This window comes from Stegodyphus dumicola, chromosome 5 (assembly GCF_044657685.1).
Source record: "Stegodyphus dumicola isolate Sdum_Otavi_A_Nest chromosome 5, ASM4465768v1".
Taxonomy (NCBI): Eukaryota; Metazoa; Arthropoda; class Arachnida; order Araneae; family Eresidae; genus Stegodyphus; species Stegodyphus dumicola.
In genome coordinates, this window is record NC_140772.1 from 4,402 (window position 1) to 76,490 (window position 72,089).

The window sequence follows — 72,089 nt, forward strand, 5'->3', positions numbered from 1 at the left end:
GTAAATATAGAGCAAAAATTAATATGGAAAAGGAAATGAGAGTGGCCATATCCAGTTTAATTGCATGATTTGAGAAAGTGTGCTGTGATTAGTAGTCTCATCCATCACATTAATTATTAATTTATTGTTAATAAAGTAACAAAAAATGTTTAATAATTAAGATACATGAGTTTTATTTATTCTTATCTCTTACTTATGATTAGCCTTACATTTACTTAGGGTAGGGAGGGCACCGTGAAAAAATTTTAATTGAGAAAAGATCTAGTGACTCGTAAAAGTTTGGCAACCACTGGGTTATATGCTACATAAAAAATTAATACTCAACATTTTTTTGCAAATCCTTATGTAATTTATGCTGGTCTTCTGTTCATGTACACATTAATCTGTTTTCACTTTTAAAAAAAATCAGACAATATCACACCCTTTTCATTGCTCACCGACTATTTACCAAACACATCATGTCATTATTCCCTTTAGTGATTTTGCATAAAATGCTATAATCTTGTTGAAATGTTACTTTAGTCTTTTCTGTTGGTGGCAAATATTTTAAAATCAAATTTTAGGCAAAAGTATCACAGTTCATCTATAAAAAATGTTTGAACTTTGATTACAACAAAAGGAACTCGTACAAAAATGGTGATGTTTGGCTGAAGAATTGTTATATGCATGGTTGTCTGAAGAGTGATTATGTGCATGGTTGCCAGAGTGTAACACATTTTAGGGGGGTACTTAATGATAAAGTGATTATGAGAATATGTTGAGTACCATTTGTTTTCTTTGGTATTGTTTACTAGCTATGTGTAATCATAATAATTTCTTAGAAAATAAAAGGTAAAAAGGCTTACCTTTTAGTCGATCTTCTTTCTAATCCAAAGGCATATCCGGGAGTGTTTATTTCATTCATCGATGCACTACTCACAGAAAGAGAGAGGCTTCTAAGATAATTAGATATTTAATTTACAATCACATCACTAAACTAAAATATATAGTATATAACACAGAAGAGTAGGATTACATGTTTCACTCAAACGTCCATCACGAGTTCTCAAAGTTCAGTTAAAAAAGTTTTAGTTTAATGTTTTAGTTTTTGCTGCACACATGCGCAAATCACGTGGTTGTCGGTGAGAGTTTCAACATACTCCCAGCTTTAAATTTGCTGAAAAATCAAATTTAAAACTGTAACATTTGAACAGGCTTTACCATTCGACCAGTTCTTGTAATCATCGATGGAATCTTTTCGCTATTAAGATCTTGAGGCAAGTCATTACGAATATCAGGATCGCAGTAAGTCTCTGGTTCACCAGAAGAGCTGCTTGCCACATTTCTAAATCTAGACTGTTCATCTGATGATGTTATCTCCAAAGGATACAAACACTTGGTTGGTCGCAAAACTTCTCCAAGCTTAGTCTTGACCTTAACTAAACGCACATGTCCATCCCGAGATTTGAAAATCCTCGGTTACTTTCGCCAATATCCAGTCTGTTCGCTTCTTATTATCATCGGACACTAAAACAAGATCTCCTATTTTCAGAGGTTGTGAAGCTTTTACATGTTCATAATTTTGCTGTAACTGTCCGAGATATTCGATTCGAAATCTTTTACTTAGATCTTGTAAAAGTTTTTGTTGATAAATAAGCCTTTTGTTTAAAGATTTCGCATTTATATTATCCAGATCAGGAACTCCAATGTGTTGAATCTCATGGAGAAACATGGAAGGTGTGATCGGAGATAAATCTTCAACATCTTCCGAGACATATGTCAATGGACGATTATTCGTTATTGTTTCACAGTCACACAAAATTGTTATAATTTCTTCATGATTCAGAGATGATCGTCCTAAAACTTTGCGAAGGATTCTTTTCAGGACTCCTATTAATCGCTCACACCATCCTCCCTACCAGGGAGCTGATGGCGGAAGAAATTTCCATGTAATTCTGTGGATACTAGCTTATTCTAAGATTTTATCCCAATTTAAGCTTTTGAATAATCTATCACTTCCTTTGAAATTCGTTCCATTGTCGGAATAGATGGTGTGGGGTCTTCCACGTCTAGCAATGAAACGTCTCGGTGCTTGCAGAAAACTTTCAGTTGATAGCGAGAAAATCAATTCCAAATGTACTGCGCGAAAAACAGCACAGGTAAAAATCACTATCCATGATTTTTGATTTCCCTTCAATATCAACGATCCAGTCAAGTCAACACCTACAATCTCAAAGACTGCTGCTTCTCTTACTCAGTCTTCAGGGAGAGCAGCAATGGGTGTTTTCAAAGAATTAGTATCGAACCTCTGACATACAACACAGCTTCTTATGACTTTCTTGACAGTCTTTCGTGTTTTCAAAATCCAATATTGTTCTCATAAAGCAGATATTAAAAATTGTACTCCTGCATGATTGTTCATTTCATGTTTAGGTCTAATTAATTTTACTACAATAGGATGATCTGAAGGAAGAATAATAGAAACTCGAAAATTTTCTGCATCATCTCTTCTCAGAATTCTAGTTTTAACCCTAAGGATTCTGTTAGAATCAATCATTGGTTGAAGTATACGTAATCTTTTGTCATCTAATCCAGAAAATGATTTGCTGTGCACTAATCTCAAAAGAGTTAGTTCGGCTCCTTTAATTTCTTCCGCTGTAATTGTTCCATAAGTTCTATCATTAGGACTTAGTCTGACATTTTTAACAAAATGGAAGATCCAAGATATTATCTTTAGAATGGTATTGTACGAAGAAATCTTATCAAAATTAACTTCAGTCATAGCATTCGAATTAACTGCAGAAATTATTGTCTTCTTTCTTTCAGCATTTATAATGTCAAAATTCAGTACAATTTCAGAGGTAGGCTATTTTTCTGAATCATTTCTCAACCAATCGGGACCCTCCCACCATTTCTATTTGACTAAGGTTTCCGGACTGCATCCTCGGGAAGGGAGGTCAGCTGGATTTAGTGTTCCAGGAATATAATTCCAGTCGTTTGGATTACTTAGAGTACGGATTTCTTTCACTCTATTGTGAACGAAAACGGCCCGGTTTTCATTCTTTTTTATCCAAAATAATGCATCCATAGAATCACTCCAATAATAAATAGGCAAGCTTTCTAGTCTCAAATCTTCCTTAACACGATGTGCTAGTCTAGCACCAATCGTACAAGCTAAGAGCTCTAGTCGTGGTATGGAAATCGGCTTGATAGGTGCCACTCTGGATCAAGCTGAGATGAGCTGACATGTAACGGAATTTTCATTACAGCTTCGCATAAATATGCATGTGGCATATTTACTCGAGTCACGAAACACGTTAATAAGAGATAATAATAATAAGATAAATCGGAATAAGATAAATATCATTAATAAGATAAATCGGAAATTCTTTCGGAGTCAGCAAAAATTCTTCTGGGTATAGCTATTTTTTCCAAATTGTGCAATTTATTTTTCCAACTTTCAAATTTGTCAGAAATGCTTTTAGGTAAATTGTTATCCCATGAAATCTACTGTTTCCAGCATTCTTGAAGCATTAGCTTAGGAATCAGAGTAGCAGGAGCTGTAAAACCAATCGAATCAAAAATCCTGTGTACTATTGACAATATATTCCTTTTGTTGACAGGCTGTTTCACAGAACTATCTTTAAAGTCACAGGACAAAGTGTCATTTGATAAATTCCATTTCAACCCCAGAACTGATACGGTTTTATCGGAGTCTTTATTGCAAGGATTTCCTTTTAAAGTTTCATTGCTAGGTTCATTGTAACACCATCCCCTTAAATCAAATTTAGCAGTCGACATAATTTCCTTCGACACATTAATGAAAGTGTTTAGTCCTTCAATAGTATCAATGCTGGCCACACAATTGTCGACGTACATTGATTCACTTAATTTCTTAGCTACCTCTTGTTGATGTTCAGGAACATTCTCGAGATGATAATTCAGTGTGGCGGCGAGAAAAAAAGGACTGCCATTAACGCCAAACACAACGCGCTTATGTCGATATATTTTAAATTTTTCGGAATCTCCTTCTTCCCACCAGAGAAATCTAAGAAAGTCTCTATCTCGAAGACAGACACCTATTTGCAAAAAGGCCTTACATATATCTGAGATAACCCCGTATTTACCTAGGCGAAATCTGTTTAAAATACTCGGTATTAATTCCAAATAATTTGGGCCCTTTTCTAAACAGTCATTTAAGGACACACCATTCCTTTCCTTCGCTGAGGCATCGAACACAGGTCTAATCTTTGTGGTTGAACTTTGCTTAATTACAGCCCTATGTGGTAGTTAATGACAATTTTTGGTTTTCTTATCTTCAACAGATTCTATAATACCTTTTTCAGCCCATTTGCTAAAAATATTTTCATACTCTTTCAGACAGTTTTTTGACTGAAGATTTTTGATGCAGGATTTTAACCTTTTCTCTGCTAATAATCTGTTGTCAGGTAAAACCTCATGCCCTTCTAACCAAGGAAGAGAGACCTGATATCTACCCTCACTATCTCTCTTTAATGACTGACAAAATTATGTTTTAGCGATTTCATTAATTTCCTTTCTTGTGTGGGTTGTAGCAGAGTCAAGTCACCGTAAATCCGAAATTTTAGCATCATTAACGAGTTTTAGCATCATTTTAGCATCATTAGCATCATTACGAGTCAAGACACCGTAAATCCGAAATTTTAGCATCATTAACATGAAGTGACAATACAGTTTTCGTACTGTCAGAGAACTCACGCTTTTCATTTTTCCCCATCATTGTCCATCCTAATCTAGTGTGTACGCATGATAACCCACATTTTAGTTGTCTAACTTTCCCTGTTAGAAGCTTTCCTGCCACATCTGCACCTAAAAGAACATGAATTTTTAAAGGTGATTTTTCATACATCAAATCAAAGATTTATTCTGCATGTCAGTTAAATTCCATGTTTTCGCAGTTCAATAAGATATGTATCTCTACGAATTTGAGGAATGTCAGTACATATTTTATCCTGATCCAAAACCTGAAAATTACAGTGATAATCACCTTTAAGACTACTCAATCTAATTAAATATTTACTATGAGTTTCTTTCTTTTCAATTCCTCCGAACAAACCATGGATTAATTCTTCTTTACCACTTGTTTTATAATTCATTATACTAACTGCATACTTCGAAATGTAGGATCGCTGGGAACCACTATCTATTAAAATTCTCACATATTTTTCGATCCCATCCCCACGAAGTTTTAATATTAAAGTTTGCAAATTTACTAACTGCATGCAAGATTTATTTGTCAGAACACAGTCTTTTTTATTATTTTCATCCCCAATAATGTCTGTAGAATTATTTCCGTGAGAGTTGCACATTATTGACAAATGAGCTTTACCGCATATGGAACATTTAACTTTGGTTTTGCATAAGCGGGAAATATGGTTCCGTTTCAAACATTTAAAACAGAATCCGTGATTCAGCAATTTTTGCTTTTTTTCATCTAAGGTTAAACGACTCGCATTCCGACATTCATAACTTTCATGATCTGAATCGCAAAATATGCAGTTTGAATGTTTATAATTTTGATTCTCATTTGTAGACAGCAACTGCGAGGCAGACGATACATCTGGTACCCGTTTATCATGCCAAGTTGACAGCTTGCTTTCGCGTTTTGTTTGTCGGGGGAGGGGGTTGTATGAGGAGAAATTGACGGTGCTTCTTTCGATTGCAAAGCTTTTCCCTTGCAATTAATTGCTGAGAAAGAAATTCCACTAGGTGATTCAAATCGTAATTTTATTTTCGAAGTGTTTTATTATATTCCAAAACCAAATCTGCAGGCAATGTTTTAAGCAAAATAGGTGCTCCATATGTTTCTGAGGTCATATTTAATGATTCAAGACATCGAATATGTTTTTGTATGTAATTTAATAACTTTTAATTCTGTTTTTGTATGTAATTGGAAATTTTGAATGTCATTAGAATCCTTTAGAGGTCTTATTTTCAGTAATTTGTCTATATGGGCGTTTAGTAGTACATCTTTATTTCCAAATCTTTCTGTGAGGAGTTTAACTGAAGTTTCGTAATTTTCTTCGGTTAAATCGAAACCGTCAATGGTGTTATAAACATTACCTCCCAAAAGGGATTTCAAATAATTAAATTTGCTTATAGCGTCAAGCGTTTTATTTTGGTGTATGGCTAATGAAAAAGTGTTCCAAAATGTCAGCCATTCGCAGCTCTCGCCATAAAACTTCGGAATCGTAAGTTTAGGAAGCTTCACATTATGATTTTCGCTTTTAATGTTTTCTATAATACTTAACTGTTCAGTGCTTCTTAACACACTAAATTTTTGTTGTTCTATATTAATTTCTTTCAATTTTTTGTTAGCTTTGTATTTAAATGTAGTTATTCTTTCACGATATTCGTCAACACCGTTTAATTCCTGGTCTAGATCCTTTATGTCTATTAATTTTTCTATATCGGCATCTATTTGCTTTAACTCGATCGATTTTTCATTTAAGAGTTCTAAGGAAATTTCTAGTTCCTCTGCATTCACTTCTGTTTTTGATAATTCAGTTTCGATTCAGCCAATTAATTTTGTAACGGCAGCCCTTATGTGGCCGCGTTTCCTTTTCAATGTATCGATGAATTCTGTCATTGTTTAGTATTCAATAATTCAACAAGTATCAACAATTTGCTTTCATTCGCGGTACGGGATGCCAAAAAATGTGTAATCATAATAATTTCTTAGAAAATAAAAGGTAAAAAGGCTTACCTTTTAGTCGATCTTCTTTCTAATCCAAAGGCGTATCGGGAGTGTTTATTTCATTCATCGATGCACTACTCACAGAAAGAGAGAGGCTTCTAAGATAATAATAAGATATTTGATTTACAATCACATCACTAAACTAAAATATATATATAACGCAGAAGAGTAGGATTACATGTTTCACTCAAACGTCCATCACGAGTTTTCAAAGTTCAGTTAAAAAAAGTTCTGTTTTAGGTTTTGCTGCGCGCATGCGCAAATCACGTGGTTGTCGGTGAGAGTTTCAACAAGCTATTTTTACAGCAGTAGTTTGCCGTTGCAAAAGGGAAAAAAAAAAAAAAAATCAATTTTTTACCAATTCCTTATTTGAGTGGGAATATGATTTTCTTTTACTTTGTGTATATTTTGTATTTAATAAATATTGCCACTGAATTATTGCAGCTTCCAACACATAATTTGATTTTGGGTTTGAAATTAGCTTGTCCAATTTTTGTAACTACTATTTGTGAACTTATATGTATGGTTCACTCACTTGGAAAGTTAATGATTATATAATACCTCAGTACATTTTAGCTAATGTTTCCATTTTTGGACACATTTTTCAGCTGTACTATATTTAAACATTTTGTGGGTGTTTTATTAATGCTATTCTTTCTTTCTATATATACATGTAAGATATGCCAACTCTTTAAGTTTTATCGGGAGACTTTTTTTGTTGCATCTCCAAGCCTCCTGCTAGACCACAAAATCTCCCAATTTTAAACTTTTATTAAGAAAAGTTTTTCCCCCCATGAATAAATGAACTTCATTGAATTAATGAAACTTAAAAGTGTGAAAATTTGATTCTGCCACCTGTAGTGAATTTCAGCATGCTTTTTCATAATAATTTTTTTTTTATCTGATTTATCTCTGTAGACATGGTATGTATAAAACTTTTGGTATGTATGTGTTATTGCAACTGTCTTCTTAGAAGTCACCAAATTTTCCGAATGTTGCAAACTCTAGGAATCATGTGCATAGCTATTCTTCAGGCAACCCTGCTCATAACAATCTTTCAGTCAAGAAATGTCTCCATTTTTGTATGTATTCTTAATGTATTTCAAAATCCAATAGCTTTTGTGGGATTTGTCAGCAGTGGAAGAAACTGCAGTAAAATTTCTGCAGAAATACAGAATTTTGATACAAAACCTCTAAAGGGAACAGTGAGGAGACACATTTTGGTAGGTAGCCAGTATTGCTGAGGTTTGCGCAATGCCGAGCCTCTGGAATTCTGACAGACAGACAGACAAAGTAGACAGATGTCTTGTTTTGCACCCGCTAAGTCTTTCTGCACCGATGGGCGAAAAATCAAGCATAGGTGCGAGGAAAGGTATAAAGAAAGAGGGGCAATTTCGTATTTGAGGAGAGTAAAAAGGAACTTCGTACATCTTGTACGAGTTCAAAAGGCCAGGAAGAAAAGATGGGACAAAATAAAATTTTAAATAAATGGCCCAAAAATAATAGAGGGAAAAAGAAAAAAAAAAAAAAAAGGGCCTATAGAAAGAAAACGAAAAGAAGTAGAAAATATCCTAAAATACGATTGTGTCCATGAGTGTAGTTAAAAGGAGAAGAAACTGTCTTCATTTACAATAAATAGTGTCTCACAGGTGTGTTTGTGTAGTGAGTGTGTTTGGTAATGGTGAATAGATGTGTTACTGGGGAAAAAACAAATATTGACGGTGTTAAAATGCTTCGTATCAAGGTATTTAGCATGGAATATAAAGTAATATGTATGCTTGCATCCTGAGATATCAACAAAGGTCGTCAAACAAAAGTATATATTAATTTAACCAAAGTAACTTATGCTACTTTCATTCTCAACATTTTCATACATTTTTCAAAAAGCAGCAGCAGACTAACAACATAGAACCATATACAATACAAGACCACAACCGCATACACCCAAAAAAAAAATAAATAAATAAAAAAATAAAATAAAAAATATATATATATATATTTATGTGTGTAAATAACTGAGTATATGTATTAAAAACACAAATTAAACAGTATTTATTAATTTAACTATCATAATTTATTACAAGATTAATTATTCTACTATCATAATTTATTACTAGTTAAATAATGTTAATATAACACAATGAGGCACACTGTTATTTATATAAGCTCATAGTTCTAAAAATTTATTTAAGGCGGTGAAGAATAAACCATCCCTTACATATGGACATTTAACAGATAGCAAAGAACAGTATGAGAAAAATCGGTGAGGTATAATATTATTTAAAGGCGAAACTATATTCAAGCGATCTAGAAAGAAAAGAGAATCCAGAAGATCCGAGAGGGAAATAGCGCGATGCCCAAATTATCCCTCTCATCCCCAAATTTTCCCTCTCTCGAGATTCCTTAAGGGCTTTGTAAGTGTTGACAGAGGTGAACTGATAATGCTGGCGTCTGTTTCGAGTTGATACACAAAGGAAGCCACAAGCAATGGCAATTTCAAGTATTTTTTAATGCTTTAAACTGATGAAAAATTAAGATTTATTGATTTAAAGGCACTTATTTATAGAAATTTGATTTAGTTTAGATGAAAGAAAAGTACTTATCTTAAAATTCCAGTCTTTTGAAGTATATCCTTACATTGTCCGCTGTTTTATTCTCGTCAACATCGGAGCCGAAATTCATTGGAATGATATAGGTTTTGTAGAGGAAAAATAAAAAATTTTTCAAAGAAATTTAATTGATAATCACCAAGAGGAAAGGAAAAATTTTCACTTTTTTACGGAGCGCAGCGATCGTGCTGCCGCTTGCCTCGGTGATCACACAGCCCTCCCGCCTCTGGAATTCTCTGATTTTTTTAAAGTGAAAACAGAGCACTGTGTACTTGGAAGAAGAATGCTAAAAAATTACGGAAAGATCTGGAGATGAATGTAATGTGTTTTTTAATGCATCACATAATCCTCATTTAATAATTAAAATTTGCATTTTAAATTGCTAAAATAGGCTTACATGCTCATTTGTTGATAATGCTTGCCAACTTAAAATAAATATTGATAGTTTGGAAATCTTTTTAAAAACAGGTGCAAAAACTACAATCTTGCACTCATCAAGTAACTTATCTTTTTACTTACAAAAAAAATCATTAAATTGCACCAGGTAAGTGTAAGTATCGAACCTTTTATGAAAATTCAGCCTATGTTTAATTAGGTAGTATTTATATTTCATTTTGTTTTACTTCAGTGAATAGTACAGTACTGTGTTTATCTACACAACTGTATGTATTTTATTTAATATAATATTTGTCACATTTGAAAGTACTGCACTAAATTAAACTCTTCCTTCTCTACTCAAGATTTTTTTTTAGTATAAAAGTGTAAGAAAATTACAAAATTAAATTAGAGCCAAAGGACATAAAATTTAGAATATCTAATTTAAAGTTTAGAAGATCTAATTAAATATTAAATTTTAAAAAAACATTCTCTATTCGTAAAAAGCAAATTTAAAGTTGATTAAATTTTAAATGAACTTGAATTACAAATAAATGATTAATTATTGCTATGTTATAATAATCTACAATATCATTAAATTCTGAGAGCATATGTAAATCAAGTGCAAGTATCAAAATCTATGAATATATAATAAATGTATAATATGTAATTCCAATAATTTTTTTTTAATCCTAAAAATTTATAAAAATGCATAAGTGAATAATTGTTGAGCAGGCAGGAAACAGACTTATCAAGGCGAAGTTGCCTCCAAACCTAACTCTTCAGTTATTCAATTCATGTTTCGTCATTCATGTAGGCAAGGGTAAAAGAAAAATTCAAAACCAAAAATTGTGAATTACTAAAAAGAAATTTAAACAAGTGGAATTTAGAGAAATTAGCAAGTAAAGACTAGGATAACTAAAGTCAATTAAGAGTAGAAAACCAAAGTAATTTAGAAACTCTTGCGTAAAAAAAACTTCCCTGGCACAAATTATGCAAATAAATCAAAAAGAAACTAGATGCTATTTATAAAAAAATACATAAGTAATACTAAAAATTCAAGTAAAAAGTAAATTTTAATTTAACTTACCAACTAATATTAATATGTTTTACATCAGAATCATTATAAATAGTTGAATAACCATTATAAAGGGTCTTCAAGGCCAGTTTGAAGTTCGTTTGAAAAGGTGCTACCATACAATGCAGAAAACTTCCAGAAACACCCAATTTCGGGTCTGAAAAACCTTTTGAATTTTCATGTTCAGGGTTGAAAGCTATGACATGTTATATATTTTTAACCATTATCAGCAGTGAGATACAACTAAAGATTAATCAAAATTTAATTCTTCTTCAAGATCTAGAATTCTGTTTTAAACATACTCGTATTGCTTTACTTACAGATTTTGTATGCTTTATAATTAGTTAAAGAATTAAGTGGTTAAATTAAAAATAAAATTTTACTGGAATTAAAAATAAAAACTTGGTAAAGATATCTCAATTTGCTTAAATTTTATATTAAACTATAAATTTCAAGAAAGATGACATTGTTTCATCTTCTTGAAGGCGCAGAAAAATTCTGAAGAATTTGTTACTTCAAAAATAGGAACCTATGTGGGTTGCCTTCAAACTTTACAAAATTTGTGTTAATAAGTTATGTTAGCATAAATTATTCATTTATTATTTATTTAATTTATTATTATTACATTGTCATGCTTTTGAACTGTACCGAGTGATCACTATACAATATGTCCCAAAATTCTTTTTCTGATTACAAATATTCATAAAGCACAAAATGTAACACATTGACAAATATTTTTTATATTGAAATGCATGTAACATATTCAAGTTTTGGTGTACATGCTTACTGTTACTTTGTTTGTTGGATTGATTGCCTTGCTCATTATGACTTTGCTGTTGCCAAGCTGTGTGAGATTGAAAAAAATATTGACTATCTGAAATGTGTCCTTTTCTCAGATGAGGCCACATTTCATTTGAATGGTGGTGTCAAGTGACACAATGCTAGAATCTGGGAATGCGAGATTCTTCACACTATGTTGGAGACCATCAGAAACAGCCACAAGCTGAATGTGTGGTGCGATTTTATGCACAATTAAATCATGGAACCTGTGTCTTCAGTCAAAAGATGATCACAGTCAATACCTATCGCAATATATTGCAATTACTTATTGTGCCACAGATTTGGGATATTCTGGACTTAATTTTCCACAAGATAGTGCGTTAATTTAGTGGTGGTTAGATATCCATGCCTATTAGGATAGTTCCATAAACTGGCCTTCACGATCACCAGACAACACCACTGAATTTCTTCCTTTGCGGTTATGTCAAGGACCAGGTTTACTAGACACCAGTGAATGATATTGTACAGGTATCAAAGTTTTCTGTGTTTTCGCGTAATTCCGCTTTTTTGAACATCACCCAGGCTGTTTCTGAGATCGATGCAGAACCGTTGAAAAATCGCGACCGGCGTGGTGTTGTGTGGGGAGGTAAATACAGGACATGCTCTCTTTCTTCCTCTTTTCTTTGTAAAAAAACTTTACATCATGCCATCGTATAATATTACGCTGGGTTAGCGATCAAACGTGGGCACTCCTTGTTGCGAACTTTTCGAGTTTGCCTGAGCTGAGATCACGAAATACGTTGTTTCACATCAAGACGAAGTAGGTGGGGCTTATGTGGAAAGGCGGAACTAGATGCGCAGGATATCGAATCAAAGAAGAGCAACCAACCGTAAAACAAGAGCTGACTTCAATAATTTCAGCCATCAGTGCTGGTGCCATCTGTCGGACATAAGGATAACCACATGCATTCTCCAGTACACAAAACTCCATGTAAAAATTTAAGGAATGCTCATAAACTGTACAAAGAAGAGCTAGAGATTAAAAAGGAGGAGCGAGAATCTAAAAAAAAAAAGCAATTAAACATTGCAGAAAATAAAGAAGAAAATAAAAATGTATCAATGGATTGTATGAAAGCTGCTGAAAAGAAATCGAGACAAACTCGCAAACGGAAATTAAAAAAGTTGGCTGCAAAAGTAGCAAAAAAGAAAAAGCTTTTTCCCTAAAAATTTTTAATCAGGATCGAGTGAGACTGAGACAAAATAGCTATTTTTTTGTATTCCTCCTTTAACTATGTTATTTTGTAACTATATTATCTCATATGACTACTTTTTCTGGTGTTATACAAAGTACTGTTTATTGAAGATAATTGAGAGCTATAGTAACAGTTATATATTATCTCTAAAACTTGTTATTGCCTGAAAATGGGCAGTAATATATAACATAAATATGTATATTAGTGTGTTGTAATGCTTTGTACAGTATTCATGTATCAACTGTTAAATTAAGTTACATAAATAGCATCTTAAAGAAGGTTAATTCATTACAATCTCTTGGTGATTTATTAATTTTTTTTTACAAGATAAAATTAATAGCAAAATAGTAAGTACAAGTATTATTTTAGTTTAATTATATGTATATGTTTAATACTTTTTACATTAAAATGTTTTTTTTTTTTTTGAGGTCGCGCGTGCGCAATTAGTTTTTGTGTAATTTTGTGTCCGCGCGTTATTCAGCTTTTTTTGCCAACATGCGCTTTCATGCCTGTATTGTAGTATTACAATGCAGAATTACTGAAGTCATAACATCCATCCCTCATGTAATGTTGACCAACACAAGGATGGAATTGAAATATCACCTGGATATCCTTTGGGCAATGAAAGAATCACATGTAGAAATTTACACAAAACTTACTACACACACAAAAGTACACAAAAACTTGAATATGTTACATGCAATTCAAGGTAAAAAAGTATGTGTCTTTATGTCATATTTTATGTGTTATGAATATTTATAAGCAGGGAAGGAATTCCTGGATACCCTGTATTACATAATTACCAACTTCCAATTTTAGAAGGAAATTCCTAATTTTTCATTATATCTCCTGATTTCAAATTTTTATCTTTTACAAAGTAAAACATTTCCTGCCAATAAATGCAGTTTATTAAGTAAAGGAAACTGAAATTGGGCTAATTCCATTCTTTCACTTCTAATGATTTTCAGCATAACTTTTCCTATTAAATTTTATTTGATTTGTCTTAATTTGCTGTAGGTATTTACAGAACTTTTCATCGTGATTCGAGCAACATTTAATCAGTTAATATTTATGTTTAATTTATTTTACATGAAAAAATGATATTTTAATTTATTCACATATAGTAAGTTTGTTTACATAATACAGTCAAAAGTCGTTAATTCGGACACCCATAATCCGGACCTCAAAGCTACAAACTTTCTGCGCATGCGTCGCGTTCACGCATGCGCACAGGCGTTTACAGGAGCGCATAAGACCCTTACACTGCGAATATGTTTGTGCGCATGCGCGTTTAATGTGTAACGGAGTTATACGCTAAGCTAAAGTTATCTAATTCAGTTAATGTTGCAGATTGCGTTGTTCCTTAATCTTCGAATCGTATCCGGCTTATTATTTTTTGCAGACTGTTAGAGCAATTTTATAAAAGTAAGCTTGAACTTTCGATTATGTCAAATAGAATTTCCGATATATATTTACTACAAAGCGAAAGTATGTTTTGAAATCCGAAATCTGTTTATCAATTTCACACTGCTCTGCGGCAGAGGGGGGGCAGAAACGTCATTATTAGATTATGATAGATTAGAAAGATTATGTCAAATAGAATTTCCGATATATATTTACTAATATGTAATTTGTATCTACAAAGCGAAAGTATGTTTTGAAATCCGAAATCTGTTTATCAATTTCACGCTGGGGATTGGAAGTTGATCTGTCAGCACTATCCTTATCTTCAGAGCAGATGTTTTTATTTTATTTGGTTTATAATTCCGTACTATTTGTATAGTAGTATTTCATCTCGATATACTCCGTCTTTGATATGATTTAAATCAAGTTCCTCGTCATTATAATTCGCTTCCGATAGTGAAGAAAGTGACCCAGAGGTTATTGAAAACGAAAACATTTCGATTGACAAATTAGTCAGTATTCTCAACACAGCAATTATAGGACTTGAACAGCGGAACTTTGTAACTAAACAAGAAATTATGTCTGTTTAATAGAATTAAAGAGAAAGTATTATCACATGAAACGAAGCAACTTACATTGAAGGAAATGTTTAATAAAGTAAACAAATAAATATTAAGCTTTTTCTTTTTGTAAATTTTGATACCCTTTAGATCATAATTGTTCTTTATTTCATAAATTATGGTTTCATATTTTTAATTTTGTAATTTCTGCATGCCATCTTACCAGATTTAAACTGATGATCTATGATCTGGAAAAATCGATAATCCGGAATCGCCGAAGTCCCGACGAGTCCGGATTAACGACTTTTGACTGTAGTATGAACATTAATTATTCATTTTATTTTCATCCTACTGAAAAAGTACGTCATTAAATAAAATTCTGCCTTGCTCAGGATCTTCTCACATTACAAAAATATAAAACTGAAGTAGCCAAAGAATATAAAATGTAGAATATCTAATTAAATATTAATATATTTTACACCAGAAACACATTATAAATAGCTCAATAGTCAATCACAATAGTATATTACAAAAAAATTTTGAATTAATATGGAGTTATTTTGAAATGACATTGCTGCCCAGAAAAAAAAAAAAAAAAAAAAAAAAAAAAAGAACACCACTTCTTGGCAACTCCTGGTTTTCTGCAAGATTCTCCGCTTTTTCATATTTTGAAATTACCAGCTATGATGTAATGAAAGGAATTGATTATATTTTCATCAGGTAAGGATGTTTTACACCAGTTTATAAAATACTACTTATAGTTGTCATAACAAGCATCATCTATATATAATACACATTAAAGTAAATGACTTGAATTTTGCATGTTTAGGTGTACTTAATGGAATGATGTACAGATTGGAAATATTAAACTGTATTGGTTTGAGCTAAAATAATAATTACTGAGGTAGATTTTTTAAAATTTTTTAATTTTTAAAAAATTTTTTATTCTATAGGTTGGTACATAATGTTTGCCTTGGTAAAGATAACAGTGCATTAAAATTGTATCAGAGTTTGCAGGAGCATATCCTAGATTTTACTCCACAAGCTCAATCTGTAAGTAATAGCTTCATATTTTTTTTCTGGTATAAAATTTTGACTAATGTTTAATATTTTGTATAGTTTTTTTATTGCATAAAGGTATCTGTAATTAGCTTTTTCAGAAAACTATTAAGCAAAGTTAATATGGTAAGGATTATATACAGCCTTTATCTGTTTTATGAAAATAGAACAATTTTGTTCAATCATACTTGATGTAAAAAGGCGTATAGTGTAAAGGTAATTATCAATCATTGTATGACCAAATTTTGTATACTTTTGAGGCCTTAAAAGAACTGTTAAGTAATATCAACTAAGTTAATTTAAATTAGTGCTAAAAATAAGAATAGTATGCAGAGTCAAAATAAACAGAAATAACATGTAAACTCAACTGGGACGATAGCTAAAAATATAGGAGTTTAGAGATAATAGCAATGACAACCTTGAATTAAGCTGTGTCAAAAGTAGTGATGGGCAACTTCGGTACATTCTTGTACCCCGTACGAGAGTAACGGGTACAGACAAGTACCCGGTACAAAATACCCGTTACTCAAGTAACCATTACTTTGAAAAGTACCGAAAACCGATTTCAAGTACCGAATACCCAAGTAACGATTTGGAGAACCGAAGTAACGAAATACCGGAGTAACGGTTTGCTGTACCATAGTACCCTAGTAACGGTTTGCTGTACTGGAGTACCCTAGTAACAATTTGGAGTACCAAAGTACCCTAGTAACGATTTGGAGTACCGAAGTGCCCTAGTAACGATTTGGAGTACTGATAACGATTTTGTGCACTGAAGGAACTCTGCCACGTCACCACGTGTTTGATTTTATCTGTACGGAGTAAGATTTTGAATATCAGAAAACATATCAACTACGGAAGTGTCTGAGGAGCAGACTATTCATGGACAAGAGGAGCGCATATCACCATTTCACAAATACAACCAGATACTACTGTCCTCGTACCAAAACCGAAGTGAGCTGAACCCTCATCGATCCTCCAGTAACGAATACCGAAATACTGAGAAGAGATGCATATTTTCATTACAAAGTAACGAATACCGAAAAGCACCCGTTTCGGTACAGAAGTAATGAATACCGAAAAGCACCCGTTTCGGTACAGAAGTAACGAATACCGAAAAGTATCCGTTTCGGTACAGAAGTAACGAATACCGAAAAGTACCCGTTTTGGTACAGAAGTAACGAATACCAAAAAGTACCCGTTTCGGTACAAAAGTAACGAATACCGAAAAGTACCGATTTCGGTACTGAAGTAACAGGTACTTGGATGTGCCGATTTTCAGTACCCGTTACAAAATACCCGGTTCGGTAGTACCGACTCATCACTAGTCAAAAGGGGAGCTGGTAGGCAATACAGGGTACTGTGGTAAAAGGGTACTTCCTTGTTGATCCCCCTTATTTAAGCAGTGCACAGATAATTATCAATGAGTCTTAATCAAGAAAAAATTAAGAACGTGTGCAACAAACATATTTACATCTCATATGCAGTCTGTAACTAGTATATTTCCATGATTCTTTTGAATGTAGACACAAAAACATTTACTGATCCCAAGAATTTCTCCATATAAATGCTTAAACTTACAACTTTAAATCTATTATCCCTCAAGTTAATGGATTGTGCCAAAGCAGCAGTTCTACTCAAACCTCTTTTCATAGCAGGTGGACTAAAATTCAGAATGGTTAGGGCTGCTCTTTGTTTGGCAATAATTTAGGCACAGTTTAAATAGCAGAGGTTGTAATAATTAGGAAATATTGGTGGACAGAGAAAAAATTGTCATTTTTATTCACCAGGTCAACATGACTGTAGTTCAATTATCTATGTGCCTCAAAGCTAAAAGTCAGTATTTGATAGCTCGTATTACAGACTTGGAAGTATGACAGCATTAGAATGATTAAATCTATCATAGATCATCAAAATGGTAGACAAAACTCTGTATACTTGCATATTTTTTTGCAGTCGAAGCTATATTTTTCTCCAGCTGATGCTTTGAAAGAAGCAGCAAATGTTATTTTTACATTTTTCTTTTTTCTCATGAAACCCCCAAATCTCTTTAGATTTCTTTCATAAATTGAAAAATGTGGTATGGAAGACTTTTTTTGTGAAAAAAGTGATATAAAGTAGGATTATCTGTATATGTATCAAATAATGTTTTTCTTTCCCATTAATTTATGAATGTCAATATTATCAGTTTTGATGTATTCATGTATTCAGTTTTAGAAAACTGAAGTAAACTAAAACTGTTAAACTGTGTTTCATGTTAATTTTTTCATACAGTGTCTCACAAAAATTATCGGTGACTATAAATTTTTGTAAGTAATAGGAGAAAAGCTTTTAAATAAAATATTAAAAAATATTCCCTTTGAATTCATATTTTCTTAGCTCTGTTTTTGTACTAAATTAATTTGAAAAAATTAAATAGTAAATTAAAAAAATTAAATGTTTTGCTTTTGCTATTTTTACTGCCATATATTTCATCAAGCTGCAGATTTTGTTTTTAGCAATTTCCTGATCAAATTTTATTTAATTTTAGTGTCCTTATGTTTGAGAGACAACTGTAAAATTTTATTTTCAAATGAAATTATATCTGTGAAATTATGTTTGGGATGTTTAAGAGTTGTGCAGATATTTTCAAAAGTTAGGGAGTATTATTGAGTGACAAGAACTTCTGTGTGTTTTCCATTTTATTGACTATATATTCTCAAAGGATTTATAGCATTTTAGGCTGAAATGGGGAAAAAAGATATCACAAAATTAATCGGGCATTTTCATAATTTCTAACTAAAATTGTTTGTAATAAATAAAAAACAGTATTTTATGGAATTAGAATAAAGAAACTAGGCAAAAATCTAAAAATCATTTGCTATTTTAATTCAAATTTTCTTTTTAGAAAATGTTTGTTATTTTAGTTTTTCTTGCAGTGGTTATTTTAATGTATTCTTGCAATGAAAGGGAACATTGTTAGAAACTCACAGATTAGTTATTGATTTCCATCAAAAGAAAGGGAAATTTATTAGAAAAATTGCCTATTTACTTATATATATATATATATATATATATAAACCTGGACGACCATTTAAGTTATCTTATTCTTATAGAATGAAGCATTTTATTCTAAGGAATATTAAAAGGAATCAAGACTGAGTGCTCCTAAACTTGTTGCGGAACTTCTTGAATTATATGGAATATGTGTAAATCCATAAACTGTAAGAAGAGTAATGCAATTTGTAGGATAGTATTATTGGAGCATTGGTATTGTAGAGTATTGGTATTGGAGCAGTATCATGGTAGTTGTAGGTAGAAGCGAGTAGCAAGAAGAAAATTTTATATTGGTTAAAGAAAAAATCGAAAATTTCAACTCGCTTTCACAAAATTGATGAAACAAAAGACACCTGACTGCTGGAAAAAAGTGTTGTTTGCTGATGAAAGCAAATTAACATTTTTTGCTCAGTTGGACAAGTGCTGGTGTGTAGGAAACTCAAAGAAGAGTTTCGAAAGCAAAACTTAGTAGCAAGTATTAAACATGAAGGAGTATGAGTTATGGTATGGAGAATCTATGCCACATTCCAGTGTTGGTAGTATAGAGTTTATGGATGGTATTATGGATCAGTATAAGTACCTTGACATCTTGAAGTGAAATTTGGCATCGTCAGCACAAAAACTTACTGTTCAAAATAGTTTCAAATTCTACCAGGGCAATGATCCAAAGCATACTGTGCACAATTAGACTCTGGCTGTTATATAAGTGTCCAAAAGTAATTAAGGCAGTATTCCAATCGCCAGAATGGAATCCTATTGAACATATTTGGAAGGAACTAGAAACAAAAATTGAAAATTGAGCATATTTTCATAGCAGTAATCCAAGAGGAGTGGCATAAAAATACTTCAAAAAATAACAGAAAACTCGTAAAATCAATGCCACAAAGATTAAATGTTGTTGTTGTCTTATTCATATTACATGGAACAATGCTTTCGAGAGCCTACTCCAAAGAGAGGTTGGACTTCCCGGAGAACCCGGGCCCTTCGGTACCGTAGTGGGCTTCCCTAACCACTATACCGTTTGGGCGACCAAAGATTAAATGAAGTGATCAAGTGTAAAGGTGATCTCATGAAAGACTAAGAAGCAAAAACAATGTAAATTTTTTACTATTACTTAAAGTATCTGATTATTTTTGTGAGTAAATTTTTCCCTATTAAATAAACGATATTGATTTTTGAATTTAATTTTCATCTTTTTGAAAATGCATTAACTAAAAAAAAAATTTGAATTTTTATATTATCAAAATAAAACCTTTCTTTTTGTTTTAGTTTATTTTATGTTCATTAAAGAATACAAAAATTGCTTTCTGTTTGGCTTATGGCTGCAAAACCAAGCTCTGCAGTGAACTATTTGTATTTTAGTTACATATGTAGGAATTATAGGTTTTTGAAAAACTGTATAATCTCAAGATTTAAAATCACTTCATAATGTTGAAATTGCCTTAACAGCTGCAAATTCTTTTTGATAATATTCGCTTTATTACTGAATATTCTCTTTTGTTTCCAGTCTTGATTCGTAATGTATTTGAATTCTTTATTCTTTATTTTATGAATATCTTAATTATGAAATTTTTCTCATTTACTAATTTCTCTTCAAGCTGCTGTCTATGGTTATGTGTTATTAATAGTCAAAAGTCGTTAATCCGGACTCGTCGGGACTTCGGCGATTCCGGATTATTGATTTTTCCGGATTATAGATCATCAGTTTAAATCTGGTAAGATGGCATGCAGAAATTATAAAATTAAAAATATGAAACCGTAATTTATGAAATAAAGAACAATTATGATCTAAAGGTTATCAAAATAAATAAATAAAAAAAAAAAAAAAAAAAAAAAAAAAAAGCAGCTTAATATTTATTTGTTTACTTTATTAAACATTTCTTTTAATGTAAGTTGTTTAAGTTGCTTCGTTTTTTATGTGATAATACATTCTCTTTAATTCTATAAACAGACATAATTTCTTGTTCAGTTATAAAGTTCCATTGTTCAAGTCCTGTAATTGCTGTGTCTACTGACTAATTTATGAATCGAAATTTTTCCGTTTTCAATAACCTCTGTCACTTTCTTCGCTATCGGAAGCGAATTATAATAACGAGGAATTTGATTTAAATCATATGAAAGACGGAGTACATCGAGATGAAATACTACATTTAATAAGGAATTATAAGCCAAATAAAATAAAAACATCTGCCCTGAAGATAAGGATAGTGCTGACAGATCAACTTCCAATTCATTGCACACCCTGGCATTAAAGATAAACAAAGTTTAGATAAATAAACGTTAAAGTTTAGATAAATAAAGGATATGCCTTTATCCATTTTTTGCAGCAATTCCACTTTTTGTTTAATGAACTTCGAAACATACTTTCGCTTTGTAGATCCTTTACATATTAATAAATATATATTAGAAATTCTATTTCACATAATCGAAAGTTCAAGCTTACTTTTATAAAATTGCTCTAATAGTCTGCAAAAAATAATAAGCCGGATCCAATTTGAAGATTAAGGAACAACGCAATCTGCAACATTAACTGAAATAGATAATTTTAGCTTAGCTTATACTGTCCATTGTACATTGTACACTCGTAAACATATTTTGCACACGCGCACAAGCATATTCGCAGCCGCAAAGGTCTTACGTGCATGCGTCAATGCGACGCATGCACAGAAAGTTTGTAGCTTTGAGGTCCGGATTATAGATCATTCCGGATTATGGGTGTCCGAATTAACGACTTTTGACTGTAGTTCATTTTTCTTTTTGTTTTTCGAGAGGAAGGCTAAAATATAAATTGTATGTGAGTTTGAATGTAAAATTCTTTTTTTTTTTTTTTGTATGTATATATGTGATATTTTGATTTGAAGAAAGAAAGGTTGCAACAGATTTGCATTGGAGAGGCTTAACTGCCTAGTTAAAAAGGTGATGCTCGAATGCGGATGTGGCCACTTAAAAACCATAATTTTATTCCATGATAATGCACATCCAATTGTTTTTTGTGTACACAAGATAGTTCTATATCATAGTTAGCAACAGTAATTTTTATGTGCACTGCACAAAAAAAGGGGGGGACAGTTCTATAACTCTTGTTCCACTGTGCCAATTGACAAAATTCATATTGTGTTTTTCATGTCTTGAAAGCGTGACTTAGGATATGTATTAGATTTATATATGGCACTATTCTAACATAGGTATTTTGACACAAAATCACACTTTTTCTGAAATAACATACCAATTTTTTTCCGTAATTATGCCAGTCTGCAAAATTTTGTAAAAATCGTATGAGTAGTTTTTAAAAAAATTAGCTCTCAAAATTTTAGCTCCTTAACGTTAATTACATTTGATATATATTTATTAATATCTCTTTTTTTATTAAACTTTTTTGATTTTTCCTTTCTCGTTTCGAAATTTAGGTTCATTCCAAATAAAATTCACCCATTTTTTATGATTTATTTTTAAAATTTGTATTTTTAAATAATTTTTATAAATTTTTTGAAAAAAAATTTTGAATTATAACCCATAAAATTTTACCACCATCTTAAAGTAGGTGTAGTTATCCAAGCTAAGCATATCTACAAAAAATTAGAGTTTTTTTATTCAACATTTTCTAACGCCAAATGTGGTTTATGGATTTTTTGTTATAGTGAATTGCCACAGCTATTTTTAACCTTAAATTTCAAATAAAGTTTTACGGAGAACTAATTATATGAAATTTTTTCCCTCAAAGATTCGTAATAAATATTTATTAATACTATATGAAAAGCTACTTTCTTAAAATTATGGATATTATTCAAAATTTTAACTTTCTTTTTAATTTCTTCCTTTTTTAAAAAATATTTGTGTTTTTAGTAAATTTTTACCTTTACCATGTTATTGTCTGCTACTTTACTTTAAGTGCATTTAAATTGAATTGTCTAAAACTGAAAAAGTTCGTTTAATGTTTATTTTCACAATGTTTTTAAGCAACAGGACGTTGACAGTTTGGGTCATGTCCCAGTTTAATATATATATAAATTTTTACATTAATTCTCTTAGAAAGAATATTTTAAGTAAATAATTCTACTAATTGTATAAAAAACATGATCTTTAATATGATTTAGTTTGTTTGCAGCCAATATAATAATCAGTCTCTCGGTGGTGCAGAATAAACACTGCTCGAGTATTTTATTTCTTTGTCATTTAGCAAAAAATCTTTTAATTAAAATATTTATACTTTGGACTTTGCTTTAAACTTTATTTATAGTTAAAATGTCTAGAAAATGAAAAAGTGTCTTCAGCTGGAAACGCAATTGATGTAATTGATATTTTAAAAAATTTGACAAGAATGCAAAATTTATGGAAGTGTAACAATTGAAAAATCTTAATTTTCTTGTGTGAGCACTAAAAATAAATGTAGAAGGAAAGAAGAAAATAAAATAAGCAAAAATTTGAAGGAGAATTTGGCGTCAGAAATACCAAGGTGTTTCGAAAAGTTGGACGGTTTTGTATATACTTGCAGAATGCCTGAAGAAAAAAACCAAGCCATTAAGGGGGAAAAAATTAAATTAGTATTTTTTTTTATTTAAAACTTTTTTATCGTATGATATATTTGATTCTTGCAATTTCAAAAATAAAATATTTGACTAAGGTATGAATAACATTTTAAGAAACTAAATTTAGGATGATAAAATTGTGTAAAGCAATGTGCACAATGTTAAAGCTATTTAAAGCAATATATGCAAGTCACCCTAAGTTAAAATCTCGATTATACTTCCTTCTCATTTATATATCTTTTCTAAACGGAACATTGAAAGGCGTGTTAACTGTGCTTTACTGTATTTTCTCTTTTAATATATTCAATTTTCAGATGCATCGTAGTCTATTCTTTCAAAAGAAATGCAATTTAAATAAATAAAATAAAATCCTGAAAAATTTATATTAATAAATATATTTAAAATGCTCAGTTCGAATGAATAAATAGAAAATTTTAAAATAAAAGTCTGAAAATTTAAAAATTACCTAAAACAACAACTATGGCAAAGAAAAAGAAAAAAAAAAAAAATTACAAAGAAAATTATCTGAAGAAAATAAATGATGCACCTTTTATTGAAACTACCCAAATCGAATGGGTAAATAGAAATTTTTAAAACAGTTATTCGAAAGAAACCATGCAACTTAAACAATTAAAATGAAATTCGAAAAGAAAAAATTACTTGAAGTAATAACAGTTATAATTAAATATATAATATAAAGAACATTATTTGAAAAAAGGAACGATTGTGACTTTCTTCCGCTCAAGGGAAAGGAAAATAGGTTACCATATATTAAGAAGTTCGTCAAGTAAACTATTCTTCCTGCAAACTGAAAAAAAAAAAAAAAAAAAAAAAAAAAAACACAAACATAAATTTGTGAATTTCTCTGTAAATTTCCCAACAAATTTAACAAAATTTCATATTTAGGCATAATTTGAGTCGTAGAATCGAAATATGGAAAAAAATTGGTATGTTATTTCAGAAAAAGTCCAATTTTGTGTCAAAATAACTGTGTTAGAATAGAGCTACAGTACACTCCTGATTATCCGCAGAATAGGGTGGTGCGGCCGCCGCGGATAACAAAAATCACGCATAATCCGAAAAAAGCTAAAAACGGGTATAGCAAAAGAGAAAACAGTCATTCCAACTTTGAAAAATTGTTTTATGTACAATAAAACAGAAAATAAACAGCAGGAAATGTTTAACTAATGCTTAATATTTTAGTATATCACTCAAAACTAACCTAAAATGCATTTTGTTAATGAAAACAGAAAAGTGCTTTGTACTTACGAGAGGCATCAAGGATACACAGAAAAATTATAACATATGTACTGTTTTAATACTGTAATGTATTATGTAATTACAAGAGCATAACTGTAAAACTACACCTTTTTGAAGCAATCAGTCATTTGTGTTTGCTTTTTGCTTTGGAAGCATTTTCTCTTGATCTGAGATTGCATTTTTCGTAGCATAAGTTTCTTGGCCAACTCTGTGTCGTCTTGTTCTTCCAAATAGCTCAGTAATCCGTCTTCACAATTTCATCATCTATCAAGTGTTCGAAGTCAGGTTCGTTGACGTCACACTCCAACCACTCGTTAATGTTTTCAGCATCGATGTTCTCACCACCCGGAACTGTTTACATTATATCGGCAAAAGTTGCCGTGGGCGTGTCTACATTTTCATTCTCTTCTTCACAACTCAAAGGGGTTAGGTTGTTGTTGGCTTCAGCATTGGGCATGAGTTTTCTCCATGATTTATGAGGGTTGACGGTTTCACTGAGTCCCATGCAGATGCTGTCCAAGATTGTGTAGTGTTTCCAAAACTCTTTCGGATCATAACCTTCTTCAATTTTGGTCATTAGCAGCTTGATTTGGTATGTTCTCTTCATTGTTGCAATGACTCCTTCGTCCATGGGTTGGATTAGCACAGTAACGCTTGGGGGGGGGGAGAAAAGTCGCAAAAATGTGTCCATCAGAAGACTTTAGCACGCTTGTTGCTAAGTGAGAAAGTGTGTTGTCGATCAATAGCACAGCTTTTTGAGGCAGGTTTTTCGATTTAAGATGTTTACGCACTTGAAGAACAAACATTTTTTCGAACCATCTTGAAAAATGTGTCGGTTCATCCATTCTCTTTTGGGGGGGGTTAAATTAATCAATGGGCAAATTTTCTATCCTTGTGGCTTTAAAAGATCTCTCTTTTTTTTTTTTTTTTTTACTTTCCAATGACAAAAAGTCTAAGTTTATGTTCACCGGTAGCATTACATTAAGACATGATAGTGATCCTTTCCTTGCTGCTTTTATGACCCGCTGCTTTACTTTCACTTTCAGATGCTAAAGTGTGAGTGGGAAGATATTTCCACAAAAGTCCCGATTTGTCAGCATTGTAAATATGTTCAAAAGATAGCTGTTCTTTTAAAACAAATTCTTCAAATTCATGGTGGAAATCGTCGGCTGCTTGTTATTCACCACTAAGTTTCTCCCAATGAAGTTCAATTTCTCGAATTCCATGTCGCTACTTAGAACGAGTCAACTAGCCAAAAGACGCATCAAAAGAAATTTAACTCGGACTGGTTCGCAAACACTATTAGGCTTAAACTAACAATGCCGAGTGAAAGGAAGTGGATGTGTCAGTAAGATTAAGATGAGAAAGGGTGGTGAAGCGAGCACTACAAGGGTGAGTAATCACTTACTCATCATAGGGGCCGAGGGTAAGGTTCCGAGAAGGCCTGGGATATTTTTGCCATAAATAAGCACGATGTTTAGTAAATTTAACATTTCACTCAGTTTTGTGAACATTTTTATTTTCTTTGCTTTACGCTTGGGGGGGGGGAACTTTATGTCATGCGCGGATAATCCGCTCTGTGCATAATTCGCCTACGAATAATCGGGAGTCTACTGTATATATAAATGTAATATATATCCTAAGTCGCGCTTTTGAGACATGAAGAACACAATTTGAATTTTGTGAATCGGCTCAGCCGAAAAGGCAGATATAGAACTGTCCCCCCCCTTTTTTTTTTTTTTTTTTTTTTTTTTTTTTGCGCAGTGTACATAGGTTGACACCATACTATGTCATCTTAGATCAGGAACAAAGGAGGACAATTATGCATAGCAGCACAGAGGTTTTGCAGTGCAAGAGAAGTTATGAAAATGAATGACATAATTGCACGCGAAGCAGCATTTATATTAGGCAGGTACATATATGTACAGCCAAGCACAATTGGTTAATTTTAGGTTTTAGTTCTCTTTGCAAGCCGTTTATATAACGGTCATATGATCTTGGAGAGATCTCAAATTTGGGAGAAAAGATGAACTTAGGGGATGAACACCAAATTTAGAATAGTCATTCTGAGGCTGCCAATTATTTCTCAGTGTAGTAGCCATCATATTTTATTATATCTTACATATATATATCTATATAAGGTATAATAAATATATATATATGTAAGATAAAAAAATATGAAAGCAAACTTCTAAATTTAATTCACTATAACCTCTTTTATTTTCTATTTCATTTGGAAACTTCATCTATCTGTCCTAAAAATAGCACTTAAGTCAAAACTGCATCATTTAAATTAATCATGCGATCTTACGTAATCCTTAATGCAGATGCCTCTTGCCAATCACCGAATTGCAAACCAAAACTTTTCTCTTCGTGTGCTTCCATCTTGCATAACTATGCACTTCAGCTTTGCTCTCTACTCTGCTAAGATGTAATTTCGCTGGCTTGCTTTCCATCTCAACAATATCAAAAATGTAAATCTTCTGTGGAAAGGCACGACTAGAGTGCCAAGTGATTGTGGCAACAAATTATCAATTGCAAATGAAAATGGAATTAAAATTGCCACGACTGCCAAGTTCTTTAGATACTATGCAATCAAAATTCTTGTTCAATATGGATCTAAGCACAATTCGACAGTGTTCCGGCTTTTCCTTGTGCTCATAAATATAGCGTAGAAGTGCTGATCCATAATGACTAGGAAATTGGAGGCGAATGCAGGTTTAAATCTTCATTTTTTATTTTAGCAAACATGTTGCGGTGAAAATCAAGTTGGCACATTGATTGTACCTATTCCAAGAGATTTTACATTTTAGATAAATTTGCAATAAGAAAGAAAAAGCAGACAGACTGCAGTGTGGCCAGGCCAAAGCATAGAAAGCAAGTGCGTAATGTTCAGGATGAAATCTAAGTCAAACTGAGCTAGTTTTGGTTTTCAAAGCATTCTGATTGGACAGTCAATATTGCTGTAAAATTATTATTGGCTGGCTGAGTTTTAGTTCCATTTACATCATCATAATTACGTAAGAATCATATGGCATAGAATAGTCTCGAAATGACGCAGTACAGAGAGGGGTTACTATTTTTAGAATAGAGAAGGGAAATTTACGTTGCTAATTTAATCTTTTTGGCCTACTGAGCTTTCAACGATTTTGTTGACTTTTATTTTAAACATTGTAAAAGATTTCTTTATACATTTTTATACTTTTGTATTTACTTTTTTTTGTGTGTTTTTTTTCCTCTTTGTGTATGATTTCATTGAAAACTGATGTTATTACTTACAATTTTGCCTTTTTTACTTACGATTTGCATGTCTCGTGTAATACTTTGTGGTGCACCAGGATTTATTTTTCTTTAAATAAATAAAACATAAATAATTTAATCTTTTACATATTCATTATTTTTCTTACATATATGTATATATGTAATTATATTTAGGCTTGAACTGTTTTTCGCTTTGTATATTTATTCATTTATTTAATATACATATAATGTTGTTATTTTTTTTTAAATACTCAGACCTATTGCTTTGATGCTTTATAAAAAATTGTGATACTTTTCAAGGACATTCTTAGCATTAAGGGGAATGTAATTGCAATAAAGTATCCAGCGAATAATATACCTTTCTTAATAAATCTTTTGACCACATTTAATAATGCAGGAGGAATTGTCTGCATTTGAGTGCTGAAAAGAACCAGAACTGCATTTGTCATTTACATATTTACCATGAATTATTAACCATGCAGAATTAATCATTTCTTTTATTAGTAGAGGCTGACTGTATATGCCAAAAGGTTTTGCTTCAAATCCAAGAAAAGAACTGAATATTCAGTTTTTTTTCTCCTCTTAGAGTGTAATACACATCTATCTGTGATTCATCCGAGATGATATTCTTTATGATGTCATGTTGAAATGATCAAAAGAATCTTGTGTTCTTTTTAAGTTCTCATGGGATAGTATTTTGTACTTGGGGAAAAGAAGCTAGGCATAATTTCATATTTCTCTGATTTTAAGATGCATGTTTTTCCCCCATATGGATGTCTTTAAAAATGGAAAGCATCTTTGAGTAATAGATTTTTCCTAATCTTAAACAGATATATTGTCATTAATAAATCAAACATAATTTAAGAAAGAAATGTTTGCTAGATGTGTTTGAATTTTGTTATTTCATTTATTTTATTTTATTAAAATGAAAAATCTTCCCCTCCTCCCTTGATAGTGATACTGAAGTTAAAGAGAGGTGTGATAAAATAATGCTATCTTAGAATGGAAGAAAAATATTGCGTATTCCACTTTTTGTTACCTCTAAGTATGCTTGTACTCATTAGTGTAGATATTTATGTTTTTGTAGATGTTGATCAAAAAGTCTTTCCCTAATTATTTTGTATAAATTTTATGCCACCGCATACTGTAATGATACATAAATGCATACATATATTTAGCAGGTTGGTATTTTGTTAAAGAACAGGGTTCGTACGGTCCTTAAAAGTCCTTAATTTTGGCCAAAAGGAATAAACGGTCCTTAATTTTGCTCATTTGACATTTCTTATCATTTCTAATGATTGCCATTCTAAGTGTGAATTACGATTTCTCATGAATATGGAATTAAAATTACACAGCTCTTAACTAATCTGTTGGCGGATTTGCATTGCAAACGATTAAAAAAAACAATTAGCTACCCGAACGAAAGTATCGGTGTCTGATTGGCTATTCACGCAATCTTTCGAAACAGGTGTTATCCATAAATTTAGGCAGACTGTGACGAAAGCGTGAAGCTGGAAGTTCTTTAAGAGGCGAAAGTGATGATGAAGGTGCTCGAGAAAAAAAAAAGGGAGGGGGGAGATTCTGAAAATATTTGCCAAAACTAGAGCAATTCCAACCTGGAAGGCCACAACCCTTCCGACGCCAATAGGAACGAGATGCCTGGAAAGTGCATTTTCAATAAACTGTGGCTTCATCAAGCTGACTACAAAGACTGGATATTGATGGATGGCAATCCTTAAATGTGGTCTTTGTCTGAAACAAATTGAAATTTCTAGAATGGGAGAGTCAGCACTGAAAATTCACATTAAAATTAAGTTTCGTTTTATCATTTCAATTTGTTTTTACACGGTTTTGCTTAGCTTAATTTCTGTGTTTGTTTCAATTAAGCCATAAATTAATTTTTTATCACCTTCTACGGAGTTTATTCTCTTTTGCACATACTATATGTATGGGATATCGGGATTATGAGTTTATTTCTGCAGAGGGTCTCTTATCGATTTCGCGGGAAATCTGTTGGCTCCATTTCGATTTTAGGTCGCCAAGGGCAAAATCGGTAACGCTAGCTGAGAAAAAGTGAAGTTCGGAAATACGTTTTGAAGCTTCAATAGACAATTAAGTATTTGGTTTAAACCTATGTTTTTGATAGTAATGCATAATTTTTGCTAATGGCGATACAATTATTAGTTGAAAATAACTAATTAAAATTTTTTAAATATTTTTAAAGCTGAAAACAACTAATTGAAACTAATTTTCCTGAATTAACTAGACGCAAAATTAACTTTCATGAATTACTAAAGTTATTGGGTAGAAGTTTAACTGAAAATATACATTCCGTATTATATATATATATATATATATATATATATATATTTATACAGTGTACAAAGTCCGAGGTCTGGACTCTTCGGGACTTCGGCGATCCTAGATTTGAGATTTTTCCGGATATTAGATCATTTTAAATCTACTAAGATGGCACGTAGAAATTATAAAATTGAAAATATGAAATCGTGATTTATGAAATAATGAAGCATTTATGATTTAAAGGGTATCAAAATTTACCAAAGAAAAGAGCTTAATATTTATATGTTTACTTTAATAAACATTTCTTTCAATGTGAGTTGTTTGATTTGTTTTCTCTGCTAATACTTTAGACTAATACTATAGACATATAATTTCTTGTTCAGTTATTAAGTTCCATTGTTCAAGTCCTGTAATTGCTGTGTCGAGAATTCCGAATAACTTGTCAATCAAAATTTTTTCTCGTTCAGTAACCTCTCTGTTACTTTCTTCACTATCGGTAGCTGTATTTTCTGGATTTAGAACCATACTACAGATTCCGCCCTCCGTTAATTGATTGATGATTGGGTATTGTCATTGCAATGAAAAACTTCTGTTTAACTTCGCTAAATTCTGCCGCCTGGTGCGGCCATGCGAGCTCTGGAGCTGGTTCTGGCTTTATGTGAATAACAAATCAGTTATTCTTAATTCAAATAGCACTAAATATAATCGTTTGTCCTATGAGTATCATTAACAAAATCTATTTTTAGCATAAGGAAAGAAATTTCTGCTAAATCTCCCCTTGTCAACATTTTAGCGCATTAAATTTAAATCTGTAATCGTATAATACTCTGTTATTTGGCATCGCTGCATGATTCATCACTCAAGTTGTCATTCGTTGATAAACATGCGGTGATGAAAGCAAAATACAATAAATAATGATTCGCGATTTCGGCATCAAGGATATAAAATATTAATTGGTGTAAAATTAACAAATGTTTCGGTTTGAGATTATGCCAAGCAGATACGCAGCTATGGAGTCAAGTTACTAATCACACAAATTTATGCTAAAATAATTATTTCTTCAATAATGAGATATTTTATTTAGCACCAAACTAAGATTAAGAATCGGATTTCTGGCATTTTTTTTATGATGAGGGAAAAAATCTAATGCGCAATTGGTTGGTGGTGGCTTTGAGGTCCAGATTTTAGATCATTCCAGATATTAGATGTCCGGATCTCGGACTTTATATATATATATATATATATATACATCTTTCAGAATATAACTTACCAGTATGGATTCACTCTTTTAAAATAATTCTACTTTAATTAAACTTAGGAGATAATATAATCAATTAATCTATATTGTTTAGGAAATAAATTATATATATATAGTAAAAAATGTATATTTTCACTATTCAAGTATTCACTGTGACAAGTATTCTTATCTTGTCACATGAACAGGCCTCTGTGGAAAGAGGCTTCTCTGTAAATAAAGCAATTGAAATTGAAAATTTAAGTGACTCATCATACATTTTTCAACGCACAGTATTTGATTACATAAAATTTTCTGGAGGTGTTCTTAATATCGAAATTAATAAAGAAATGAGATCAGCAGCAGCTTCTGCAAGAAGTGGAGTTCGTTATTTAGAAGTTCAGTATTTAGAAGAACAAAAATCTTTAACTAAATCTGAAAATTCAAAGAGGAAAAGAAATATTATTGAAGAAGAAATTGATTATATGAAGCAGAAGAAAAACTTTCTTCAAAGGGACATTAAAGACATTAATGAAGAAGTAGATGCTTTAGCAGATAAAGCTGAGACCAGCAGGAACATTGATTTGTTTATCAAAGCAAATGAACTTAGAAGAATAGTTAAAGAAAAGGAAGATTTCAGATTTAAAAAAAGCACAAATGTTTTGTATCTTTTATTGTACAGTTTATTATTCTAGTATCTTTCAAAAAACCAAGGAAATAAATTGTATGTTTACAAATCAGTTATTTTAATCTGCAAAATATTCTTACATTGTGATTATAATAGTAGTTGACTATGTTTAAATAAATATCAAATAAGTTAAATAATAATCATGTAAATCTCTAAAATAGTGACTGTTATTAGTGTAAAATACACTTATACATGTTTTTCAAGAAATTATGTTCCTCATTTAATGTTATCTACTTCATAACTTGTAGGGAGTTAGTTTAATTTTCAAAATTGTTTTATGGTAAGTATTAAGTTGAATTTAATAATAGTGCATAATACACACTTCTGTTAGTTTTTTAAAGTGAAATTACAAGCATGAAGTCGGTTGTATGGATAATTGCTTTATTCTATTCATTTTTTTGTTTGCTGATAGGTCCTTAATTTTTTCTTTGATGGTCCTTAAAAGTCCTTAATTTTCATATAAGGAAATGTGTACGAACCGTGAAGAATAGTTTAATAGTGATATATGTGGTATTTTTAGTATTATCAAATCTCTGTTAGAAAATGTCATAAATACTGGCTCATTTTCAAAAATATTATCTCTTGGTTTGCATTTATATGCTATTTGATTGGTATCTTTTTTAGTATGTTCTTTCTGTTCAACAAGATGAAGCTTTGCTGAAAGCCTATATAGTAGAATGGAGAAAGTTTTCTACTCAGTGCAGTTATTTGCTTATGCCATTTTCACATTTGGAAGCTGCAGTAGCTGGCAAATTCCCTTCATTTAAGAGGAATGGAATTCGAAAGGTTGTTGATATTTAATTTTTGCTTTTTCTGAAATCTGTCAAAGTAAGTTTACAAGTAAGTGTATATTTAAAAACATTTGTTGCTTTTGTATTTACAGGCACTGCTGGAGAGATGGAATCAGAGTATTTTTTCGAACATCAAGCATAGGCTTCAAAATAGTGCAATGAAACTTGTCCATGCTGAGAGAACTGGAGAGGTTATTGATTCACAGTTGGTGATAGGAGTTAGAGAATCATATGGTATTATTATTATTTAAAAATGAACTTCAAAGCTTAAATGGATTTTTTTGTGATATACTTTATTTTATTCAGAAATATAGGTGAAAAAAAGATTAAAAAATTTACGCTACTGAATTTCTTGCTTGTAAACTGTTCAGGATTTGAAATAAAAAACCTAAAAATGAGCTACATGTTCTTTCCCCCTTTCTTTTTCTGGCTAGGGATTTTATTATGATAATATTATCCTTATTTTCAGAGCAAATGAAGTACAGAGGTCAGCAGAATTGGATATTATGAATTAAATAGTTTTTCTGTGATGCAGTATATAAATACCATAGTTACTCTGTATCCCATTTAACCTATTAAGTTTACTGCTTGAAAACCAAGAGGTAAAAATATGCAATGTATGCTGTTTCTAAAGATATATGGCGTGAGTCATAAATATATTTCACTGAAAAGCACACATAAATACACAATAATACTATTGCGGCGTGAGTCATAAATATATTTCACTGAAAAGCACACATAAATACACAATAATACTATTGCATTATATATTTCAAATAACTTATCAATTTGAATAATATTCTTATTATTTACACAAAATAAGTTTCCGTTTGTGCATATATTTTATATTGTTACTGTTAATAAGAAATTGTTAAATCATATGCTGAAAAAAATCTGGGGGGGATACAGAAATATGTAAACCTACAAAGTCCGAAATCTGACGTTCATTATCTGGAATGATCTAAAATCCAAACCTCAAAACCACCACCAACGTTTTTCTGGTAGGCTTTACACATGCGCATTTGATTTTCCCCCTTTCGCGTGTAATAAAACATCTGGAAAGTCCTTATTCTTAATTTCACTTCAGCACTAAATAAAATACCTTGTTATTGAAGAAACAATCATTTTAGCATAAATTTGTACGATCAGTAATTTGGCTTCGTTGCTGCATATCTGCTTGGCACGCATCTCAAACTTAAACATTCCACATAGATACATCGCTGATCTGACGTCAACCTGGCGAATCAGTATTTATTATACCTTCCTTTCACCACATGTTTATCAAAACATGACAACTTGAGTAATGAATTATGTAGCGATGCCTAAACAATTTTTTTTTTATGTTAGTAATTGAATAATAAAGGAGTATGGTAACTTTTTATGCTCACATTATGCTTGGCGATAATTACAGATTTAAGTTAAATGCACTAAAAATTGTTGACAAGGAAAAATTTACCAAAAATTTCTTTCCATATAAATAAATTTTGTTGATAATACTCATAAACCCAATGATAACATTTAGAGGTATACTAGACCGCCAGTCCCAGAATGGCTGCTTTTGTACTAGACTGGCAATCCCAGAATGGCTGCTTTTTTTAACTGGATGAGTTCAATTTACTCGGGTAAGAGGAAGAAAAAGGAAAGGTTCCGGAATGTCTTGCAACGGAAAGAGATTGGATTGCGGAATGGCTTTTAGTGGGCATTAGAGATACACTCGCTGGCTTTTTCCTAAACCGTGGATGGAGTTTCACTGTGTATTTTTATGCTCTGTGTTTTATTGAACATTTTGTTCAAGGACGGAATAATTTTTATCAATTCATGAAACAAAAATATTTTGAAGAGAAATACCTTTTGAAATGTAAAATTTACGCATTGTATGCTTATTTAAAATTTTCTTAAAGCATAACGTTTTGGGGAAATTACATATTCTTGTTTATTCCAACAAAATCTAATATTTACTAGAACTCTTTATTTCGGTAAAGTAACTGAGTATTACATGAAGTTACAATAAGTAACTGTAAAGTGTTTATTTACTTGACGTATTGTAGAAAATTGTAACAGTAAATTTTTGATATTTATAATATTCACCGATAATATGATAGCAACGAAACATAGTTATTTAACTTTTTTTTTTTTTTTTTTTAAATCTGGTACACAAACTAAATAATGTGTTTCAGTATGATATATTTTGATGGAGCTTTAAAAGACCTGTCTTTATATGAAAAGAGTATTGTAGCCACTTGTGAAAGAACAATTTAGTTTTAATTCCATTTTGTATAAAGAACAAGTAATATTTCTTTCCACATCTTATTTAAATTTAGCGCAGAATTTTTAAAATTAGGTAATCAAAATTAAAAAAGAGCAGACGATCAATGAAAATAAGACTAATAAATATTATATTCATACTAACAAAATGCTAGCTGTACTCACAAAGCACAAGCCGGAAATGATGTAGCATCACCTTTTTCTCTCATCCCTACTTTCAAGTATCATACCTACAAATCTTGGACTGTAATCCAAAATTCCAGAAAAAAAAAAAAAAAAAAATCATTCCGAGTTTGAGCCTCTTCTTAGGGCTATTTGAATTAAGAATAACTGATTTATTATTCATATAAACCCAGAACCAGTGCCAGGGCTCGTATGGCCACGCCGAGTCGCAGAATTTAGGAACCACAGGCTGCATCAGGTGGTAAGATATCTAGCGCCAGCTGTCAATAAGACTTAAATATATGTGGGAATTTATTTATTCAGAACTCTGATAAGCCTTAAAAGCATGTGCAAGAAATAGACATAAGTATAATAAATAACTAAACTAATACAATTCAGGCTTAATTGTCACAGTGCTTTCGTTTGGTAGAATAACATCTAGGATGTTTTCTAAAGTCATCTTCGTAACATTTTTATCATTATTTCCCGTATTAGTGACTGTAAGTTGCGTTGGGTGGAAGATTTTGTTGGTTTCAATTTCGTACAATGAGCCATACGTATCCTGGTTGTTTGAACAATAGTTGCACCATGCTTAACGTTTTGCAGATATTATTTGCTTTTTATGTGAGGCTTTTCGTTTTTTGTATTTTTGAAGTAGGTTGAGTCGTTCTTCATCAGTTTGCGATGATTTGAGTTTTCTTGATCTTTTGAAGAAGGTACGTTCTTAGGTATCTTGAAACTTTCTGATAAGTTCCTTGGTAATATTATTAAGTTCTGTTTTAGTTGTACACAGAATAATAGAATTTAGAAAGTCATTTGAAATTGGATTGAACTTTCTTTTCTTTGTTATTATTGATTTTAAATCTTGTAAGTGCAGTAAAGGACGTATATTCAGTTATATCAAAAGAGATATATTTGTTATCAGATTCAGTGTTCATTTAGTATTGATCTGTTGTTAATTTTATTATCAAGATGTGTTGTAGAAATAAGAAGATCAGTCCAATCTTTATTGTAGGTATTATCAAAGGTAGGTCGGTCAGTAAAATGATTATGTAGAATGAGATTGTTTGCATTTAAAAATTCTTCAAGTATTTCTCCTCTGTGATCGGTGTGTAAGTATCCCCATTAAGTACTATGAGAGTTAAAGTCTCCACTAAAACATGCGGACTATTATTATTGTTGTAAGATTTCATTTAGTATGGATAAGGTTTGATTTGGATTTTTGACGGAGATATATAGATACTAGTAATAAGAAGCTGAGATGCATTAGTATTGATTGAAATTGTGATTATATCTCGAGTATTAATAATTATTGTAGAATTCCATTCATTGTTTGGAATGAATATGGCTGTACGAGGAGTTAAAACAGCAGTTGAAGCATGACGTTGAATAATTGCCCAGTTATTTGGACTTCTTACTAATTTGCCAGTGATGCAATAATGTTCTTGTTTTATAATAAAATCTGCCAGATAATCTACTTGATACTGACATAGTTGGTCGGTGGCGGTCTTTGCTCTTTGAAGAGTTATTTTGAGAAAGCGGATGCCATTGTTATTCTTTTTATTGAAGGAAAGGGTCTATAGATAGTCTGCAGGATCTTGCATTATTGTTGATAATATGTATTGGATTTTACTCGTCTAACTTCTGTTTGATATGTGGACCAGGAAATAGCTAAAGCTGGATGTTTACAGTCAAATTTTGTTTCATACTTTTCATTGTTAATCCAACAGTTTATGCAGTACGGAGTTTGGGAATAACAGCAAGAAACATGATATTTTCCGCCGCAGAATGAGCATTTTGGTTTGTTTGTCTTATGAGAGAAATCCTGACAGACTTGACATCTGCGTACACAGATAAACTCGGTTATTTTATTGGTGCGCCATCCAATATATATTTGTTTTTTACTCATAAGATTTTGGAAAGTTTGACCGTGACATTTTATGATCCATTTATCAGTATTATTTTGATCATTCAGTTTAAATAAAGGTCTTAGCTCGGAAATATTTGATTATGTTTCTTGGGCTATAATTTGAATCAAGGCGTCAGAGTTGAAATGTTTTTGGAATATTATGAATTGTACATTTTGGTATTCTGGCTTCAGGAAATTTTACGTTAACTATATCTTTTACAACTGTTTTGGCAATGAGGTTATAGCTGATTTTTCCTATACCTTCTAGGTTATGACAGTGTATTGCAAGGCTTCCTTGAAGAAGGGTGTTTATTTTTTTGACGTTGATATTTAATGCTTGCAGTGGTATTATTTGCAGTCATATATTATTTATTTGTTCTATTTTTCTTTTCCGGATCTTGCTTCGTTTGGTCATTAAATCAATCGTTCTACAGTCGTTATCCAGTTCTGGCTCTTTTCGGTGTTCATCCGGTTTCCTTTTCGGGTTTGACAGTTCTTTTTCGGTTCCAGCTTGTTTTTCAGATTTGGATTCTTTTCCGTTTTTTGCTTCTTTTCCAGGTATTGCGTCTTTTCTGACTCGTCTATATTTTCCAGTTCTGGCATCTTTTCCGGCTCTTGCTTCTTTTCCATTTTTTGCATTTTTTCCAGTTTCTTCTTCATTTTCAGTTCTTTGTTTTTTATTTTTTGTATTTTTTCCAGTTTCTTCTGCCTTTTCAGTTCTTCTTTGTTTACTTGTTTTTGTATCTCTTCCAGTTGTTTCTCCATTTTCAGTTCTTCTTTCTTTTCTAGTTTTTGTATCTCCTCCAGTTTTTTCTTGTTTTTTAGTTCTTCTTTCTTTTCTAATTTTTGAATCCATTCCAGTGTTTGCTTCTTTTTCAGTTCTTGCTTCTTTTCTAGTTTCTGTTGCTTTTCCAGTTTTTGTTTGTTTTTCAATTCTCCCTTCTTTTCCAGTTTTTGCTTCTTTTTCTGCTCTTGTTTCATTTTCAGTTCTTGCTTCTTTTCCAGTTTTTGTTTCGCTTCCTGGTCTTGCTTCTTTTTCAGTTCTTGCTTCTTTTCCAGTTCTTGTATCTTCTCCGGTTCTTGATTCTTTTCTAGTTTTTGTATCTTTTCCAGCTTTTTCTTCTTTTTCAGTTCTTGCTTCTTTTCTAGTTTTTGTGTCAATTCCAGTTTTTTCTTCTTTTTCAGTTCTTGCTTCTTTTCCAGTTTCTCCTTCTTTTCCTGTTCTACCTTTTTATTCAGTTCTTGTTTCTTTTCCAGTTCTTGCATCTTTTCCGGTTCTCGCTTCTTTTCTAGTTCTTTCTCGTTTTCCAGTTTTTGCTCCTTTTCATGATCAGAAGGAGGGTTTTCCAATCTACAAAATAATCAGTATATCTTTATTTCAGTAGTAAAAAAGTGAAAGTAATGCAACGACGATCACGTTTAACATGTACAACACTTCCATATTTAGATACTATATAACACTTTGGGCTCAGTTTCATAGAGAAAAATCTCCCCGTAGGTTTATTGTTTGACAGAATGTTTTTCTACAAAGGGCGAATTTGTTGTTTTCGTTATAAGGACCTAAAGCCAAGCAAAGAAGTTAAAGAATTTGGCGTGATTTGTATGCAATAAGCTACCACCATGAATCTCACGTAGAGCGTGATAATTTGCAAAGTTTCACTGCCTTACTTTTCCTTACTTAATTTTTACATATGTTGTAATAATAATAATAGTAATAATAAACAGGTGTCTTAAAAACAGAGGGAAAGAATGGCGAAAATTGCAAAATAGGAGGAAAAAATGAAACTGAAATGAAAAATGAAACAACTACAAACAAAGGATGGAAAAAGCATTTTAGAAGATATACACCTAACGTACTTTCTGAATCAGCAAAACCTGTATTTAAACGAGTATAAGTTTGAGAGCTTTAGATTCATTTATTTTTTGAATCAATTACTATTTCTTACGCATGCCAGATATTTTAAATTTCTTCAATTTTTGTATAATTTACTTACGTATTTTGTATTTTAACCTTTTCTTATTATTATCCCAGTAGAGGTAACCTTACACATCATTAAATTATCTCCGAGTTTCATCATTTAAGTCATCTTTCTCTCAGAACAATCTCTTTGCATCGCTGGCTGCACAGGTTTCAAATTTTCTCTCGTTATTCCAAATTCAGAACATTTTGCTGGTCTATTTCGTGGTCCAGCAGAGCAGCACTAGGAGTCTTGCCACCATTTGTATTCAATTGAAAATTTTATTCTCATTCTTCAGTTACATTCTTTAAGTTTTAATCATTTATACAGGAAGAAAGAAAGAAATCAAACACAGTAAAACAAATTAGGAAAAGAAATATCTGTTTTCTCCTATATTTATTGTTCCCTGTAATTTCTTTTGCCTGTTCCATTAAATTTATTGAAGGAAAATTTACTAAGTTTTTCAGAATGTATTTCCTAAATCCTTATGCGAATTAAGCCTTTCGGAGCGTTTCGGCTACACTTTAATGGTTTTTAAAATGTAATGTTTGAATATTGACAGCTGCCTATACTGAAATATTTTCTCCATAGTCTTTAAAAAAAGAAGAATTAAAGTTCCAGGAGATTTTTTTAATGAAGGACACACATTTCTTATTTGAAGGGCAAGAGGAAAAAAAAAGATATTTTCGGATGGGAATATGTAGCATTGTAAACACCGTGTTTGTAAATTTCATCATATAGTAGCGACACTTGAGTCATAAGTAATTATGCACATATATGAGAGAGACGACATCGTGGAAAAATGAAATGGCAAAACAGGGCCGAAACAACTTTCCTGGCCGCTACAAACAATACAAAACACAAGAAAGAACGGACACCAATTATGCTTAGCACAAGAGAAATTAAAAAATAGGAACAAAATTAGACACTTATGGACCTCAAAGAAGGTGTTCGAAGTTACGACCTGCGCCCTGATGCAGGTATCACATCTCTCGCACATCGACCATAAGATGTTCTGGAAAATACTGTGCATCCTGAGGACTTTCCCAGCAGCTGCCACGATATGTGCCACAAGTTCCTGTTGGACTTCTAACAGGGATTTCGTGCACTAATGTGTTGACGTACCCCGAGCGGAAGTGATAATGCAAGTGAAGTCTCGTGATCTTGCTGAACAATGCACTGGACTACCCCTACCAAACCCATGTTTAGGATACTTTCCTAAGGAACTTTCGAATACTTTCTTTGATGACGATCCAATGTTTTTGTTCTTATTTCATAGTTTCCGCTGCGCTAAGAATAATAAAGAAATATCTTTACACTGTTCGTACCCTATTTTTCTTGTGTAGTCTCTCGTCACTATGGCGCCAGGAAAGCATTTCCGACCATGCATTGCAATAAACGATTATATATATATATAATTTATTTCCTAAACAATATTGATTAATTGATTATATTATCTCCTAAGTTTAATTAAAGTAGAATTATTTTAAAAGAGTGAATCCATACTGGTAAGTTATATTTCGAAAGATGTTTTGAAGTAATTTGAAAGCAAAATGTTAAAAATGTTTTAACGGGGACTAGAGTTAAACCATCATGAAGGATAAAATTTCAATTGTAAAAGGAAAATTAAAAACATGTAATCATTGTCATTGATCGGAAATTAATTGACTTTTCAAGGGGAACAAACCAACTCCCGTTCAACGAACAATAATTGATAAAAATACGTAAATACGAAGGTGTTTCGTCTTTACTCGAGTTATAAGTTAAAGCCAAACCGGCAATTCTAGTCAAATATCCTAAATATCTTCGCGAATAGAAGGGATTATGATCCAAAGCTTATAGTCAAAGAACTTATTCTTATGAAGCAATTTTGTCAATTCAATTTGAAGTAAAAAGCAAAATCTGTAGAGAAATCCGATATAACCCGAGTAACCATCCCCGACACCTTCATGTTTATGCATTTGAGTTCTATATTATTTGTAAAAATTAAACATTGGAAATTGTTATTATGAAATCGAATTCAAAGTAAAGTTGAAATAAACATAGAAGATTACAAAATAAGATAAATAATGCAAAGTTTGTAAAAACAAATCAAAGACAATATAAAGTAATATAGAAAAATGTAAAAAATAATATATAATAAAAACAGTGAATGTACATGAAGATATAAAGGCCAGAAAAGGTATTAAGTAACTTACATTCTTTCTAGTTGGGGAGTTGGCAAAGTGTTCTCTTCGTGTCTGACTCATAAGTGTTGGGTGTCCGAAAATTCTTAGCGGCAGTGGGGGCTTTGAATAATATCAGTCGGTAAGACTTGGGTGAAGTAATTTATGGTAGTGGGTTGGACTCGGAATTCTTGAAGGATGTATTATGTGGAGTTCTTATTTGAGGGAGACTGTGTGTTAAGATTTTTTTGAAAATACTATTGAATGGAAATTATTAATTTTTGGCTAATTGTCGTGTCACAATGATTAAGAATTTAAGAAAGGAAAAAATAATTTTCACTGTCAGAGAGCTATTAGACAGTCATGAAATAGGCCCATTTTTTTTAGCTAAAGTCATGAAATAGGCCCATTTTTTTTAGCTAAAGTCATGAAATAGGCCCATTTTTTTAGTAACAGTATAATAACAGCATGAGTCTGAAGACAATTAGCTTTTTACAATATATACAATTGAGTAATTACATTATATACAAATCCTTCAACTGATAGTCATACAACTTATACCGCCTTCTCAGGTTTAGGAACAAATTATCATATCCCTATCAGTTACATGATTTAGAGTGAGTATTTAACGCCTGCTCTTTTAAGGCAATGGTTGATAAATTGAATGGGTATTAGATTATTTTTGAGAATTTTAATAAGGAGCAAAATTTCGCGTTGTAAATCTATTGTATCTGTGCATATAATTTTAATTCGTTGTATTTGATTAATTATACTATTGTTAATTACTTTTTTGGATATGTTGGAGTTCCAATTTATTAATTTCTTAGTATTGAAATTGAAGTTTCTTGTTTTGTCAAAAAGTAAAATTTTTTTGTAGTTAATGATTTGAAGATCTAGAAAGTCTATGCTATTTTGTGAATTATTAGTTTTATTAAGTGTAAGACAATTCGGATAAATCTCGGAGTGTTCAATTTTATCAAAATTATTAATTGTAATAAGGTCATCAATATATCTGTAGGTGTGTTTGTAGTAATTTAAATCTTGTAGTTGTAGATTTTTTTGGAAGTTAAATTCTTTGACAAATAAAAAGATATTACAGATCGAGGTGCTGGAATGTAAGCCCATTGGCAATCCTCTGACTTGTTTAAAAATTTGATTTTGAAACTTGATGTAGTTATGAAAAAGTGTGCATTTTAGGTAGGTTTCCCATTTGTCAAGAGTCATGATATTGAGCATATCAGGGAAGAGTTTAGTTAGATCAAGTAGACTGGTATAGATTTCTTCTAGAGGAAGTGAGGTATATAAGTTTTCAAAGTCATAGCAATTAATGTTTTGGATGTTAATGGTTTGAATGGTATTAATGACAGGAGTGTTATTATGAATGATCCAGGATTGTTATGATTAGTCTTACAATCATTGAAAATAAATTTACAGATTTTATTAAGTTGAATTAAAAAATAATAGTCTACATTTTTCTTGTAATTTATTAGTTCCATTAGCAATAAATCTGAATTTTAATTGAATTTTAATTGTGTTTTATGGAAATTGGGAATCGCCTAAAGATTAGTAAATCTGTTGTAGTTTGCATTGAAAGTAATATTGAGTTTCTTATGAAAAGTTTTAAACCTGTTTATTATAGATGTTTCTGTAAGGTTGGCTAATTGATAAGTAGTTGCGTTGAGAAGTTCTTTATGAATAATTTCTGCGTAGAATTGTTTTCATATAATAAGTTATTAGTTGCTTTATCTATTTTTGTAATAGTAAAAAGCTGTTTTAATGTTTTAATATCTGATGTAATTTGTGACCAATTCAGTGTACTTTTAAACTTGAGGTGACTGATTTCGGTGGATATGCGTTGAAGAATTTTAGCTTTCCATTTTTAGAAGGTATCTATGGGTAAATTCAGTTGATAGCTTGCTTTAACTATAACTTTGTTGATAGTGTTTTCGAAAGTCTTGTAACAGAAATTTGTAGTCATGTTTCTGACTGGTCTAAATTTTGTACCATAACTCATTAGTGTTTTAAGTTGATGGTTTTATATGATATTCAGGTTGCCAGTAATTATGTGCTGGTGATGAGAATTCACGTAATTGCTGTAAATTGGTGTCTTATAATGTCATTCTGCTGTTTCATCTATTTCATGGTGGTTAGTCAGCAAGTTGCTTAAGGTCCTTTGATATTTAAATGCAACCATAGGTAATGTGTAAACTGCGGGGAAGTAATCTTTACAATCTCTGATTATTCTTGAGAAATGAATATTGTCAAACTGCGGATGTAGAAAATTGACTTTAAAATAAATTTTGCGTTGAGTGAGACTATTAGAGAGTCCGAAAAGACTAAAATAGAGAATCATGTCTTTAATGATTTGTATATCATCGTAGCTTTCTTGAATGAATTTTTTTAGTTTGATAAGGAATTTATTAGTACAGGAGTGTAACAGTTGAAAAGTTTCTTGGGAAAGTTGTCTGAGTCAAAAAAACATTTCAATTGTTTTTTCAATGCAAATGTATCCAAAGTGGATAAAAATCTTGCATTATTTTTTATTTTGCTTCCTCTTATTTCTCTCTGCGTTTTGTTGCTGTAGTGCTTAAATTGGCTGAAAATAGACTTCTTAGAAGTATCTCTATGACTATGTATATAAGTGTTAAGTCCATATGGATAAAGTGAACGTTGTTTTAGTATATAGAGAGATTCCTAAAAAATTCGTGTTTTGTGATTGGGTATTATATCTAGTATCTGAAGTTGAATAGAGTTGAAGTCATGGTGTTTAAAGTGCTCTAATTCTGCTGTATTGAGTTGTGATGGTGTACTTATTTTAATGCTATTTTTTGTGCGTTGAATTTTTTGATTTGAGCTCTATGGTTATTGATTCGAAAGTTAAGATTGTTTTTAGTCTGTCCTATATATTTTATATGTCAAGTGCCGCATGTAATCATGTAAATACAGTTAAATGTTTTTTATAAAAATTGTTTTTTGGGTTTATCTGTAGCAGGCATGGCGTTAAATTTTCAAGTTTTTCATCTCGTGGAATGACATTTAATGATTTCAATTTGAGATAAACTAGCAAGATATAAAAGTAAGGAGGCTGCTAACCTTCAATACAGTAAAGGTTTTGTATAAGAACTTTATAAATTTTAAAAATTGAAATATTAAAAAAGAAGAATGGAGGTAATATATAAAGTGGGTACATTAGGCAAGAGATAAATAGCGCTAATAGCTGCTATTTAGCATATCAAATGTTGTATGATCTTAAATTCATTAAGTGCGAAAACAAGTTACTATTACTTGCGCAATTGCTGCATAGTTAGTTAATAATAATTTATTTCCTAAACAATATTGATTAATTGATTATATTATCTCCTAAGTTTAATTAAAGTAGAATTATTTTAAAAGAGTGAATCCATACTGGTAAGTTATATTTCGAAAGATGTTTTGAAGTAATTTCAAAGCAAAATGTTAATAATGTTTTAACGGGGACTAGAGTTAAATCATCATGAAGAATAAAATTTCAATTGTAAAAGGAAAATTAAAAACATGTAATCATTGTCATATATCATATATATATATATATATATATATATATAATCCTTATATAAATATATATATATATATATATATATATATATATATATGTTACCGTAAAAGACCGAAATTGGAGAATGTCGACTTTCACCGGAGAATGTCAACATTCACCAAATACGTCGGTGAAAGATCGAATATTGCATTACATTCTTGTACTCGTACATTCGGACCCTCACCGGTGTATGTCGACACTCACGGATGTGCTCTGGTGTAGGTTGAAAAGAGAGGAGTATATGTACACGCTGTCATTGCAAAAGGAAGTGTTCCACAAATATATGCTGTTGTAAAAGCAAGGGCCTCTTGTGCAATTGAAAGTGTCATAAGAGTTTAAGTTTTTGCAATAAATAAGATTTGAATCACGTAATTTAGTAAGTTTTAAACTTCTATTATTTTCCTTTCTCATTTTGAATGTACAGTGTGTTTTAAGTTCTTATATTCTTAAGTTCTTAATTTAAGTGCGTTTTTTCGTGACCGAATTACGGAGAAAATATAATATTCTTATGTGTTCAACATTCACCATAAGTAGATGGTGAATGTGGACATTTACCGGTGTAAGTCAGAAATAAGAGTATTTGGAAAATATTTCGGACATACAACAAGCGACTACGTGAATGTTGACATTCACCGGTGAAAGTCGACATTCTCCAGATTTCGGCGTTTCACCATAACATATATACGATAAACGTATATATATAGATATATATGTAAATGTGTGTGTGTGTGAATTAATGTTAGGAATTCTGATCGCACATATTGATCTATAATACAGAGCAAATTTGGCAGATGAATAAGATAAAATATTCAGATTTATTTCAATTCATATTTGCGGCTCCAATTCATTTGAAATTCTAAACCTACCTATTTCTAGAATATTTATATTTCTCATATTGTTGGAATAGGAAGAAAGTAGCACGACGTCGTGTCAGCGGTGACAGAGATAGAAAAAAATGTGCATAGTTCGACAATATTGTGGCTTAGTAAGAGAAATATTTGATTCAGGAAATTTAAATTCCCACTTAGCTAGATCATCATCTTTATGTAAATCATGTGATGGGGATATATATATCTACATAAATATATTTTAATTAATTAATTTTTATTTTTTAATTTTCTATTAATTCAAAATTATATAATATTTTATATTTAAAAAAATAATTACAATGAAAAGTTGGAATCTGGAAATTTTTATTATGTTTGATGAGTACATTCTCTAAACTCGAGCTAAATAATATTCTAAATCTCTGTAAATCTAGAAATATATAGTCTAACAGAAACAGATGAAGAGAACAATTTATATTAGATTTGTTCCGAATAGAGTATAGGATGGATTTCAGTGTTTACGTAATTTGTTTTACATACATATATATTATTATTTATAAACATAAAGTCCTTTTTGTCTTTGTTACTCTAATTATATCAACTATTTGACATTCAACAACTAACTTCATAGCAACTTCTCATTCACAAATTTTACAAACTGGCCGTTTAAACACGTGTATTTTGTATATTAGCTTTCTGTTTAGATATTTCATTAGTTAATGCAATAACGTTTCCTCATAATCAAAAGGTATGACAATAAATTTGAATTCTTCACAATGTAATTTTCCATCTTAAACATTTATAATCTATTTTTGTAATGAAGGAATGAAAAAAACATTAAGCATTATAAATCTGAAAACGTATTATTTTCCAGACCAGCGTTTTTGTCAAAAAATTATTAAAGGTATAATTAAACTGGACCTGAAACATTATGTTTTGTTTTATTATTTTTTCCGAAAAGACTTACGTTTCCGACACGTATTGCAATCTTAAACATTGGGGATCCAATTCTTCTAGTAGTTGATCGCTGAAGTATAATCCTGCTTCTCCTTCTTCTTCTTCAAATATACGTCGATAATTATTTGCGCTGAAATATTTTTATTTTATTAAATATATATGTTCATATGTTTGAATTCATTAATTTAATAAATGATTACTTATACGTTTTTTGTCAAAAGTAGTAAGTTACAGTTTGCGAGCATTTTTACAGATTGTCAAAGATTTTTAAACGCTCAATGTTCCACGAAGAAAATATCTTTACTTATTCAAAATCTTTTAAAAACAATAAATATGGAAATGAATATTCCTCTTATTAACCTAAATTCCATTATGAGAATATACAGGTATAATAGGAAATGAAGCTGCTGGCACCAACAGCTCAGGATGCCATATTAAAAGGTCTGATTGACATCTATCATCTCAAATCAAACCATGCAATCAGGAAAAAATTTTCCAAACACGTTTTAATAAAATAACAAACAGGATGGGACGAGACAGATACAAGAAGATTGCTCGACGGTTACCTCCCGCAAGTATCCCTATAAAGAATAAATTTTTTTCTCCAATTAGATTGGCAACAAGTCATGGAAAGTTCCCATTTTATTACCAGAGATTCTTAAGAAGCACGTAAAATGCGAGCGCGAAAAACCTGCAAATCTGGAAAACCTAAGCTTTATAAATGGCACTCTCCCTTACTTTCCCTTCTTAGAAAAAATAACCAGGATTTGCATCAAAAATTCCAGAGAAACGTGTTTCTACAATATGAAGTGTGTGTCTGCACTTCAACAATTTATGAAATATATTATTGAAAGTGAAGGAACTGTGATTATAAGTATCTAATCATATTACAAAAGTGAATAAGCATATATTTAAGAACAAGAAAATTTTTTAAACGGTGGCTTCCGTTGACCATGCTGATGAAATTTCCAGTCGAGCGCAATTAATCAATGTTTGGGATCTCAACCTGATGGCTGCGTATGCTGAGTCGATGACTGATCATTCATTTGGACAATTTCCGCACAGGATTAAAAATTGCCTTCCTACAGACTTCTTCACTTAACGGGCCATGCGTTCAAAACACAGATTTACACGTTAACTGAAATGTATAAAAAAATTAGCGAAAACAAAAAAAGTATTTAAACGCACAATATCTCTTCGGATCTTCCTATGTTCCTGATTATTACATCTGCTGAAAACAATTTAATACGTTTAAATGCAACTACATTTCATTGAAGTGATCTATTAAATGTTTAACAGTTTTCTGCTGTTGACTTCAATAAATTTAATAATGTTTGGTATTTCATTTGTTTCCAGCAACACCTAGTCTCCTTTGCAAAGAAAATTAATATTAACTTTTGTAATTAAGAAATGATTTAGATGAAAAATTAAATTGGACTGGAGATAATGTCTCGGTTGTTTTCGTTAAAAGAAGTTGGTGCTTTCCTAATTCAAAAAATATCTCCATATATATACATAACATACATGTAATTAATTTACACACTTAAAAAAAGTATTCTTCACATGGTATCTTCAAATGGGTAGATACGATAGCTGAAAAACAAGTGTCGGACTAAAGCGGAGCTGCAAAGAGCGATTTGTTGTACTGATACTTCCGTTTATATAATTCTTGTTATTCGATGCATGTAGTTTTGTTGAAATTCGTGTTACAAATTGCTTTATTCTCTGATGTAAAATGAATTATCCCAAATTTTATTCAGAAGATTTAAATAACGGTTTCGATCACAATACACAGCAGTTACTAGTAAAATATCTGGATCAGTGACTTTTTGACGTCATTTAAAACGCTTAATTACAGGGCCGTAGTACAATTCCCAACCGGCCCCAAACCCAGGGGTATAGCGATATACAATAGTGACATGATCGAAGATTCTTTGGAAATAATCGCTATCATCGAATGACATGCATATTCTATTTAAGTAATCATAGTCATCAGCTTTTAATATTCGTTGCAAATAATCATTGTCATCGAATAATCATTGTAAAGAATTATTCTCATCGGATAATCATTGAAAATAATCTTTGTCGTTACATAAAGGGGCATAATAGCTGATGTATAAAGAATTGTACTCAAATTCTCAATAAAACAATCGAATATGTATTGCAATTTATCATATGATCATTATTTACAGGAATGATTCTTAAATGATTTCGACCTACGGCTCCTAATGACGCCGAGAAAAACTTGCGCAACTGTGACAAAAAGAAGATTTTAAAATACAATAAAAGCTTGAAAGCTAGGAAAAATGTCTGAATTTAATTTCCTTTTGTTTAAATGAAGCTTAATGTTTTTAAAGGAAACTGAATATAACGTCATTGTATGTCGAAAATCTTTCGTTAATATCAGTATTTTAAATGAATAGCTGCTTTTGGCAACTTTTATGTTTCACCTTTGGATACGTGACACGATATGCTATCGCTACGTTAATTCCTTTATTGAGATTTTGAAATTTTGTTATATTGAAATAAATTTAAATCATAAACTCTAATGTATTACCTGAAGTGTCAAAGGTCTTTGTTTCCTGAGTTGGCAAGAAAAATTTATTTACGAATCGCTGGTTGCTTGGAAAGAATGAATACATTTTCTTCATAATGAAATGTTTCTATGCAGTTTATGCTATTCTAATTTTATTTATAAAAATTTAATTTCTTTTATTGTATAGTTCCTTTCTGAGTAGAAGTTTAAACTTCTGTAGGTATTTAACGTAATTTAGATGCAATGTTACTTTACTACAGTTACATAATTTTTTTTTAATTTACTAAAATGCCTGAACGCAAGAAGACAGCACAAATGTTACAGCGAGCTACATAAAAATGAAGTAAGAAACACTGGGAAACTCAGCAGGCAAGTACAAGAAAACTTGCGAGCTTCAAAAATGAATGAAGATACAACTAGAAACTCAGCAGGCAAGCATAGTGACAAGAAAGCTTACACATTCAAGAAAGTGAAGAAGAAACGAATAGGAGTTCCAGCAGACAAGCAGCAACTCAAGAAACTTCGCGTGCTCAAACTGTATCAGAAACTAGAAGAACACACAAAAGACATTCAGAAAACCAAGAAACACTGCGTGCTTCGGAAAGGGAAGCCGAAGCGAAACGGAGGCCCATTAGATAAGTGGAACGTCAACAGAATATGCGCGATGAAGATAAGTTGCGCGATGAAGATACGTTGCAAGTAAACGAAGGATACAAGACTCTCCGCGTCACCGTAAGATTCGACAGGAAATAACAGAACAGCTCAAGAACCTGCATAAACAACTCAAGACGCTGCAGATTACGAACAATTTCGGTTCGAAGAGGCAGAACTTGTACGAGAAAACAAGCTTCGCAAGAACGCATTAAGTACTCTTCACAATGCAGGAAGTTTACTTTGAGCAACACACTGTATACATAGAACTGGTAGACATATATAGTAAAGATTTTGCTTTGGCAACAGCCCCCTAGTAAAATGTATGAAGTTTATATTGGTATCTCACAATACCTGAACGAAATTTTTCTATTTACTTCTTCATTTACTATTTTCTTAAATTTTTTATCAGTAATCCTGTCTATCTATTATAGATATCAAAATCAGAAAAATTTAATTAATTATCTTTAAATGTATCTAAGTAATGAAAACTTCGCCCCTATTCATACCGAAACAACACGATGTAATTGTAGATAGCTAGAAAGTAAAATGTATTCAGCAGGCTGTACAGCAAGCGGCATGTATAAATGGTGATAACACAAGAATGGTATTTAATGTTATATACTGGCAGAGTTTTAAAATAAGAACATATACATCAGTGTTTTAAAAATACGAATTTTGCATCAAATTGCAAAACAAATATCTTAAAATCTGCCTTTTCATGCATAAGAGTTCAGCATTCGGAAAATTATATTTTCGTAAACGGTTTAGCAAAAATAACAAAAATTATTGCCTTGAGAAATGGATAATCTTGGTATGAATCCGAATTACGCCAAGACTACCCGTCAATGGTTGTTTTGAACACGCCCTAAATGTATATATATATAACCCTTAAAAAACGTAAAGTGAGTGAATCTACTATCCGAGTGTGTAATAGTATGATAATGCTATGTCGTATGAACATAACTTCTTGCATTGTAAATAATCTGTAATATTATGATAATGCTATGTCCTATGTGTTGAAGTATGTTGTAACAGTAAGTTGCGCTATGTCCTAAACGTTGTTAGTGCTATGTCCTATGTTTACTGTAATCAGGTCCCCTGTGTCCAGAGAGCTAGTACATGGGGGCTATACCATTTTTGTCAATGGCGATGGCGTGGTGCCCCCTGTACTTGTTCCTGTCCTGTCCTGTCCTATCCGAGTGTGTCTTTATGTCTTGAGATTTTAAGAAATAAAAAATGCATTTATCAATCTGGATAAAGCTAACGCTATTGCCCGAATAACAACGTTTATTTAACACTTGATATAACCAATTTCATATACATCTTGAAAGAAAAACATAAATTTCCTAATCAGATTCTACCAATTGCAGAAAAAAGACAGAAATAATGGAATTTCTAATAACACTACAAGTAACATACCGAGGAATAAATTGCGCGGCAAAACTGATGCAATCTACAATATGTAAACCAAAAAATTTAGGTTCCGCTATAGAAATGCAATAGAATGAGAAATGAAAGTATCATGAGATTTATAATGAAAAATTTACCATAAAGTATTAATATATGGTATTAGTAAATATATACTTTTAATACTACTCATTTAAATATGCTGAAACTTTCATAATATTCATTACTTACAAACGCTTTTTCATCCATCGAAGCATAGCACAAGCCATTCTCAATTCAGTGCTGGTGCACGTCAATAAAATAAGGATAAATCCAAATTTTTACAAAAAATCAGTCGCCTTGACTCGTTTCTCAGAAAACGTATGTCTACAAATGCAGTATTAATATATCACATCAATATAATTCGGGATCATAAAATCTCCAAACAACGCATTAAACGCAAAAAATCGCATTAAGGCAGAATGAAGAATTTTCACTCTTACAATGGCTTTTACAACAATATACAATAGAATCTAATTTCTAAACTAAGTGTTCATTGTTACACCATATTTCATTCTTGAGGAATCTTTCATGGTTGTTCAGTAATTCTAACTGTTAACTGGTTTAAATCGAATTATGATTTCATATATATGCACAGACTTATATATGTATATATTAATACGTATCTGTAGTAACATACATCATCTTATTATATGTAGGCGCATAATTCTAAATTAATTATACTAGTCAACATAATTTATATATTGATAGCATCAGACTTTAAAAATTATTTATTACTATCTGCTTGCTAACTATTATATAATTACGTACAGTGGTACCTCGACATACGAGTTTAATTCGTTTCGTAACCTTGCTCGTATCTCAAAGCAATTTTCCCCATTGAAATAATTCGAAATGCCATTAATCTGTGCCAGCTCTCAAATCACGACCTCAGTTGTTTTTGTTAAGTGTTTTCGAATAAGAAATATGTATTTTCTTATTCAAAAACAAGAAGAAACAATTATTTATAAATAACAAATACATATTCTATAAAAACATAATTAAAAGAAAAAGTGAAGTGCCTACGGAAGCGCTTAATTTTTGTCTCTGGTCTTCGCTTTTTTCGTCATGCTCTGCTCATTTTCACCCGCAGATCGTTTAAAAAACTGTCGAAGGAGGTTTGTTTCTTCCTCCGTGTCAAGGATGCACGACTAGTTGCAACATTTTCGCGCGTTGATTTTTATCCACGCACTCTACAACTTTCTCCCACATTCCCAAGACCTAAGATCACGCTCTCTAGAAGAATTTCGGCTCGACAGCAGTTGTCGCCCAACAGTGGCGGAGGGGTAAAATCGCTGAGCACTGGTAGTTTCAAACTGGTTTCGATTCTAGGCGAATAGGTTGACTGCATGGGAGGTTTCGGAGTTTTTCCTATGTGTAACGTGTATATTAGCCAGATTCCCTTAGAATGTTCTCCACGAAGGCATCCTTCATCCTAGGCAGATAGCGCAAGTGTGCTTCGTTATAATCAACTAAATCAAACCAAACACCAGAATTGCCTGTGTGGCACAGACAGACTAAACACTTGTCGAGCACCGAAGCTAGAATCCTAAGATTCGAGGACGAATACGAAGGTTGTGGAAACCGGCTTTCCTATCTCCATGCCAGAAAACCGCTAAGCGGAAAATATTTTCAAGTTTTTTGTGGTGAGTAGGCGAAATAAAGCAGGATTACGATTATCGTAGGATTTACGCTATAATCATGATGGTAAAGTGATGTAATTATATTAAAATCATGACCAGTATATGAAATTATTCGTCAAAGTTTTGGAATGATTTTGGTATATATGGTTCGAAGGTAGCATTTATGACATTGAAGCATCCTTTTTGAATATTTATATAAATATGTCGCGAGACTGCTCAACTAAGGTGAGATCGTTATAGGCAAGGTCGATTATGCTGACATTTTCTCAAGTCAGTAAATTGACCAAAGTATTATACTTTAGTACTTTAGTTTTACACTAATGTTGAGAGGAAATAAATGTTTCTTTGCTCTTATCTGTTCCGTAATAGAGTTCCAGGTAGAGTGTGATATATGTAGGGATTATAGCGATGTTCAAAGTAAAAGGTATACAGGAAAGAAAAGTGACAAAAAGAAAAATGTGCCTTAAGTTATAGTTGATTTCTTTCTTTCAGCAAATCATGTATATTCTAAACGCGATCGTCTAATACTATAGCCAAAATTTATCGAAACATCGCGGCATAAAAATACATAGCAACGAATTTTCAAGCATAATTTTTTTTTATAAACTGACTAACATATTTACATTTTTGTGAAGTAGCATATTTACATGTATACGAAATGAAAAATAGATATGAGGTAATAATAAAAAACTAAATAAAATATGCTCCCAAATAAAGACGTTAAGGCAATAATTGCTAGACAAAGACAGAAAGTTGGTAACTAAACTGAGAACTTTTGCGGCGAAGACAATTTATTAGTTCAAAAATCTATAAATATGTCAAAATAGAATAAATTCTATGTAGAAATGTTAGCAAAGATACTGTTACGAATTTGGTATTTAAAAAGCTAATGTTACTTCAATTATAAATTAAATGGTTTTATTTCTCGCGCAGTGCAGGGCGTGACGAATATTAAAAGAAAGCTAAGCAGGAAAATTGAAAATACAAGATGGCGTGCATTAAATAAATAAATATCTCTTTTTGATTTCGAGAAAGTACTGGAAAATTCTAGCGCGTGATTTTAAAATCTTATAAAAGGAGGAAAACGTCTCAGTTCGCAGTAGTTGCTTAGTTTGTTGTTGTTTAGAAAACTGCTCTTGTTGATTGTAGCGAATTCGCGGATTAGCGTTCTTTAGCTGTTTTGAATTACGTTCTATTGGACATTTGAGTAGTTAAAAGATAACTACTGTGAGATATTGTAATACTGCATGATAATTTGAGAAAATGTAAGCATTTTTGTTGTGATAATAATAAATTTTTGTTCATTTTTCATCGGACTTGTGCATTCATTTCATAACGAACTCGTACGCACGCAACAATTTTTGGTGTCAGAAGTGGGATTTGAATGCCAATAACAAGAGCGATGGAAGAGCAATTAAGGCAGTTGATCTCAGCCTTTACCTCGTTGAAAGAAGATATGAAATCTAATCAGGAAAGGATTGAAGCGGGACAAGAATCCGTTAAGGAAGAGATAAAGGCCATTCAAGCTGGTCAATTAACTTTTAAAGACGAAATAAAAGCCGTACAAGTAAAGATTGAAAAGAGTCAATACGAAATGAAAAGAGAAATTGCCTGCATAATGGAAACCAAATTCGATGCTATGGAAGGCAGAATAGATGTGGTTGAAAATAAAGTTGGGCAAATTGAAGAAAAGGTTTCTTCCGTAAAAGGTCAAATTGAAGAAAGAGTTTCTTCGGTGAAAGAAGAAATAGAAGAAAGAGTTCCTTCTGTAAAAGACCATATAGAAGAGCGAGTTTCTGCCGTCGAGCAACAAATTGATGATAGGGTTTCAGCCGTTGCGAAAGAAGTTGACACTTTAAAGAAGAGCATAGCGAACGAAAGAAGCAATTCTGAGGGTTTTAAATTCTTACCGATGCCTGCTCGTCCATCTCTGAAGATATCCACATATGATGGGAATACATCCTGGCAAGTGTATAAAACACAATTTTCTATCGTTTAGGATGCGAATGGATGGGATTCCCAAACTAAGGCCTGCCATCTCGCCGCTTCTCTGAGAGCAGACGCAGCGGATATCCTGCAGACGCTTCCAGAAAACCAAAGACTTGACTTCGAAGCTTTATCCGGCGCATTGGAACTGCGCTTTGGCGAGAAATGTTTAAAAGACTGCAGCAGGCTTCAATTAAAATCCCGTCAACAGAAGCCCACCGAATCACTCCAGGAACTCGCCACAGATGTTGAAAAGCTGTCCCACCTCGCCTTTACGGAGTGCCCGAGAGAAACGAGGGAAATCCTGTCCCTGCAGTACTTTATCGATGGCATCCGGGATCCCGAAATACAGAAGGCTCTACGAATGGCGGATGTTAAAGATTTGAAAAGTGCTTTAGTGTACGCCATGAAATTCGAGGCAGCCCAGCAAGCCACTCGTCGAGACCGCCACCCCGTGAGAGCTGCTCAAGTCCAGCAGCCAGAGAATCAAGTCACTGCTCGTCTAGACGATTTAACTAGACAACTCAACGCCTTGAGACGGAATATTGGTGATAAGAAACCGACCGTTAAGTGCTGGAACTGCGGTGCTGAAGGACACATACGACGAAACTTCAGAACACCCCAGGGCACGGATGTTAAGACCGCTCCTAGCAAGCAGCAGGGAAACTAATTAGTGGCCATCTCGTGGGGCGGAGGTTGCCAGATAATGAAAAGCCCCAGTTTAAAGCGCTTCAGATTTCTGCAGTGAGAGGCGACAGTAATGGACTTTTTGTAATAGGACATATTAATGGAGTTCCCTGCAATATGACAATAGATACAGGAGCCAACGTTACCATCATCCGAAAAGATTTGGCTCAACAATTGGGAAGCAAACTTATCTGGACGCCGCCCTGCGTTACCCTCCAGACTGTGTCCGGTGAGAAGATCGATATCGCGGGGAAAGTGAACGTTAATATCAGGTTTGGAAGTGCCGCTTACCATCACATAGCATATGTAGCAGACGTTACAGATCCTTGCATACCCGGATTAGACTTTTTAAGGAAATATAATTTTTCCTTGGACTTTAAAAATAATGAATTGCATTCTGCGTCTGAGGACATAACGTTATTTGGAATTAATAATGAAGAAGTTAAATCTGTCCACAGAATCATAGCACAAGACAATATCACAATACCGGCAAGAACAGAAATTTTACTCCCTGGATCTATAGCCGAAAACAGAGATTTTCGCTACGGCATCATAGAATATCCCAATAACTCTAATACCCCGAAAGGAGTACTAGTAGCCTCAACACTCGTCGACTTATCGAGAATGGTTATTCCTGTGAGAGTTGCCAATGTAACTGAGAAGGCGAGAGTTATTAAGAAAGGCGACGTGGTTGCAGCATGTACTCCAGTAACCAGCGTTGAAAGAAAGAGCAACATCCCAGAACCCGTGTCCTCAGAGAGCATTACATCGGAGTTATTGCAGAATGCGCAATTAAACGATGAAGAGAAGAATGCTGCCGATCGCGTCATTAAAGATCTTCAAGTTGTATTCTCCCGCTCGTCTTCTGACGTGGGTCGAACTAGTTTGACGCAACATAGAATCGATACAGGCGATCATCACCCGATCAAGCAACATCCAAGACGCCTACCGTTTGCTAAACAGGAAGAGGTACGAACACTTTTAAAGGATATGGAAGAAAGCGATGTTATCGAGCCTTCAGCAAGTCCATGGGCATCTCCCATCGTTCTTGTCAGAAAGAAAGACGGCTCAACAAGATTTTGCGTTGACTATCGCCGGTTGAATGAGGTTACGAAGAAAGACAGTTACCCTCTTCCTAGAATTGACGACATTTTGGACACTCTTTCTGGAAGCAAGTGGTTCTCAACACTTGATTTAAAGAGTGGGTATTGGCAGGTAGAAATACACCCTGATGACCGAGAAAAGACGGCATTTACTACGGGACAAGGGCTTTGGCAATTCAAGGCGATGCCGTTTGGACTGTGTAATGCGCCGGCAACATTCGAACGTCTTATGGAGACTGTTTTGAAAGGCCTTTCCTACGAAGCCTGCCTGATATACCTGGACGACATCATCATCGTCGGAAAGAGTTTTGAAGAACATTTAGAAAATTTTAGGAAGGTGCTTCAGAAACTGAAAAAAGCCAATCTGAAGCTGAGCCCCGCTAAATGCAAATTGTTCCGAAAGGAAGTGACTTATCTGGGACATGTCATCTCTGCAGAAGGTGTACGCACGGATCCTGAAAAGATATCAGCGGTTAAATCCAGGGCACGTCCCGAAAATGTCCATCAGCTGAGAAGCTTCCTAGGGCTTTGCACTTACTATAGGAGATTCGTGAAGGACTTTTCTTCCATCGCAAGACCCCTTCACAAGCTGACAGAGAGCAAGCAAACGTTCTTGTGGACAAAAGAATGCGAGGATGCATTTAACAACTTAAAGGAAGCTTTAACATCTGCTCCAATCCTGACGTATCCTCAGCTCGACAGACCATTTATTCTCGACACGGACGCGAGCAATGACAGTGTCGGTGCGGTTTTGTCCTAAGAAATAGACGGCCAAGAACGTGTAGTAGCGTACTGGAGCAAGTGCTGGTCTAAACCGGAGAGGAATTACTGTGTCACCAGGAAAGAGTTGCTCGCCATAGTCAAAGCTGTAGAACATTTCCATCATTATCTATACGGCAGAAAATTCCTCCTCCGCACGGACCATGCATCATTAGCCTGGCTTTTAAATTTTAAGAATCTTGAGGGTCAAATAGCCAGGTGGATACAGAGACTGCAAGAATATGACATCACTATCCGTCATCGAAAGGGATCATCACACGGGAACGCCGACGCCCTGTCTAGAAGACCTTTGCCAGAAAGCTGCCGATATTGTTCCAGGGTGGAAGCGAAATACGAGCTGCTGACTCCGGTCGCAAGACAAATTACAACATCAACATCGGCTGATCGAGACCCGTGGAGTGATGATGAAGTCAGGAAAGACCAGCTGGAAGACCGTGACATTAAACCCATACTTGATTTAATAGAGTCATCAAACAGAAAACCTACATGGCAGGACATTTCTATCTGTAGTCCTACAACAAAACAATACTGGGCACTCTGGGATTCACTTCACATTCGAAACGGCGTCTTATACCGGAAATTCGAGTCGGATGATGGGAAGACGTGGGACCTCTGCCACGAACTGCTGATGGTAACAAATACATACTCGTTGTCATTGATTACTTCACCAAGTGGCCTGAAGCGTATCCTATTCCTGATCAAGAGGCTGTTACAGTAGCTGAGGTGATGATACAGCACTGGATTTCCAGGTTCGGGGTGCCTCTTCAGTTACATTCCGATCAGGGAAGGAATTTTACCTCGGTAGTAATCAAAGAACTATGCAAACTACTCGGCATTGACAAAACCCAAACGACGCCATTACATCCCCAGTCGGACGGCATGGTAGAGAGGTTCAATCGAACCATCCTTAATAACCTCTCATTAGTGGTTTCCAGAAGCCAGCAGGACTGGGACAAGAAATTACCACTCTTTTTACTGGCTTACCGCAGTGCTGTTCACGAGACTACCGGCTATTCCCCATCACAGATGGTCTTCGGTCGTGACCTTCGTCTGCCTTGTGATCTATTGTTTGGACGCCCTCCGGATTCTCCTTCATCGTCTGAGGAATATATTCAAGATCTCCAGGCCCGGTTTGAAGTGATGCACAACTTTGCACGAGAGAGAGTCAAATTGGCGACAGAGAAGATTAAGACCCGCTACGACACAAGAGCTATTGAACATCAATTCCACGAAGGAGACAAGGTGTGGTTGTGGAATCCGACTCGACGGAAAGGACTTTGTCCGAAATTACAGTCACCTTGGGATGGCCCGTACACAGTCCTAAATAGGCTGAATGACATCGTGGTTCGGATTCGTAAGTCTTCGAACTCTAAACCTAAAAAACCTTCGAACTCTAAAGTCGTTCATTACGACAGGTTAGCTCATTACTATGGCCATAGTACGTAATGTAAATAATTGTAAGTAGTATAAGACCATGGTCCTTTTTGTTTTTAAATGTATATTTGATTTGATTTGTATTTAGTATTTGATTTGCATTTAGTATTTGATTTGTATTTGATAGCATTTGATTTGTTTTATTTATTGCATTTATTGTTCATGTTGTTCATTATTGTAATGTAATGCTTATTAATGCATGTATGCCACAGTTGTAAGTTTAGCTTCCTGTTCAGGGATTGTACTGCCCGGGACGGGCAGTCCTTGGGAAGGGGGCAGTGTTACGAATTTGGTATTTAAAAAGCTAATGTTAGTTCAATTATAAATTAAATGGTTTTATTTCTCGCGCAGTGCAGCGCGTGACGAATATTAAAAGAAAGCTAAGCAGGAAAATTGAAAATACAAGAGCGCGTGCATTAAATAAATAAATATCTCTTTTTGATTTCGAGAAAGTACTGGAAAATTCTAGCGCGTGATTTTAAAATCTTATAAAAGGAGGCAAACATCTCAGTTCGCAGTAGTTGCTAAGTTTGTTGTTGTTTAGAAAACTACTCTTGTTGATTGTAGCGAATTCGCGGATTAGCGTTCTTTAGCTGTTTTGAATTACGTTCTACTGGACATTTGAGTAGTTAAAAGATAACTACTGTGAGATATTGTAATACTGAATGATAATTTGAGAAAATGTAAGCATTTTTGTTGTGATAATAATAAATTTTTGTTCATTTTTCATCGGACTTGTGCATTCATTTCATAACGAACTCGTACGCACGCAACAATACATTACTGAGAGCCTGCAAACACAAATTGTAAAACGAGTTTTCGAAACAGTACAGTGGTTGGCTTGTTTACACTTAGATGTCCATTGCAATGAAATGTTTCCATGGCGTATTTGAAGGGCTCGATTTGCAATAGCAAGAACTTGGCATCCAAAACATATCCTCAGCAATCATTCCGCTAATGTCAATGGAAAGCAACTTAATAAGAGAATAAAACTGTATGCATAACATTTGGCCCATTTCACTTTGACTGCAAAGAAAGAAAATTTAAATGTTTACCTAACAAACCTAACGGTTTTGGTAATTGCATGACAACTAAATATTCACTAAAACTCGAAAACTGTTTTAATGTTTGGCTCTGAAACCGCCGTACCTTCCACAACGGCGTGGAAAAGACAGTGATCATTGTTAAAAAATACCGCTAGTACTTTTTGGCAGGTTCTTACATGATTTACGTGTAAATACGGCTGGCTTTTACATTTATTTTTTTCTTCTAAACATTGGTCATTGTCTGCCCATATTTTAAGATTACACGTTAATATATAAAAGTATCGTTCAAAATATTCATTGACGTATGCGCTTGATTTTTTAATATATGTTGCGGTCACTTTAAATTAATATCTGTATGAGTTAAAGAAATGTAGAAAGCAACGAGCGAATGAAGGACAAGAATCGAAAGATAACTTCTTTGTAACCATTTACAGAAAATGTAATAACTGGTTTAATTGGACTGGGTGATGAAAAATCTTCCATCATTTTCATATTTTGGTATATTGGCTTTAGAGCATGAAATAAAGCAAGCTCAAAATATGACCTAAATCAACAGTAGCAGTTAGATACTCACTTCTCGGAAGTTATATCAGAGCGTGAAATAAATGAAGCTGGATGTATATAAATTGGCAAGATATAATATCGTTGAAACAAACGTAATTTTCCGGGAAACTTTTATTACAGATCTGGTGGCATGGGCAATCCAATGTAATTCTGAACCCAAATGGCTGTCTGAAAATGGAAATTGTCAGATTCTCGGAAAGAAGAAAAAACTGAAGTCAATCATTAAATCAAGAGCTAATTTTTTCTACATCAAAGAAAACTTTTGACCTAATCTGTAAACGATAGAACATAATCTGTTAGATATAGTCACTTTGTCGACATGGGATTCGGTAAAATAGATGAAAGTTGTAAAATATTTATTCATTTTAATTTACCAGGTATTTTATGGTTACGCATCTTTACTGTGAGTTCTCTCTTACCTCTTCCCTGTCAAAATGTAAACCTTAGTTCGTGCGTATTTAAATGAGGTAGAAAAAGGTAGTATTAAGGGAGGTTTTAGATTAGAACGTGTACGGCTTGCTGAAGGACACATTACCAGTTCGAATTCTACGATAGCAGTCTGTCGTTATTGTTGTATATTCTTGGCAATAGTACTTGTCCTCCTCGTATATGATTCAGTGAACTTCGCGTTAATAATTTCTCTGCAGCCTTTGGGCTAGCTTAATATTTAGCTAATTTTTTTTAATAGAAATACCTTACTTTTAAATTGCAAAAAAAAAAATAAAAAAACATGCGTTTAAAAATCGCGATGCAGTCTTAACTGGTGGCATATATTTTTTTTTTTTTTTTTTTTTTTTTTTTTTTTTTTTTTTTTTCTATTCAGTCGTTTTTCAGCTAATCACCTCAACGCTCAGTTTTCTTACTAAGATGGCTTTAAAAACTTATTTTGCCTTCTTAATATTAACACTCTGTGCGTTTACTTTATTTATTAAATATGATACTTTTTGCCCCTTAAACCACCTAAAATTGGATTCAACTACAAAATTACAATATATTTCACAGCAGCATAAATTTAGAATATCCGATAAACGGTCTCGCGTGCTGGAAATAAAAATGTTTTATTCGGTACAGTGTTGCCACTGCTCGCTGGGTTTGTTAATAAAAAATTTGTTTTACAAAATATGAAATAGGTAATAATTCCAAATTCGGCTTTCCATGGGGCCTTGCTGGGGTGAAGGGCAGCGCTACTCTAAATCTGATGGTTATCGGAACAGTTGTTTCTTCACAGTGCGGAAAACCTACATACATCCACGCAGATTCTTCTTATTGAATTCCTTTAAATAAAATACAGTGCGATAATATTTGGTGGGAATAATCTGAAAACTGATACAGCGCATTTAAATGTTTCGAATCAAACTGTCGTTTCGAGACTGATATCCCGTTCAAGATAAACGTCCATTTTGGGGTAATAAGTACAATATGCGAAACAACTGCAAAATTAGCAAAAAAAAAGCTATTGTAGAGAATTCAATCGCAAAAAGAGAATGATTCAATCGCAAAAAGAGATGACACCAAATTACGTGTAATTACGGAGGAGGTGATTAGGCTACAGGCGAGGTTGAGAATGTTTTGACTTTTATATTTGAAATGGTAAATTTCCTTTATTAACTGTTATTAGCTATTGTTGTATGTATAATATCCAATCTGTACAAGCAGAATTCGTAAACAGTGCAAGAATGCATTTAATCATTTAAACAGTCCCTTGTGTCAAACGACTCGCAAACATTTTACCAATAAGTTAAGTAATTTCGGAAATATACGAAAAGATTTTTGGTATGAAAGTGTTTCTTCAGGAAAGGGCTCTTTCAGTTTCACAAGAGTATTTCTTGACTTGCAAGTCTGATATCCAAATTAATATGGGTTTCGTAATACTTAATAAATATTTTTAGAGCCACAGCGCATTTAGAGAGGGGCCTTGCAAAGATCAACATTAGAATTATACGTATCGAGTGCTCTTGGAAAAATTAGTAGCCTTCAGAGATGCTATTTTATAAATGTTTGTAGAAAAGGAGAATTAATATTTGTTAAATTCATTTTATCGTTTAGGCTACTAAGTCGATATTTTAAATTTTTACGTTTATTAAGGTACTGTTAAATAGTTTAAATTTGTTTTCATTTTTCATAATAAGCCGAATCATGAAAGAAAGAGATTGCTTACCAGTCGAAAATGCATGTTTTTAATTATTTTTCCTTTAATGATCTTTTTTAAAACTTTTGTATGGGAACTTATATTATTTCATTAAAATTTTTTGAAATAGATTTGATAAGATCGAATGAAGTGTCAAGAATTTAAGAAAATGCTAAACATTTCTCTGACTCCGATAAAATTAACATTTAATTTTCATTTCTCATATCGAAATTCACAAATAGGAAACCAGGCATTGTTCTTTTTCATTTCATGGTGTTCTAATTTTTCCACTTCAACTGAACTTTATCAGAAACTAGATGATGATGCAATAAATCGATGTCATCGAAACGACACTACTATATTAGTAGTGTTCCGTTATAGGAAATTATCAATATTATAGGTTTTTATAAACAAGATTTTATGCCGCTGTTTACATCAACATCCACACGTTTGATATTTTAATATAAATATTTAATTTTCCTTTGCAGTTAATAACAAAACTTTTGCCTTAGTATATGGCTCTACAATTGCATTGCTTTTATTTCTGAGAATGCATATTTTTATAGTTATTATATCCATGCTCACCCCAAACCCAATACGGTAATTTAAGTAAAGTGTCCGTGAATATCTGTAGTCGAAGAATATAAAGCCGTAGATGGCAACACAGGGAATTTCTGAAGACAGCGTAGACGCATTGTATTTTAATATTAAATAAACAAATCTTGTACTCTATATATAGAAAGTATTGCCCGCTTATTGCATACCAGTTTTCTCGTCCGCCTATACGGTATAAAAGTTTGTCTCTTTCTTGCTCAGGATACATTTAGTTTCTAAGTTTAATTGTTTTACTTTTTTGAATGAAACTGCATTGCTTCTTAGATGTAAAGCGGTGGTTTTGTAATGTCTTGGTGTGGAGAAAATGTTTTTCCGTGATTACTAATTTTATGTAACATATATCCGAACTTTTTGGAAAGGTGAGTGCCGACATTTCTCCTTTTAGTGTTACATGTGTGAACTTATAAGAAACTTCCGAAATTCTTATCTAAGGAAATTTTTCTCAAAAATATGGGTAAACCAGACCGGCTTCATGAAGTAAAAAATTCAGCAATTTGAACGTTTTATTGCGAAACTTTCTTTCCCGGAGGACATTGCACCAAGCTCCAGTTTTTTATTGTTCCATTTACGGGGATTAAGAAGGCTAATGAGCACGTAACCCAGTGAACCAGCTGTTGTGTCGATGGCGAAAAGGAAGAAGGCAGACAATAAATTGCTATAAAAGTTGCTTAATTTTGAACTCTCCACTCCCACGATTTAGACTCCGTGCTTGTTCTTCCTTGCTTATTGACGCTGAAAAATTAAACTGTGTAGATTAGAGATGATGGGATGAACATAAGTCTGAATAAAATTACATGAAAGAGGGAAGCCGAATAAACAGTGAAAGATTCCTTGGGAGATGTGTTGCAAACGGCCTACTTCCGTTTACTAGCGTATTTTTGACATTTTCGCTGACATTGAATTTACAGATGAAACTCCTACTAAATTTCTTTAAGAATGCTTTACTATTCCCAAATTCAGGATCCCGGTGCAGTTATTTATTGCATAATTCAGCAAACCTGAATTTTTTATGCAAAATTCTAAGTGGCAGAGCGAGCAGGAATTGTGTAGAAAATTGATGTAGTTTTATTCCGGGATAAAATTTTCTTACAAAGTGAAATAGCTAGTACTATTACACTTTCCAGTTTCCTCCTCTCGTATTGCAGTTTTAAAGCATTATTTTTATTCCTTCCCATTTCAACTAAAACTGTCAGTGAAATTCAGTCACTAAACATTGTGGTCGAGCGGAAACAAATAAGAAAAGCTACCTTCAATATCGATGCAGTGGTGAATAGGAAAAATTTGACAGAAGCAAAGATTTAGAAATAAAATATTTAGGAATGAGATTACTATGAACGAGTGCTACTTCAACGAGTGTTTCGTAAAGTTAATTTAAAATAAAAACTCGGATGCAAATTTAAAGGTTCAAATCCCGCGAACGGGCTGGCTGCATGGGCGTTTTCGTGGTTTTCCCCATGTGTAACGTGCATACGAGCCAGTTTCCCTTAGAAAGTCCTCCACGAAGGCATCCCTCCCTTTAGGCAGATAGCTCTCGTGTGCTTTGCCATAATTACGGATGATCTGCTCGGAGGATTCGACAGAAGGAGAGAGGCTTGTGACTCGATTAGTTTTCATTATTATCATTTTTTTCTTTTCTGCGAACAAAACGGGGAAATCCCTTTTTATGTCTATGTATAAATTAGAGTAATGTAACATTTCCACTTGTGTGAAATATCGAAAAAGATCTCGACATTGAATGATCCGTGCTCCGATTATTTCAACTGTAACGTGCACTTTGTAACCTAGTGGGTTGCAATATATTGAATCTCGAGAACATAGAGTCCGCGATTTTATTTTTCGTTAAGTACGGATACCAAAATTTTGAAAGCAAAACGAAAGTCGCGTTTAGGGTACAGAAATAGCTCAGTCGTATTTAGGGTGCAGATTTAGAATAAAATCGCATTTAGGTTACAGATATTAGTCGCCCAGATATAGCTCAGAAGATTGAAAACGAAAGTTTTAAAGATGGTTTGATTTAATGATGGTTTGGTTCAGATTTATGTACGGGATCCATTTTCCATAGTAACGAAAAATGCTGCTGGTCGGATTAAATGAGATTTAGCTGAACTTTATGATTTACTTGAGAGCAAGCTCATGGCCCTCGAAAGCTCAAAGGTAGAACTAAGGAAGAGTTTGCTGAATTTTTGGAGCCACTTGTTGAGTCCTGCTTACCAGAAACTGTTCAATGGATGATGCTTCGTCCCAGCAAGATAGTGCGCGCTCTTTGGATAAACGTTTGTGCTTTCTTCGAAACCAAGTGCAAAGGGAGGAAAGGATTAAGCTCGCACGTAGCCGGGTCGGGAGCTTCCCTTTCTGCTCATTCACGTCCACATTCTGATGTTCCCTATTGCTCTACAGCTGCTGCCTTCGTAAATTTCCAAGGCAATACAGGTAGGCGGAATTTAGGTTGTATTTTTTGTTAGAAATCCCACAATTCTGCCGAATGTTTTTCTGCTCGCAAAATGTGTTTAGAAGATAAACTAAAGCCTTTGGTGCAAACGCCTGTCTATTTTCGCCGCCTACGAGTTGGACATAGCTCACAGGCCTTCAGAAAAAAAGTAAAATGTTTAACATGTGTATAAATTTCACTATACCAATATGTGCTCTAATAGCGAAACTGTAAAGCGAAATGAAACTGAAAGTACTGTTTTTTCAAGTAATGCATTATCTAATCAGCCAACTGTTAATAAAAATGTGTCTTTGCAAACATTTGATTTAAAAATAGTTTTCGAAGGTACACAACTTACAGTTCGTACGATTTTCGACAGTAGTTCACATAATCTTATCTTTCAGAAAGGGTCATCACGTTTTTGCAACTGCGTCCCAAATAGAAACAAACCATTCTTGGGGAGAGAGAGAGACAAGTCCTAATTGCCATTTAGTGTTTGATGTTAATTTAAGAAATTTTGAGGGAACGTATGAACATAACTTTGAAGTACTTACTCATAACAAAATATGCGAATCTGTTCCAAAAATAGTTGATCACAATACCCTAAATTAAAAGGTAGAAATATCACCTTGTCTGATTTGCAAGCTAAGGAATATAACATTGAATTACTTTTAGGAGCAGATGCCATCGGGGACATTATTGCTGGCAGCTCTCTGAAACTGCACTCGGGTGTGTCTGTAGTGGCGACTGAATTCGGATACACTGTGATTGGTAAAGTAAACAGCTTATCTGAAAAATCTACTTCAGCTACTATTCTAGCATTACTGGAAAATAATTTGTTCAACAATATAGTGTCGTTGCATTCCTCTAATCTTGTGTAACCGAACTCTGGAATTTAGATGCCATTGACATAACAGACCCAACCGAAGATGTTAAACTAGAACTTGCTCACACCAACACAGTTAAGCAATTCAAAGAGATATTAAATTTTCTTTCCGATGGCCGATATGAATTGCCACCATCCTTTAAATTTGAAATTCTGTTACCTAACAATAAATCTATGACCTTTAAAAGTCACAAAAGAATGTGTCGACGAATTGATGAGAAAATCAGTTAGGTGAATATAAGGTAGTTTTTGAAGCAACGGGAAGATCTAAAAGTAATAGAAAAGAATTTAGTATGCTTGATTTTTTTCGCCATTTATTTTAACAGAAAGTTGCTTAGTAAGATTTTGTCCAGGTTTATTATTTGTCATGATTCTAGATTTGGAGGATGAAATTTCAAGTTTAATTTTCTTGCATTCTTGCTGGAATATGGCTATTATTTCTTGACAATTTCTTCGAAGGATTAAATGGGACCTTCCACTCATAACAAATGCGACATCATCGGCGAAAGCAGTAATTTTAGCAAAAGGAAGCCAAGCACTTTTTATAATTTTATTAAATGTAATATTCCATAATTCTGCGCTTATACATGCGCCTTGTGAACATCCACGAACTTGTTTTCTTCTGATTAAAGAATTATTATATAAAATGAGACTATGCCGATTATCAAGGAAATTATTGATAATTTAATAGATATTATAAGTACATTCAATATTTCTAAGTGCTTCTTTAATTGAGGGCCGCCATAATGAATCAAAGGCTGATTTGAGACCTAAGCTGATTATTGCGGATTGTAGGTTATTGATTTTATTAACATGGATTTGGTTTAGGACTGCACTGGTTGCATGAATGGTAGATTTTTGCTGCCTAAATCCACACTGATTTTCATTAATGAATTTATGATGGTGAAAATGGTATTCAAGTCTTCCTATAATACAACTTTCAGATTTTCTCCAAGGGATGGTAGAAGGTTAATTGGCCGATAGGAATTAGGATTTTCATGAGCTTTGTTCTTTTTGAGGAAGAGTATGTTTTGTCTTGTTTTATAGCAGTCTTGAAAAATACCAAGTTCGAGACATTTATTGCAGATTAGAATTAGCTTAGGATTACTTTTATGTATAATTTGATAGCAGATTCTATCTGGTCCAGGAGCATTTTCGTTATTGAGTTTTTTAATAAATAGATTGAGTTCCATGGCTGTAAATGTGTTATCATTTTCTTGGAAGTAGATTACAACGAATTAATCTTTGTTCAGTTAAATCATCATATATGTTTTCTTTTGGTAGAATAACATCTAGAATGTTTTCTAAAGTGATCTTCGTAACATTTTTATCATTATTTCCCCTATTAGTGACTGTAAGTTGCGTTGGGTGGAAGATTTTGTTGGTTTCAATTTTGTACAATGAGCCATACGTATACTGGTTGTTTGAACAATAGTTGCACCATGCTTAAAGCTTTGCAGACATTATTTGCTTTTTATATGGGGCTTTTCGTTTTTTGTATTTATGAAGTAGGTTGAGTCGTTCTTCATTAGTTTGCGATGATTTCAGTTTTCTTCGTAATGCTCGTGTTTTGTGTTTGACTTAGCGGAGTTCTTTCGTCACCAGTTGATTTTTATAATGGGTATTGATGATCTTTTGAAGAAGGTACGTTCGTAGGTATCTTGAAACTTTCTGATAAGTTCCTTGGTAATATTATTAAGTTCTGTTTTGGTTGTACACAGAATAATAGCATTTAGAAAGTCATTTGAAATTGGATTGAACTTTTGTTGAAATTTCTTTTTTTTTTTTTTTTTTGTTATTATTGATTTTAAATCTGGTAAGTGCAGTAAAGGACGTATATTCAGTTATATCAAAAGAGATATATTTGTTATAAGATTCGGTATGTTCATCTAGTATTGATCTGTTGTTAATTTTATTATCAAGATGTGTTGTAGAAATAAGAAGATCAGTCCAATAATTATTGTAGGTATTATCAAAGGTAGGTCGGTCAGTAAAATGATTATGTAGAATGAGATTGTTTGCATTTAAAAATTCTTCAAGTATTCTTCCTCTGTGATCGGTTTGTAAGTATCCTCATTAAGTACTTTGCGAGTTAAAGTCTCCACAAAAAACATGCGGACTATTATTATTGTTGTAAGATTTCATTTAGTATGGATAAGGTTTGATTTGGATTTTTGACGGAGATATATAGATACTAGTAATAAGAAGCTGAGATGCATTAGTATTGATTGAAATTGTGATTATATCTCGAGTATTAATAATTATTGTAGAATTCCATTTATTGTTTGGAATGAATATGGCTGTACGAGGAGATAAAACACCCGTTGAAGAATGACGTTGAATAATTGCCCAGTTATTTGGACTTCTTCCTAATTTGCCAGTGATGCAATAATGTTCTTGATTTATAATAAAATCTGCCAGATAATCTACTTGATACTGACATAGTTGGTCGGTGGCGGTCTTTGCTCTTTGAAGATTTATTTTGAGAAAGCGGATGCCATTGTTATTCTTTTTATTGATGGAAAGTGTCTATAGATAGTCTGCAGGATCTTGCATTATTGTTGATAATATGTATTGGATTTTACTCGTCTAACTTCTGTTTGATATGTGGACCAGGAAATAGCTAAAGCTGGATGTTTACAGTCAAATTTTGTTTCATACTTTTTATTGTTAATCCAACAGATTATGCAGTACGGAGTTTGGGAATAACAGTAAGAAACATATTTTCCGCCGTAGAATGAGCATTTTGGTTGGTTTGTCTTATGAGAGAAATCCTGACAGACTTGACATCTGCGTACACCGATAAACTCGGTTATTTTATTGGTGCGCCATCCAATATATATTTGTTTTTTACTCATAAAATTTTGGAAAGTTTCACCGTGACATTTTATGATCCATTTATCGATATTATTTTGATAATTCAGTTTAAATAAAGGCCTTAGGTGGGAAATATTTGATTATGTTTCTTGGGCTATAATTTGAATCAGTTCATCAGAGTTGAAATTTTTTGGAGTATTATGAATTGTGCATTTTGGTATTGTGGCTTCCGGAAGTTTTACGTTAACTATATCTTTTGCAACTGTTTTGGCAATGAGGTTATAGCTGATTTTTTCTATACCTTCTGGCTTATGACAGTGTATTGCAAAGCTTCCTTGAAGAAAGGTGTTTATTCTTTTGACGTTGATATTTAATGCTTGCAGTGGTATTATTTGCAGTGGTATATGATTTATTTGTTCTATTTTTCTTTTTCGGGTCTTGCTTCGTTTGGTCATTAAATCAATCGTTCTACAGTCGTTATCCAGTTCTGGCTCTTTTCGCAGTTCATCCGGTTTCCTTTTCGGGTTTGACAGTTCTTTTCCGGTTCCTGCTGGTTTTGCAGATTTGGATTCTTTTCCGTTTTTTGCTTCTTTTTCCAGGTATTGCGTCTTTTCTGACTCATCTATCTTTCCAGTTCTGGCATCTTTTCCGGCTCTTGCTTCTTTTCCATTTTTTGCATTTTTTCCAGTTTCTTCTTCTTTTTCAGTTCTTCTTTGTTTTTTAGTTTTTGCATTTTTTCCAATTTCTTCTGCCTTTTCAGTTCTTCTTTGTTCACTTGTTTTTGTATCTCTTCCAGTTGTTTCTCTATTTTCAGTTCTTCTTTCTTTTCTAGTTTTTGTATCTCTTCCAGTTTTTTCTTGTTTTTCAGTTCTTCTTTCTTTTCTAGTTTTTGAATCCATTCCAGTGTTTGCTTCTTTTTCAGTTCTTGCTTCTTTTCTAGTTTCTGTTGCTTCTCCAGTTTTTGTTTGTTTTTCAGTTCTTCCTTTTTTTCCAGTTTTTGCTTCTTTTTCAGTTCTTCTTTGTTTTTTAGTTTTTGCATTTTTTCCAGTTCCTTCTGCCTTTTCAGTTCTTCTTTGTTCACTTGTTTTTGCATCTCTTCTAGTAGTTTCTCCATTTTCAGTTCTTCTTTCTTTTCTAGTTTTTGTATCTCTTCCAGTTTTTTCTTGTTTTTCAGTTCTTCTTTCTTTTCTAGTTTTTGAATCCATTCCAGTGTTTGCTTCTTTTTCAGTTCTTGCTTCTTTTCTAGTTTCTGTTGCTTCTCCAGTTTTTGTTTGTTTTTCAGTTCTTCCTTCTTTTCCAGTTTTTGCTTCTTTTTCTGCTCTTGTTTCATTTTCAGTTCTTGCTTCTTTTCCATTTTTTGCTTCGCTTCCTGCTCTTGCTTCGTTTTCAGTTCTTGCTTCTTTTCCAGTTCTTGTATCTTCTCCGGTTCTTGCTTCTTTTCTAGTTTTTGTATCTTTTCCAGCTTTTGCTTCTTTTCTAGTTTTTGTGTCAATTCCAGTTTTTTCTTGTTTTTCAGTTCTTGCTTCTTTTCCAGTTTCTCCTTCTTTTCCAGTTTCTCCTTCTTTTCCGGTTCTTCCTTTTTATTCAGTTCTTGTTTCTTTTCCAGTTCTTGCTTCTTTTGCAGTTTCTCCTTCTTTTGCAGTTTCTCCTTCTTTTCCGGTTCTTCCTTTTTATTCAGTTCTTGTTTCTTTTCCAGTTCTTGCATCTTTTCCGGTTCTCGCTTCTTTTCTAGTTCTCTCTCGGTTTCCAGTTTTTGCTCCTTTTCATGATCACAAGGAGGGTTTTCCAATCTACAAAATAATCAGTATATCTTTATTTCAGTAGTAAAAAAGTGAAAGTAATGCAACGACGATCACGTTTAACATGTACAACACTTTAATATTTAGATACTATATAACACTTTGGGCTCAGTTTCATAGGGAAAAATCTCCCCGTAGATTTATTGCCTGACAGAATATTTTTCTACAAAGGGCGAATTGGTTGTTTTCGTTATAAGGACCTAAAGCCAAGCAGAGAAGTTAAAGAATTTGGCGTGATTTGTATGCAATAAGCGACCACCATGAATCTCACGTAGAGTGTGATAATTTGCAAAGTTTCAGTGCCTTACTTTTCCTTACTTAATTTTTACATAAGTTGTAATAATAATAATAGTAATAATAAACAGGTGGCTTAAAAACAGAGGGAAACATTGGGGAAAATTGCAAAATAGGAGAAAAAAAGGAAACTGAAATCAAAAATGAAACAACTACAAAAAAAAAAAAAAAAGGATGGAAAAAGCATCTTAGAAGATATACACGTAACGTTCTTTCTGAATCAGAAAAACCTGTATTTAAACGAGTATAAGTTTGAGAGCTTTAGATTCATTTAGGTTTTGAATCAATTACTATTTCTTACGCTTGCTAGATATTTTTAATTTCTTCAATTTTTGTATAATTTACTTACGTATTTTGTATTTTAACCTTTTCTTATTATTATCCCAGTAGAGGTAACCTTACACATCATTACATTATCTCCGAGTTTCCTCATTTAAGTCATCTTTCTCTCAGAAGAATCCCTTTGCATCGCTGGCTGCACAGGTTTCAAATTTTC

At 32.7% G+C, this 72,089-nt stretch overlaps 2 protein-coding genes across 4 annotated transcripts in view; one reads left to right on the top strand and one right to left on the bottom strand.

Annotated features, from left to right (window-relative positions):
* The first annotated feature begins 8,921 nt into the window (after window positions 1-8,921).
* Window positions 8,922-33,328, top strand: LOC146996993 (cullin-5-like). 3 transcript variants are annotated; one of them, XM_085816406.1, is made up of 4 exons: window positions 8,922-9,642; window positions 15,728-15,827; window positions 32,764-32,925; window positions 33,023-33,328. In XM_085816406.1, coding segments are annotated over exons 1-4 (423 nt in total). In that variant the 5' UTR covers window positions 8,922-9,640; the 3' UTR covers window positions 33,182-33,328. The 3 variants fall into 3 exon arrangements, with proteins under 3 accessions (XP_085672532.1, XP_085672530.1, XP_085672531.1); XM_085816404.1 differs by lacking the exon at window positions 8,922-9,642 and adding an exon at window positions 15,451-15,494; XM_085816405.1 differs by lacking the exons at window positions 8,922-9,642; window positions 15,728-15,827; window positions 33,023-33,328 and adding an exon at window positions 31,496-32,175 and having other exon boundaries at window positions 32,764-32,897.
* Window positions 33,329-69,998: 36,670 nt separating this feature from the next.
* LOC146996994 (uncharacterized) overlaps window positions 69,999-72,089 on the bottom strand; it is a 9,592-nt gene continuing 7,501 nt past the window's right edge. Inside the window, exon 2 of the mRNA XM_085816407.1 lies at window positions 69,999-71,290. Within this exon, the coding sequence (XP_085672533.1) occupies window positions 70,123-71,205 (1,083 nt within the window). The 5' untranslated portion in view covers window positions 71,206-71,290 and the 3' untranslated portion in view covers window positions 69,999-70,122. The remainder of the gene's footprint in view (window positions 71,291-72,089) is intronic.

What these genes read in the sequence shown, in the direction of transcription:
- LOC146996993 (XM_085816405.1), top strand. Translation starts at nt 31,598, where the DNA reads ATGTATATTTTCACTATTCAAGTATTCACTGTGACAAGTATTCTTATC.